Here is a 72,089-nt window from a genome sequence, read left to right as displayed (position 1 = left end):
GTGGGCAGGGTAGGGGGAGCATTTTGAGGTTCCCTAATTTGCTATCATCTCACAGCTGCTGAGGGCCTCTGAGCCTAATCTCCACCACAGGGATGTCTTCCATACTCTTTCCCAGATTTCTTTGGGTGAATACATCCTGGGGTTTTAGGGGGTTACAATTTACCCTGTCTTCCCCCAAAGAGGGTTCCATGGCCAACTATGACAGAGACAGGGCTTCTTTACCGCTCCCCGCCTTTCTGCCTTTCCCCACAATCGCTTGAGCCTCTCAAGGAGACTGATATTCCCTTGATAGGACCCCAAGCTCTGAAATCCTTCCTAACCTTCCCCCTCTTTTCTCCATGGTGTTTGTCCTCGAAGAGCAGCACCTCTGTGCTAACTTCTAATAGAACCAGATCCAGGCTAGCACACGTTCTATTAGAGGATTCCAGAATGCACAATGTCCTGATCCAAAGACATGGATGGACGGTTGGATATCTAAAGATGGAGACAGTAAAACTGAAGCCTCAGGGAGCCAAGAAAAGCCCCATTATTCCCAATTCTCCCCCCTCGAATAAAAAGACCAAGCCTTACCCCAGGTCTGCCAGTTGCTGCTGGCAAGCCTCCAGAGCACGTCTGTCCCCCAGCGGCCCTGGCATTCCCTGTGAGCTTCCCACGCGCACACTCCGAGCAGCCTTTCCAAATTCTACCCACTGAGCCACTGAGCGGTGTGCCCACCCCCTCTCCCGCTGCATGAGCTCATCCTGCCAGGGCGTGCGGTGGGGGTAAGGGAGGGAGGGCTGCCAAAGCTCCAGAGAGGGGTGGGACTCGGAGAGGGCTCAAGAAGAAGGACTATAGAAAGTCCCTTGCCCATCCCCAGGTAGGGAGGAGCACTACAGGGACTCAGAGGGGGGAAAAGGGGGCAAGTGCACCAACTGGTACTAACCAAGCACCACCAGGTCTCTGTGCAAGATCAAGAGCTTTCCTTAGGGCTACCTCCACCTTCCCTCAGCCGCTTAATAACTCCATGGCAGCCTGCTTGGAACCCACAGGTTGGGCAGCTGGAGCCAGTGCACATGCAAATAGCAGGACACGGAGCTCCACCTGGTGGCCACACTCCTCTCACTTGTCTGCGGGTATGCTGTGTCGGAAGTGAGGGGGTGCGTCCTGTGCATGAGTACATATGGGGTCAGATATATCTGAGCTGCATCCTGCACCACTTTGTATTTGTGTGGCTGTACCAGGACATGTGTGTGTGTGTGTGTGTGTCCGTGCAGTGTTTATATCTCTCTGTGTATGCGACCTTGTCAGTGCCATCTCGTGCACGTGCTGTGGGTCTGCACTGTGCCGCATGTGCATTGTATCCATTCTGCGCTATGGAGTGCTTGTGTCTACCCTATAGCATGTGTCCTATGTCTATGCCACATTGTGTATCTGCATCTTGTTGGGTGTCTATGCTGCCTTGTGCGTACACTGTGGCCTAACCTCCTGCTGGAGGCTGGACTAGAGATATGTGCACTCATCATGTGCCTACCAGCACCACGCCTTGCTGCGTTCCAGCTTCCTGCTGGCATCTTTCTGGGGATTAGGCCTGCCACCTTTTTGGTGGGGCAGGGAAGCTGTAGACAAACACCTCTCTCTCTTCCAGGGCCCTCCCATAGCAAGTGCCTGGACCAGCACTGAAGATAGTTGGGAACGTTCTGGAACCCTTTTCAGGCCCAAAGAAGGAAACTGGGCACTAGGGGCATGGCTCCCTCTCTCAACTCCCAGCCCCATCTATGTGTGAGATGGGCCTGCAGGAAGCCGCTGCTGCCTGAGTTTCTCCTTCAGGCCAGTTGGAAGGACTAGAGCCCTTCTCCACAGGGAGTAACAGCTGCACAGGGGGTGAAGCACTGGCTCCGGAGCTGGGCCCCAGGGACGTATAGACAGCTCTGCCAAAGGTGTTCCCATTGAGGTCACTAGAGGGCGCGATTGTGCTGAATGTTAGGGGTAGAGTCTCTTGAGAGTGCAGAATTCCAAAAAGTCTGCCTGGCTCAGAAAGAGAGAGAGGAGTGAGAAAGATAGGGAAAGGATGCACACCCTAAGCCAGGCCCTTCCTTCACCCTCACCCCAAGCCCTTCTGTTCTGAGACTGAGCTAGGGAGTCAGGGCCACTAATGTGTAGCTGCTCCCCTCACCCCCACGGTGTAAGATCTGTACCAGATCCCCCACAGAGCTTTGCACGAGCTTGGTTATAGGGGCAGATTCTCCACTCGGGCATCTCTTCCCCTCCTGCTCCCACTCACATGAATAAAAGTAAGGCTACACTGCTGAGAGAGATGAATTGTGTGTAGTGGTTGTGTGTTCGTTGCCTGTCTTCCCTTCAACTGGAGAGCATACCAAAAAGCGTGATGTAGAAGGAGTAAATGGAGTGGGGGGAATCATTGCCAAGAACAAATGGACCCACTTCCTAAAATGTCACCACCACCTTAGAAACCACCTAGTCCAACCTCATCATTTGAAAGACAAGGAAACTGAGGCCCAGAAAGGGACAGAAACACTCAGACCAAAACCCCTGACTTCTGAGTCCCAAGGTTGGTTCCACCCCAGCTCCTGGTCCTCTAGTCCATAGAAGACTTCCTTCTCCAAATCCAGCACCTTCCCACCCCAGGGCAAAACCCCGGCCTCCACCTCCCCTGGGTGGACTCCAAGACCATCCTATTCCATCTCAGTGACCAGGCGCGCCCAGGCCTTTCCGTGATTTCCACTCCACACCAAGAAACCGTTCATCTCTTTCCAGTCTTCAAGGTCCATTTCCCCCATCTTGCATCCCGCCCGCAGACCCAGCTGTGGCTAAACCATTTTGCCCCTGCTCACAATCCCCTGGCAGCACAGATTGCCCCAACCTGCAGATAATTGACCGGTTGTGCAAATCAGACACAGATCCATCTTATTGATTAACATTTCCAATTAAACTCCGTGTTAGGCTGTATGAGAGACTCCAGCAACCACCGTGGGCGTAAATGCAAATTCCTTCCAAAGTTGCAGAGCGCGGTAGGAAGCGACACCTTTCTGGGAGGAAACGGAAACAGACTGCCAGAGCCGAGGGTTCATTTGGTTCTCTGGTACCTCTAAATCCGATTTGAAAAGTACGGCTGTTACTTGATGGAGGCTCAGACTTCACCCCTGAAATGGAGTACCCTGGCCCCGCTCTGCTGCGTGCTCTCTCCCGCCCCCTGCTGGAGAAGCCGCGTAGTGCCGAGCTAGCCGGCGAGTCCACCCCAGGCCCTGTAGAGGGAACCACCTAGACTCTGGCAGGCAGTGGGGATGTTGGGGGACAACAGGACATCTGAAGCTTAAGCTGCACCCTAAATGCCTCAGAAGCTTCACTTACCTTCTAGGGCAGTGGTTTTCGCCATCCCTGGTCAGCTCGGGGTCCCATGGGCCCCTGGGAAAGAGGGCTTCCTTTTTTGAGTACAAGCAGATACCTCCACACCGGCAGCTGGGGCCCTAGACTGGGCCCAGACCCACCCCATATAGAAGTAGTCAACCTACCTGTCTCCACCAGATTTGAAGCTCCCCAAGTCCCCTTTGGGGCCCTGGCCCCCTACTCACTTCTTCTCAGGAGGAAGAGCCAGTGTGGAGGCTGTAGCTCATTGAGTTTCTTTTCCTTCCTGTGACCAAAGCTACTGGTGCCTGAAGATGGGTTACATGGGTGCGAACGCTATTGATTCTCCAACTACGGAGAAGTCGTCCCCCTAAGTCTGGGCTGACCCACAGGTGCCTTAACCACCAAAATTTCTCCCATCTTACCAAGGAAATCAGGGCCTTTGGGCTCCTGGTAAAATGATGTCTCTCTTTTCTTATCTCTCCCTCCCTCTCTCTATGGATTTGTTCCTACCTACTTCATCTGATCTTACCTACCTACTCTATCTGATTCTTAGATCTGATTTTTTTTGCCTTGGCTATCAACTTTGAACTCATAGTAGCTTAGTCTCTGACCTCGTAATAACAGGGTCTCTGATGAGGGCAGCACCTCCCCATCCCCGCAGTGATTCCTCATTTCCCTCTCCTGTCATGCCCATCCACTCCCTTCCCCCCAAAGACCTCAGCAAGCTTGTTTGCTCTATATTCAATTTCTGCCCCCAACTAGAAGATCTGCAACCTGTGGGAATGGACAGCTAGTTGGCATGTCCTTAGTTAGGGTGTTGTTGCTTGCACCCCTATCACAGGCAAACCTCCTTTTCCTGTTAGGTGTCTTGCCTTGTAGGCAAGGCCCACTTGCCTGCCTGGAGGCTTGGAGGGTTTGCTCCCTGACATCCCAAGGTCCCCCTGGCCTCGACTCGCAGCTGTTGGTTTTTTCTCAGCATACATCCTGGTCTCTTGCCATTTTGCTTCTTCCATGGGGGAGCAGGGTAGGATATTTGTATCCAGAAACAAGCTTACATGGCTCTATCCAAGCCGGGGCTTGTTAATCATCCATGACCCTATTAAGCCCCTTTGCCCAAAGGTGTCCCTGATTGTCAGAAGCCTCTGACACATCACAGACCTGCCCAATTTATAATTTTGCTGATGGCCCAGTGAAAACCGCACTGACCTTTATACCTCGGTCATCCCAGAACAGGGCCACAGTGCTGTCACCAACAGGAATGGACCTCCTTCTGTTCCAACACCTCAGACAGCCATACAGTTGGCCTGGATTTGAGTCTGCAAAACCATGGGGGGAGCAAGACTAACATGGCTAAAGGCTTCCCTGTTGAAAGCCATTTTTTAAAAATAGCACTGCAACCGCCCCCTTCATGCCTCCCAAAGCCAAGCCACTCATCCTGCTCTCCTTCATCTCTACAGACCACAGCCTGGAACCCTCAAGTCCAGAGTCTGGCCTTGGACTCTGGAAGGTGGGACCGAAAAAACAAGTGGGGCCTCTGGCTCCCTCCCTGCGGGCACCGCCCTCCCACAGCTCCCCACCCCACCCCTCAACCACCACCTAGGGAAGGAAAACCTGCAGAGAACAAGAATCCAAAATGGTCAATCCGTCCGAAACTGTGGCAGGAATCTTGCCAGAGCCAGTTCACAATCTGAGGGCAAGGTCCCCCTGCAAGCTGAGGGGGACAGGGAAGGGGGGCAGTGGACCTTATGACCCTGCTCCCCAGACAAAGACGACGGCCAACTGAGGGACCCCGGGCTTTCTAAGGACATTATTGCATCATTCCAGTCCCCACAGAGGAAGAAAAGAGTCCTCCTGTCATGGTCCTCCCACCACCAAAAAAGGGGAGGGGGATAAAGAAAAATAAAAGGGGAAAGGCGCCCGTTTAAGAAAATCGTCACTTTTTCTGTTTGCTCTGATCGGACTGTGCCCCCTCCTCCGGACTTGCCGGGGCCGCGGCCACACCCCCTCCCCTTTGGATGGGGGAGCTGCCGGCGCTGCTACAGTGGCTGGGGGAGGGGGGGGGCGGGAAAACGGTATAAGACTTACAGACTGACGTAGCTTTTGGGGCGGATTTTGCCTCAAGCGGCCCAGGCCCCAGTAAACGAGTCTAGGGCTTGACCCCTCCAAGGGGCCCAGGTCCTCCGGGAATGGCCCCGACACACCCACTTGTCCGCGTTTGCGAGCCGGGATCGTGCAAACTGTTCGCTGGCTGTCAGGGCTCCGGGGGAGCCACGGAGGGGACTCGAGGCCGGGACGCCGCGACATCCATAGGAGGGTCCGGGAAGGCAGAAAATCTGCCCAGCGGCCTAAAAGCAGAGCCCAGCGGCCACCCCCTCCCCAGAGCGAGCCAAATGCCATCCATCGCGGGATTTACCTGCCACTGGTCCAGCCACCACGTCCAGACCTCTCCTCTCCCTCGGAGCGCTGGGGCTGGCTGGCGGGGCTGGGGAGCCGCAGCCCCGCGGCCGCGGCCGCAGCCCCGGGCCCGGCCCGCTCCCCACCCCACCCCCCCGGCTCTCCTCCCGGCCCCGCACGCTCGCTCCGGGCCGGGGAAAGCCGCAGCCCCCTGCGCGAAACCCCAGACGGTCCGCTGCCCACAGCTGCCCGCCCGCGGTCGAGCCCTGCTCGGCAACCGCTCCCTCGCCCTGCTCCGCTATGACGTCACCCGGGCTCTGCACCGCACGGAGGCCAATCAGAGCGGGCGGAGAAAACTAAAATCACCCTGAGTGGGCTACTGGGGACCAATCTTTTGTTTCCAGGCAGGAAGCGCCTGGGAGGGAAAAAAAAATGAAGGGGAGGGAACAGGGAGAGGGAAAGGAAAAGGAGATGGAAACTTCTACACTGTCAGGGTTGTCTAGACAGAGGTGGGGCGGTCGAGAAAGAGGCGCACCTGACAGCAAGGAGTGGAGGGGCTTATTTCGTATGTCTTCCTCAACTGCACCCCCTCAGGAAGACTGGGCTTTCAGATACATTTTCAGAGGAGGAGATCTGTCCAGCTACACAAGCACTCCTTACTGGGAGCAAATGGTTTGGATTTGGGACACCACCTGTCAGGCAAGTAGGTTACACTGACGGAATCTCTGGAATCCACAGTAAACTGAGAGAGGCAGATATGGCAGTGGGATTCAAAGAGATGGCAGTCTAGATACGGAAGCCGCCTTTCTGCACATGAAGCACATTCTTTAAAAAGCATTATAGAAAAAGAATATCTACTTTATACACACACACACACACACACACACACACACACACACACACATACACACACATACACATATATCGTTATATTAACAATCATTAAGATGCGGCTCTCCTTGTCCTTCCTGTCCCTAAAACCTTCCATGGCATCTCTTCTGTTTAAGAAAAAGTTCAAATTTTTGCTGGTGTCAGAAAGCCTTCTAAAATCTAACTTCAAATATTGTCTCTTGCTACTCCAAAATCCATCCACCCTAGGATTTGACTAGATTATGCAAATTAGGGTAAATCCTAGCAAGGAGACCATAAGCTGTCATCAAAAATGACAAAAAATACAAAATAATAAGTACATTTTGAATTATAACGATGTGAAATATGCCTGCAGAATAAAAAGATCAGAGATGAACATAAAATTATAATAGTTGGGTTAAAGAAGTAGGATTATGGTTGATTTTTCTTCTTCACTTTCGAACTTCTTTTTATAAAGATAAATGTGTCCTCACATCCTTAAATGGTCAAGTTCGGCCATCACCCTCCCCATTGACTTTTATCCAATTTTCTCAACACTTCATAACACCCAGCAATCACTTCTCCATAATGCCAACAAAAATAAGTTTCAAGACCAAGAGTGAACTAATACATCTGCCAAAGTCCTTTTAGGAAAAGTCACACAACGGGCCTCTAGATTCACCAGAGACAACATCTGGGGGAAGCTGGAAATTGGGATGCCTCTTTGGACTAATTCATTTTAAATTGTGATGATACTGGGAATAGGGAAAAGAACATCAATGACCCTTCAGGCCTATGACAAAGCAGGAAAGAGGGAGGCAAAGACTAAGTAAACTACGCACTCCAGACATTTTTAAGGATCACTTTGCTTTTTACTTTTTATTTTCCTTAATTAAAAAAATACTAATGCATACATGAGTAGTACATGAATTTTGCAGAGCTGGGATTTGTGTCTAGATCTGAGTACAAAGCCCATGCTTCTTCTACTATGATGTGTGGTATTACTGATGTTAAAATACATACTTGCTTTGAAAAAAGTCTGAGTATACCAGCTTGGTTTTTCTTTTTTTTAAATCTGAAATTTTTAAATAGCTTTTTTGGACATGGTGGTTATTGTCTTCTAACGCAAAAACTCCCCTCACCCTCCTCACATCCTTGATTAATAGGGTGATATCAAGACGGTTCTGCTTCCAAAGATTTTACAGATATCTTTTTTTAAATATATTTTTCTCAAACTCCCAATTTATCCCTTCCCACCCCCTCCCCACCAGTAACCATAAATTTGTTTTGTATGTCTGTGAGTCTGTTTCTGTTTTGTAAATCATCAGTTCGTCTTTTTTGTTTTTGTTTTTGTTTTTGTTTTTAGATTCCACATATTTTTTAAATTAACTTTGGGGCTAAAAAAGAGTAAACCATCACATTAATTTTTGTTTTTACATCATGGTAAAAGTAATCAATCTAAAAATCACTGAGATAAATGAACGTCATTTACTTTATGTTTATCTCTGATTTGTAAAATGCACATATTTGGGTTATTTTAAACAATAAGAATACTTTAAAAAAAACAGAAAGATATAACTGGATTCTCCTGGCTAATGATTTAACTTGGGTCTTCTAGGTTATTGATTTAAATTGTAATTAAAAAGTATCTGATTTCACTCTAATCCTCCCATATACCTCAGCTATAACTCAGAGCTATTTATGCCATCACCACACATGGTTATTTAAACATTTCATGAGTGTATTTTTTTCTCTCCCTGGTGATTACTGAAACTAGCATGGGGCCAAAATCCTATCAGGTGCTTGACAAATTAAAGCACAGTGGTGTCATAGAAAGAGGACTGTACTTAGGAGCCAGGCCCAGCACAAAAGAGTTCAGTCTTCCTGTGAAAGGGTGATAACCTAGATCATTCTTGGTACCATAAAGCAGTCTTTACTGCCACTGGAGTTTGTTCCCCAGGGATATAGAATAACTGCATGGGGACTTGCAGGGAAACAGAAATGTCTTACAGATTTCATCTGTGTTCATCAACTCCCACCCTCCCCTGCTCCCTTCCCCAAGCTCATTGATTTAAGGATACAACAACGCTACCATAATAACCACTCTGGCATGTGTATCCTGCTTCTTAGGTTACATACCACTTTTGTATCTCATCATTTGATCCTCACAACAACCACAACAGTGGACTGTGACAATTATTATGACCTGCATTTCACAGATGAGTGAATGGAGGTCCAGGGGTTTAAAGCAGCCTGTTCAATGTCTTGGAGAGATGGTCCTAGAAACCAGGTCCCCCACTCTCAGGCCTGTTCTTTCTACCACCCTACATGGCAACTTCGGTTGTATTTCTCCTTTGACGCCCACCAACCAACCATCCCTTTGAGTCACATGAGAAGTGAGAGGCTCTGGGATGGGGCTTGCGGTATCAGGTGTAAACTAAAACAAATATCTTGAAACTGTTCCAATCAAATCCCAGATACAGGGAACATTGCTCACTCTCATATACCATTGATGGGAGTATAAAATGGCACAGCCTTTTGAGGGGGGCCAGCTGGCAATACTCAGGAAACTTTTAGGGCATAGGCCACTTGACCAAGCAATTTCAACTCAAGGAATTTGCCTATGGATATACTTATAGATATGTTCACATATGTTCATTGCTGAATTTTACACAAGCATGAAAAATCTTACATAAAGGACAACCCAAATGTCCCTCATAAGGGACTTGTTGAATAAATTATGGTATATACATGTTGTGGAATATTATATATCAGTTTAAAAGAGTCGAATTGATTCCTATGTATGGGAATCACCTTGACACCATCTTGAGTGAAAAAAGTTGTAGAACAGCATGTGTACTATTCTACACAGTATTATTTTATTTTGTTTTAAAAAGTGTGTGTTTAAGTTGGAATTATAAACACCAAACTGCTAGTAGAGTAACTCTGGGAAATAAAAAGTGGGAAGGAAGACATGTAAGTATATGTGTAGTGGGGGACACTAACTGGCTTTTTTATATGCTTCTGCATTGTTTATACATTTTTTACTATAAGCATATACAGTATTTTGCATGTAAGAAACATTAAAATGGGAAATAGAGGCTTCTTAAGGTTAAGAAAAAACAAAAACAAACCAAACAAAAACACCCCTACTATCCCTAAAGGCATCTAAATGCCAAGGCAATGGTTCAGGTGTGCCAATAAATGCTAGGACATGCCAGGCTGGGCTGAGCCGTACCTGGACAGGCACTGGGTGCTGGGCAGAAATGTACAACCCACAGGGCAAAAGCAGCCTGGATATCCTGGCTCCCTTCCCACCCCTGCCTCAAATCCCACTGCCATAAATTATTCCTGGTCATGGATCTGGGTTTCTGTGGCTCTCAGTCTTCACAGGTTTTGCTATAGCAGCTGCACTTTAAAAAAAAAAATACCTCCTCCTGCTCTGAATACAAAAGAACCTGGCTTGGCAGCTAGTGCACAAGGAACTGGCTGGGAGAACCGTGCCCAGTCCTCTTTCATCCCGGTCTGCTCACTATAACCTATTGTCATCACTGTAGTTGGGCCCCTACTGGGCTCCTTCCCATCCCTCCCGTCTTCCACTCCAATCCTTAGGGGCTCCAGCTGTCCTGTAGAGACCACGTGATGAGTAGCCTGCTGGGCAGAGGTCTCTTCCTACACCCCTTCAAACCAGAGGCTGGGGAAAGAGGGAAGCCCGTGGCTAGGAACACACCATCCTCTTAGGTCTTCAGAGTTCTGGCCAGGGAATCAGGAGACCCAGACTCTAATGTAGCCTCTGGTTAGGATACCTTGGGTAAGACTCAAATTTCCCTCCGCTTTAGCTTTCTCCTTTGTGAAACTTGTCCTGCCAATCTCCCTGGACTCCTGTATGGATGCAAATGACTAACGGAACATGAGTGGATTTAACAGATTTCAGAACTACACATCTCCTAAATGGACTCGATGAATCCCCATTTACATATACTTCCTGTACGGTGGGACCTTGGAACTGCAAGGTCTCCCCTCACCTTTCTTCACTATAATTAGTGCCCGTTAGGGACCTGCCCTGTAGAGTCTGTGAGCTTTCAGGAGCCCACAGCCTCTGCCCTCCTCCCCTCCATCAGCAAGTTAGCGAAGGAAAAGCAGAAGACAATTAAATGCAGGTGGCTGTGGATGAAAATTAATGTAAGTGGTAAGTTCCTGTCCTCTGACTTGGTTTTAATTAGCTCCACTTCCATGGTCCTATGTATCAAACCACAGTATTTCATTGAGCTGATGCTCTGTTTGATTTTGCTCCTAAGTGAATCACATCGTACATTCCTTCCCTACACTCTCCGATCCATGCACTGCCAGAACCTAAGCCAAACTGCAGAGTAAATCGAATTCGGAAAGTTGGTTTCATTGCTCTCTCCATTTCCCTAGGAGGAAAAAAAGAGAGAGAGAAGGAGAAAGTGGAGGACAAAATTTAAGGGACAAAGAACCAAGGAGAGATGTAGGAAACCAAATCTTAAATTTTTTTTTGGACCGGCTGGACTATGATGTCATGCTTTCTCAGCTCACCTGTGATTGGCTGCTCAGTTCAGCATCTGCTGAGAGCTAAAGGCTGATTATTTGCCAGAGATACAGACCTTTCAGGGAAGCTTTGAATCATTGCTGGTTGTCGTGACAACCTGGGCAGTGTCTGCTCCTGATAACCACATAATGAGTTTGTCAGGAACAGAAGTGCCCCCATCCCCACACCCAACCATCTGAAGTGGTGAGCAATAGAACATTTCCCTCAGGAGGTGGAGGGGAAAAAAAAATCATCAACGGGTGTAGTGGAGATCCCCTCAGATAAGGTATGTCAGCCAAATCCTGGAGAAAATCTCCTTTTTGAGGAACTCCTTACCTGCCATCTGCAGGTCCCCAGCCAAACCACTGTATTCACTCTAACTCAGAGAGCTGGGGAACAGGGAGTGGAGGGGTGAGGCATCTCTGCAACCCTCCAGCAAAGCTGAACAGAGGGAAGTGTGAGTGGAATGCTAAGTTGATTAGGGCAAGGCATATTACCTCTCTTCAAAAGACACCATCACGGCATGGTCTAGGGCCAATGGAGGGCAAATGTCAAAGATGGTAGGGCATGGCCATACCCAGTCACCAAAGCCAGACACAAAGGGACCTTGAGGAGCATGGGCAGTGTGCTTTTCTGCCTGATGCTTTCATTTTCCAGGAGGTGGACACTTCACTCTCCATTATCTAGGTCTCCAGATGTTCTTGACAGGGGATATCAACTGCAGTTTTGTGATACGTTATTCATTCCTAGGACAATTTTACTAGCACCTACTCAGTGCAGAGCACACAGCTCAGTGCTACAGATGCGACACAGGTGAACCAAACTTGGACCATCTCCTCGAGGAACTTGGGATCTAGTTGGGGAGAAAAAATACATACCCAAGTAACTGTGATACAAGACAGATGTAGTAAGTAAGTATTACAAGGAATGTCCAAAGTCCTCAATTTCAGAGAGAGGAGAATCGCATCCAGCCTGTTACACGCCAGCTCCAATCCATCTTTCCAAGTTCTCCCACCAGTCTTCCCTTATACTCCAATCGTCAGTTCCATCAAACCAGTATCTGTTTACCTGATAAGTCTTGACTTTCATATCTCTGTGCCTTTCCTCCTGCTCTTCCCTTTGCTAGCACAGCTTTCTCTTTCTTTTCTCTACCTGGTGATACTTAACATGTATTTCTCAACCCTACTCAAATGGCACCTCCGTTGATGCACAGACTGGTCTCATATTTATAACCCCACAGGTAATCTGTACCTGGTAGACATGGATGTTGACCGACAGCACTACTGGGTACTGTATTCAAATCCAGTGACATAAGAGAATGTTGATACAAACCCATTTTGGATTATTTAGGGGAAGAGAATAAGGAAAGTCACACTGCTTTTAAGAAGTCTTATTAAGATGATCAGCACAAATCTGTTCTTCCGCTACACATCATCTATAGCTTTTTTAAATTCTGACATAGTTTAAGGCTCACAAGAAGTTGCAGAAATAGTACAGAGAGTTCCCAGGTAAGCGTCAATGAATTTTCCCCAATATTTTGATATATTGTATTATTTTATTTTACACAGCCACAGTACATTGTCAAAACCCTGGAAACTGACATTGATGTAGTACTACTCACTGAAATACAAGCCTTTTTCAGAATTTGCCAGTTTTACATCCACTCTCCCATTGAATAATTTACCAACTCAGCTGAAAAGTAGCAAAACTATTCATTGTAGATCTGAGCATCAACTCCCATCCCCCTCACCGCCTCAGGCCCATCCCCCCTGAAAAAGGCCAAAATCTGAGAGTCAAAACTTGCTCAGCAGTGAAAGAGAGAAAAATCAGCTTGGACTAAGAAAACACAGTCCTGCCATTAATCAGGCTGGGAGGACAGACAAACAAAGCCAGCCGTGAAGTTAACCAAAAACAGTTTCTCCCAAGGCTACACAGTAGTTGTAGTATGCCATAATGCCCTCCATCTTCCTTGAGTGGCTACTATTTTCTTGTCAGTGACGGCCCAGACCTGCTCTGCTCTTCTCATTTATTACTGGGAATACTAGTTACTAAGCTACCCTTGCCTCATGATGGTACCCCATTCCTACTCAATCTCCCCTTCTCCTGATCCCACCTCAGAAACTGCAATCAACCCAGAACACATCCCTCCTCAGCATCCTTCAGTGGGAATCCAAACACTGCAGAAGATGTTCCCTTCTCCCTCTTTTCAAGAGTGGCATCCTATGGTTGCTCTGGCATGGACTTCCTCGATGCATCTTGTCAATACATTTCACTTTATCCAGCTACAGTCTTGTCTCTGGTAGTCTTTGGCTCATTTAGCTTTGACACAAATAATGAGATAACCAACCCACATCTATCTGGAAGGCCCCTTGAATTATCAGGAGTTAGCCATATTCCCTTGAATCTACCTAGAGCCACATACCTAAAACTGAGATTTATAGAGTAGGTGCCTAATAAATCCTCACTGAATGGATGTGGGATTGTCACATATCAGATTCATTGGAATGGTACTAGATCCAGGGACAAAAGCCCAGAGACGCAGTATTGCATAGAAGTTCAACATGCAGACTCTGAAATTAAACTGCTGGCACTCAAATTGCAGATTCACTGTTTAACAGCTTTGAGAACTTGGGCAATTTATTTAGCCTTTCTGATCCTCAATTTCTTCATCTGTGAAATGGGGCTCTAATAGCACCTCCTTCTTAAAGTAATCGGGAAGATTAAATATAGATTAAATGGATGTAAAGCAGGAAAGCTTTGGGGCAGTGGTTCCCAGTTTGCTGCAAGTGGAGTCACCTGGTGCTTTTTATAAACTGCTGGTGCCTTACCTCCCACCCAGAGATTCTGATTTAATTGTATGGCATGAATCTGGGCATCAGGGTTATAGAAATCTTAGGCTCTAATCTCCTCTGATTCTAATGAGTAGCAAAGTTTGGGAAGCACTGCAATAGGGATTTCATTATTTAAGGATTATCTTTCCTCCTTAGGTTAGTGGGTAACCTCTCGCCATCTTTCTCAGAGTGTCTAAATCTCACAGGGCCGGGAAGTAGAATTGGAGAATTTTCCCAAGGGGCAGGCATTTAAGTTTGATTCTCCATGAGGCTTCACCCAGCTTTTCCCTGCAATCCGCACCCCATCTGCCAGATGGTTTGTTCAACTTGGGAAAAAAAATAGCCTTTTTCTTCCACGTGCATAACAAAGTGATGAAGACTAAATATTTGGCTAAAATTGCAGCTGTAATTCATGTCTCTCTCTCCTTTTTTCCCCTTCCCAAACACAACTCAATCACACTTCAAATTAAGTGGTCTCAAGTGTGAATTTAAAACCAAAGTTAATAGGTGCGCACAGGATGGGCTGACCATTACAGACGTGTTTTATAGAAGCAGATCTCAATGTGCTCTTGTTCTATATAATTAAGTACCTGTTGAACCTCATAATCAATCCTTATTTTGTTTTAATCCAGGAACTAGTTACAATGTTCTCTGGTGTTCACTTGATCAGGTCACTTGTGGGGGAGGGGAACACCTGAAACATGCCCTTCCCTCCATTTATTTATTTCTCTATCTACCTATTTATTTATTTTTATTGAAGTATAGTCGATCTACAATGTTGTGTTAATTTCTAGTGTACAGCATGGTGATTCATTTATACATATATATATTCCTTTTCATATTCTTTTTCATTATAGGCCATTACAAGGTATTGAATATAGTTCTCTGTGCCTTCCCCCCAGTTTCAATCGAAGAGAATACATTCCCTACCCAATAAATAATAAATATGAATTAACCGATGAGTTTTAAAGGTCAGTTCGATGAAAGTTTAAAATATGTTCGTGTTGATTTTTACAAGCGGTCCATCTCCTCCCCTCCTTATTCATGCCGGCTACTAATATGGAAAATTTAACGAATTCTGACATGCCAGGCTAAAGTTTACTGCTGAAAAGGAAAGGGGGCAGGTTGCTAGGCAAATTAATACCATAAACAGGAAAGTGACAGCCTGCTAGGGGAGGATGCTAACAGGCTGTTTTTAAACGCCACTCTAACTGCATTTTGCATTCAAATGACCAATATGCTAATTACAATCCTTATCTATTTGTTCAAGGCCTTAAGAATCTCGGCAGCTCAGAACACAGACCCCAGCCAGCAGTTTGACTGCAGGGTTGTGGAAATAATAACATGGCATTTCTTTAAACATATTTTCAAATTCAAGCTTCTTACAAATCGAGATTGGCCTTTCCCCCATTCAGGGAATTAGTGAGGCTTAACTGTGTTCACTATGGTGCTGGCCCCCACAAACCCCTGCTAACAAAGGCTCTGACTCCTACTTGAGCACTGCCGGTCGGGCAGATTTCCATGGTAATTTGCCGGTTCTCTTTTGAAAGACGTGGGGCGTCTTTGTAAACGGGAGGAGGGTGTACTTTCCCACTAATCTTGGGATCGTCTTCGACCCTTTTTAATTTTCACCACCCATGTAAGGCCAGAAAGAACTCTTAACCCTGCTTTTTGTAATTTAAAAAGCAAACACCCCCTCATTCTGTTCTGAAGAGAGAGAGGCAGAGAGACAGAGCATCATTCTCCCTACACTCTAGTTGAAATTATCAGACATTTATCAAAGCCATATTGGGGGTGGGGAGCTGAGGATTTATCACTCTTCCCCCAGGCTCTATCTGGATTTGCCTGGTGGATGAGGGTGATGGTGAAACTACCACCTTCTAGTTATACCACCCAGCCCTCAAACTCCTTGGATTTTTAGTAAAACCTAAATGATCTAGAATACCCACAACAGCAGCCTCAAATAATAAATTGATTATTTTTTACTATATTCCAGTTTTGTAAACCCCGCCCCACACACACAGGCACATCAGCTTCTTCTTTCTACAGTTTAAGACAATGATTCATGGACATGACAGGCCTGTCCTAAACAAAATTATAAACTAGTCTTAATATGTTCTTTCCCCTCCTGTGTTCCATTCTTCCTTCCAGGGCTTTCTCCCAGCCACCCAGAGGCCCAATGAGCTAAAGTTGCTGCCATTTCCTTCCTGGGTCTGCAAAGAAGGAAATCTGATTGAGCTCTTCTCAGTACAGTCTCAGCGATTTCACTGATTGCTTCTTTTAGGTATCTGCATTTAGGAATGAATTGCACAGGTGAAAATGTAGAAGCCACTGCAGTTTGGGGAAGCAAGATGAGAGGAGGATATTTTTGGTGATTTTTCTGCTAAAGACTTTGGTTCTGTTGCGGGCCAGGGTGCTCAGGCATCAGAACATCATGATTTCAAAGACAGACTTTTGCATTCATACATGTAAGCAAGATTTTTCATCCACTCCAAGAAGCTTAAAACAGGACTTTTGGTTAAACAAATTTAAAATGCCTCTCAGTGCTGATGACCCTCAGCTTTATGGTTAATTGCAATCTGACCGTATTAGGAGTCGAGGCCAGCACCTGCCTGAGAACACCTTTCTGCACTGCTGTGCATCTCTATGCATCCTGATTTAGAAGGCTGAGGATGATAGTGGGGTTGGGGAGCAATCTCATGGCTATTTTAGCAGAGTCTTGAGATAACCTGGATTAAAACGGACCGGCTAAATTGAAAAGCCATTTTCTGGTCTGGGGATTTTGATTGGCCACAATACAGCACTTTATTTTTAAATAACATCTTCATTTTAAACACTCAAATTCTCTTGTTTAAAAAATGACATTTAAAAATAATTCAGCACTTGAAGATAAGTTGGATGTTTTCAGCAACTTTTGGGAAACCTGCTTGTACTGAAAAACAAAAATAATAAGCAAATACATTTTCCTCTATGCAGATTCTCTCCCTGGCCCATTTTGGATGAACTCTGAGCCCAAGGTTGTTTCTACACTGGCCTAAAGAAATGGACGGGGCCATATATCCAATAGATCATTTGCAAAGCTTCTAGGGTAAGGGGGAGTCGTTTTTCAAATAATTTGCTGTGCCAAAACACACAAAAGAGAAAGGCACCAAAACCAGAACAAAATAAAGCTTTACACATTCCCCTAAGTCAGTGAAAGGATAGTTTCAAAATTTGTGAATCAGGGAGGAAAATAAATTTCAGAAAGGCTTAGAGGCTCAAGGAATCAACTACTGAACAAGGTGTTTTGAAACTACCCCTGGGTGTGAACCATCTACGAGCTCGACACCAGAACTCATCATTTACTCTGCTCAACTAGAAAATGATTGAGTGCCAACCATCCAAATCACAGTGAGGGAGGCAGGTCCCAAGGAAGCAGCCTAGAGCAGATGACAGTATCTGACGCACAGCTTGAGCTGAGGATGGAGTACGAAAATCCCAAAGGACAGAAGACAGAGAATAAGCAGCCCATGTTTAAAAGCTGCCTCACAATTGGAACGAAAACATTTACAACTTGTGATTAGTTTTATTTCAATTCATTTCCTTTCATTTAACAGTCACTACTTCTCTTCGATAGCACAGAGAAAAGAAAATTAATTGAATCCAGTGAATTGGTTACCTCTTGTACACTTTATTTTATACACAATGGATTGATGTGGCTCTGAGCTAGTTTCCCCAAAAGTCAAGTCAAACAGGCCCAGTCCCTGCCCTCTGGATGCTCGCAAACATTGATCTTCCAGGAAGCAGCAGAGATGTGTGTGCAAAAAATATTGGACAAACGTTGCGTGGTATCAGTGGCCCCCTGTGAATATTTCATGGACACATCTGAATGGACCAACCAGTCAGTTCTCCAGCACATTGTGGAATTGTTGAATGTTATATCTCAAGATATGCAAGTTAATGTGTAACATGAGACTAATCAGGATGGGTACATCTGCAAGCAAAAAGCTAAAAATGATTCTGAAGTTGCCTTTATCCATGTCATGGGTAAAAGAGTTGACTGTCCATAAATGAAATAGATGAGACCCATGCCTGATGGCAAGGCCATGTTCACTGCCATCTAGCTAGCGCCTAGCACTCTGCCAGGTATATACAGGGGTATTTATGAACCAGATGAAAGACATGCTGTGTGAAAAAAAGAGTTGGCACATGTAGTGGGGAAAGCATAGGGCAACGGTGGGTACTGCTTGGGTGGAGAAGTCCTCCCACGCTCACTGTCAAGAGCATGGCATTGCATCTTCCAGAATGAAAAACTCAGAGATGAAGTTTTATGTGTAACAGCTGATGAGAGGCCAAGAATTGGGCTATGATAAAAAATAGAGGAAGGAGGAAGGACACAAACAAGAATATAATTCATCTGTTCAAATGCTTATTGCATACTGAGAGCAGCGAAGGAAGGAAGGAAGGCACCACTTAAAGAAGAGGTTAAAGAGAACAGAAAGGGTTCATGCTAATAAACTGGGGAAAAGAGAAAGAGACCAAAAACTAGCCCTGTAACAAGTGAGAGGGGCTATGGAATGAATAATGATTGAAGCCTACAAGAGTGAAGTCTTTTTAAAAGTCAGCCTGCAGAGAAATGAATACACTAATTTAAGCAAGCAGCAAGTCATGAGGCCTCACAAAAATAGCCATCAACCAGGATCAGGTAAGGGATGACTTAGGAAATGTAAACCCACTTGCATGGAGCAAGCAGCTATAATATACCAAATCGTAGGAAGGAAAGGACTGGTTATAGTTTCTGAGTTGTATTCTGATTGATGGGAAAGGAACGTCAAAAGCCACGACAAGAAAAATAGGAAAACCTCCTTCATTTGCACTCCACCACTTTAGTTCTGTGATAATCCCAGAGCTGGGGTGGAATCAAGTTATCCTTTGCATTTCCTACCAAAGAACTGTTGGCTAAGTAATTTACTAGTGTTCATGTCAGACAGGATTTAACCTGTTTGGGAGAAGATCATTTCTTTTAATTATTTCTGTGGCATTAATTTGTATATCCATGTCCTAATTATCAACATGTCTCGTTCATTCAACGAACAGTCTTTTTTTATTAACGTCTTTTATGTGTCAGGAAGCATGTGAGGCATTGAGGAAACAAAGAGAGAACTATATCTGTATTCCTGCTCTCAAGAAGCTCATACTCAGGGATCAGAGATGGAAGAGGGGGATTAGAGGAAATAGTATTCATTTAAAAATCATTATTGAATGTCTACCATATATCATGAGAAATGTTATATATTTGACATATGCAACCTGCATTTCCTCATGTACCTGGGGTACAAGTGAATTTACCATAATAGTAATAACTCAAGTAAAACCGGTTTCCCCTTGGCACAGTGGGGAACAACAGAAAATCTTTTCTTTGTCCCTTTTTCACCCCAACCAATCACTATTGCCTATCTCTTCCTCCAAAGTAACATCCCATTGGCCAAAAGGAGCAGCTAAATCTCAAGATAAACCTGCCAGAATCAGTCCCTGCTCCTCCGTCCTCATCCCACCCTGAAAATCTTAATAACGAAAAACTTTCCAAGAGCCACTTGGTCTCTAAATGAAGCGTAGCTATCTAATACCTAGAAGACATTTTGAACTTTTATAAACTATTAGGTCTCAAATTTCCCCAAACCATATCTGACCTCGATTACAAGTGAGATCACATACACTTTAATGACTCCCGTGTCATTTACTTGTGTCCCCCACCTGCTCAGTCCCCCTCACGGTCTCCCCAGTTATTTCTGAAAATCCCCAAGAACGGTTCTTTTCTGTTATTCTTCTACTCCCGCTCTCCTCACAAATGTCAATTGTCAAGAAAATTAACTAAACAAATGTTTCTTAGGTTCCTACTATGTGTCAGGCACTGGCGCAGTTGCTGGGAATCCAGCAAGGACCATAGCAGGCCAGAGTCCCTTCTCTCACGGACCTTACATTTCCAATGAGAGACAGTCAGGAGCGCCCCTCCACCCCGCCCCAGCTCCTGGCGGGGGGAGGCCTCTGGCTATGGGAACACAGAGGCCCCTGCTGGGGTGGGGCATGGATTCCTGGATGCTCACAGTTGCAAATCCACAAAGGCCCATAAATGATGTTGCCCTCCCTTAAGGAAGCTTTGGCTGAAGCCACCAGTTGGTCTCCCCAGAAAGGTAGAAGTGCACCCCCTTTCTTTTCTTTGTCACCTGGACACTGAAACAACATTGCTTCTACCCTGTATCTTAGGGAGGCCCCATCTGCAGACACCCCACTGCCCTAGCTCAGACTTTCCAACTCTGTTCCTGGGCCTGGAGAACAAACACCGTTGGGTCCTACCAGATTGCCCCTCCACCCCCACAGCTCCAGGTTTCTGACAGTCTTCCTCATGGAACCGCTTCCTTTCTACAGATCATCTCAAGCCACTTGCTTTCTGCAGATCATCTCAAGCAAATCAATATCTGGCAGTCTTCACACACACAGATGTGTCTGAATCTCAGTTGAGGGTCAGCATCAGGACCCCTGCAACACATAATGTATTTCACGTAATCCTTAGAGTCATCTCATGAAGTCAGGCACAATTCTTCAGTCCATTATCAATGATTCCGAATTTCAGAGAGCTCTGAAAGCGTTTTTTTTTAAAATAAATTTCCTGACCAAACTTACATGGTGACAAAATCTGTGAGGCTTTCTCTGTAAATATTCATGTTTCATTGCAGAAATATTCAGAAATATTGATGTGATTGATTACTGGGTTCTGTTCCAAATCCTACTAAGGATGCTGCACAACATGCAGTAGTTTTAAAATAAAAAGAATTAAGAAATGTATCTGGTCCTAAGGCTTTTGGATAAAGGGTTGGGAAGCTATTTCTATAACCAGTTTTATAGATAAGGAAATTGACATTCAGAGACTTGGCTAAGGTCACAGAGCTAGCAAATGGTAGACCCTGGAGTAGAATCAAGGTCTTTCTGACTCCTAACCTTGTGCAATTTCCAATATATCAGTTTGGCTGGGTGTTTTTATGTGAGAGATATGATATATGGTTGGATGCTGCAATCAAAGAAAGGTTGAGACCAAGTAATCAGAGCACATCTCAAAATGCCGCCTTGCAAAATTTGTGTATCTGTTAGCCACTTCAGTAATGTTTGTCACAACACTACCCTCAAAAGAAGTTACTTTCTGAGAGTACATTTTAGTACTGCTTTTAGAAAACTGACAAAATTTTAATGAGAAAATTCTGAAAGGGGATCCATTTCTAATGGATTCCATGGTGTTTATCACTCTACTTTCTTGTGGGGACATGTGGACTTGCAGTAGAAAGTTTAAACTGTACTATTTGCTCAAGATAAACCACCTATGTGACAAAAAAAGCCATGCTCCAGAGATGTGACAGCTTCATGGTACATTCCAGGCACTCTAATAACCATAATCATAAGAGGTGCTACTTTTGAGAAATTACTAGGGACAAGAAACTCTGCTACATAGTTTATATCATTTTATTTAATAATCTTACAACAACCATCACATGTAGTTAGACATGGTGATGATGATGGCAACAATAACAATGTGTTAAATCTTTACAACGTGGTAGGCATTGTGTGGGCTAAATTCTTTACATGAATTGACTCAATCCTCACAACAAACCTGTGAGACATGTACTATTATTATCCTGTTAGATAAGGAAATTAAGGCACAGAAAGCTTATAGTAATGTGTCCAATGCCATACAGCTGGTTAAGTAGTCACGATTTCATAGTGGAGCAAGGCTTAAAATCCAGTTCTATCAGTTTTCAAAGATCAATATGGCTTCAGTGGGGGTGGGTGGGGGTGGGTATAGTTCAGTTGTAAGGCGCGTGCTTAGCATGCATGAGGTCCCAGGTTCAATCCCCAGCACCTCCATTTAAAAAAAAAAAAAAACAGATCTCAATTTGGCCTCAGTGAACTGGTTTCCTCGATGGTGTATGTGATAATTCTCCCAAACACTTTTAACATCCAGTTACATAATATAAGCGTGCAATAGGCTGTCCCATCAGGTTGGGTTACTAACATGGATTCTAGAGATATGCAATCACTCATTAACTATGAGAGCCACCTGATGACTACATGCACCCTATGAAGTATCATCGGAAAGAATATTTTAATACAGACATCGAAGGGTTGGGAAAATGGCAAGCTGCACGTGAAAGAACCACATGCAGCCCCAGAGGCTCAGAGGAATTATCACTGTATTAAAGGATACAATGATTCTCTACAGGCAAACAGAAGTGAGTCAGATCTGCCCTCAATTATGGGAGTTAGGAGTGAAAATTCTCCCCACTAGGTGCCCAGTATGTAGCAACATAGGCTCTTTGGAGAGCAATATCAGATCAAAGTAGTGACCAAGACAGACTATCACAAAGCAGACGAAGTGCAAACAGGGGCAGGTCCAAACATGATGTCTTCTGATGATCCTGGGACTACAGAATGGCATTTTCTTTGGACCGCAGCTGCCTCATCTGTAAAATGGGGATCACAATAGCATCCCTAGCTGAAGGAAGGGAGTTACATCAGATAGCCTTAAGGTCCTAGCCAGCTCTAAGATCTATGATTAATTTGAAAAGGCCATCTAAGAGACAATGACTACAAGTACATAAAGGCTTTAACATTAGATTAAAACATTCTTGTGCTCAAAAAAGAAAAAAAGCCTTCTCTCCTCATTTCTGCCTCCAGTTCAAGCTGAATTGCAAAGATTTTTTTCTGCAGCAAATGTAGCTCAGTCTCAGAAAGGCAAGATGTCTCCATTTGAGGCAAGCCCCAACCTGGACACATGACCAGTCATTTTGAAGTCACAGAGTACTTACTGGTTACCTCACTGGAAGCACACACACTTCAAGACTAACCTGCTTTATTCATACAGATGATCAAATTCATCAGTGTAGATAAAGATAGGAGCTTCACAATAGCTCTGAGTTGGTGCAACTCCCCAGAATCCCAGCCAGTCTGTTCTTTTGCTTCAGGGTAACCTTGTGCCCATATAATGCAAAATCATTGTGTATTGGCTTGAATGGGTACAAAATTGACCATAAAAATAGAAAGAGCTAATAGATAATCTAGTGCACTACAGATCTGGCAAAGAGGTTAGTAGAATGCGATGTCAGGTCCTGCTTTATCCTGCACTGTCATTAATGATACAGAAGACAGGGAGTTTGAAAACGCAGTCAGATTTAGTCTACAGAAGAGCCCAATTAAGGGTCTTCTGGATGCAAGGACATTAAAAACAAAGGACGTGGGTGTGAAAGTGAAACACTGTGCTGGAGGGTGCAGTTGGGAAGAAATGGCCTAATTCATCTGGAAAACAAATTAAAACCCACCATTCTCAGGATGTACACATCAGGCAGCAGTGGGAGGAGGAAGAGACCATGAAATCTGTCTGAAGGAGGCCCCTGTCCTGAGATGTGATATACAGGCTGCGTCACAAGGCAGTGAGACTGTGTTCTTATAGATAAGGTCCAAAGGGAGACGAAATCCCCATCCAGATTGTTTAGCAGGAAGAAGATGTAGTTTGTTTTGGTTTTGTTTTATTTTGCTAAGAATATCTGGTCGTTATCAATTCATCCTGTTTATTCCTTCAGCATGAATTTACTGATGCATTTGTTTTGCTTACCTTTGTAAGAAGTACTTGAGGAACTACTGTGGAGCTAGGGAAGATGCAGCCCCTGCTCTTAAGAAGCTGAAAATATAAGTGGGGAGACAACTATGCAATAGTTACAAATATAAGTAAGGAAATAATGTAGATTACAAGGTAATATACAAATCACCCAATTGCTATGGATACTGTGGGTTTGAAGAGCAAGAAGACAGTGGTACTGAGTAGAATAAACATTAACCAGAAGCCCTAGCCTGTATGGACAGATAGATTGCTTTTTACTCCAGGACACGACTTTGCAGATTCTACTTCCTCAACCCAACATGATCTATGGGATGTGCCTATGACCAACTAACCAGGACTCTTCAGGGTAGCTGCCAACCACAACAATTAGATGAGTCAACATGATGGGTGTGTACTGCCTGGCAAAAAGGGCTCATAAGGTAAACAAACACCTTCTCTCCAACCAGGAAGAGGGAGCTCTTTAGGAAAGGAGCTGTCCTCCCTCAGTAGATCAATTAACTTTATGAAATTGACATTCAGTCTCATTTCTCATATCCTCAAATTCTTACCTCCTAAGTGGTGCCGAATATTCAAAAGCCAATATCACAAAGCCTCCAGATTGAGAAACAGACCGGGACACATACTGGGATGGGCAATTACTGTTTGTATTGATTGAGAATACAGGCTCAAACTCCAGCCATGTAGGACTCAAAAACAATTAGAAATCAGCAATAAAAAGATAACCAACTACCCTACTGCTATCACACAGACCCAACACGATGTACATCTATCAACTATAAACACAAATGCACTTCTAAACAACTCTTAAATAAAAGAGGAATTTAAAATAATATTACAAATGCTTTAAAACTGGATGATGACAAGAACAATACATATCAAGTCCGTTGGATACAATCAAGAAAATATTCAGAGAAAAGCATATGGTCTTAAATTCACTTACTAGAAAATAAAAACAAATGGAAAATAAGTTAATTAAGCTACGAACTCCAAAAGTTATAAAAAGCATAGTAAAATAAATTCATGGAAAGTAGAAGTCAGGGATTGATAAAGATAAAATCAGAAAATGGTGAAATAGAAAACAAATAAAATAGATTTGATTCATAAAACCAAAACTTTTTAAAAAGTCAAACCTTCAATAAGTACCACGATGAAGACAAATAGGGTCATAAATATAGGTAACTAAGGTATTATTAAAAATAAGAAAATACCACAGTTTTATTTAAAAGCTTTTTATTGAAGTAGCATCAATTTATAAGATTAAGTAAGTTTCATATGTACATTATATTTCGATTTTATATAGCCTACAGTGTGCCCACCACCAAAAATTTAGTTTCCATCTGTCACCATAGAGTTGATCCCTATTACCCATTTCACCTTGTGGTAACAGCTACTCTGTTCTTTGTATGTGTCTGTTCTACACTAATATATTTCAATGAGAAAATTTCTAGGACAAGACAAATTACTAAAATTTACCCAAGAAGTAGAAAAAATTACAGACAGACAAAAAATCATAGAACAAGTTGGAAAACAATTTTATCCTTCCAAACGTTTAAATTCCAGACAACTCCCATTTTATATAAATGGCTCCATGATATAGAAAAAGATGGGCTGTTCCCACAAATAAGGCAGACAGGACAAGAAAGGAAAATAAAATTAGAGACTAATCTCACTTATGAATATAAATATTAAAATCCTAAAGCAAATGGAATCAAGCAGCTTATTAAAATGATACATCATGCCTAAGTAGTGTTTCTCCCAGGAATCTAAGGACGGTTTAACATTAGCAAATTTATAAATGTAACCCACTAAATGACAGATTAAGGAGACAAACCATACAATAATCTCAACAGATGCAGAAAAAAAATTGACAAAATTTAGTACCATCCATGATAAAAAAACAAAAACAAAAAGCCCATAGCAAACAAAGAATAGAACTTCCTCAATAAACCTTTAGAAAACTCCCAGGAGGTAATTTTGGTTATGAGTACAACCTTTGTAGTCAGACTGCTTAGAAACCTTAGAAACCAAATGGATCTTAGTTCCATCATATATAAACTTTGTGATCATGGGCAAATTATTTAATCTCTCTGAGCTTCACTTCCCTCATCCATAAAAAGGAGGAAAATAATAGCACCTTCTCCTCATAGTATTGGGATATGAGGTTTAAATGATATAAAATGTATGAAGACTCTTACAAGAGTGTCAGACAATATTAAGTACTCGATAAATATTAGTTGTTATTAGTACTACATACTGACGAAACATTAAGATGAGAAACAAGACAAGTATGGCCACTATTATCATTTATTTTCAACATTCCAATGTCCTAACCAATGTAATAAAGTAAGAAAAATAAATAAGAGAATGAAGATTAGAAAGCAAAAGACAAAATCATTATTATTTACAAATAATATGGCTATATATAAATCTGAGATAGTCAACTGATTAAATATTAGAGACAATATGAAAGTCCAGGAGGGTGGTTAGATAAAATGTCAGCCTACAAAAATCAACAGCTTTCCTATATATCAGCAATAACTTATTAGGATATCTGATAGAAAAAAATATCACTTATCATAGCAACAGAAAGTATAAAATACTGGTTATAAGACCCTGAAGAAGTTATTTAACCTCTCTTAGCCTCAGTCTTCTCATGTCAAATAGACAATACTATGGCTACCTCATTGGGTTCTCACGAGGATTGAATGAGACAAAACACGCAGAGTACGTAGCAGTGTTCTCCTTCACACAGACTGTGTACTCATTAAATGGTAGCATTTCTACTACTATTGTTGTTGTTTTTAAATTGTCTAATTTTCTTCTTCACAAAGTCCTGGTGAAAGAGGTATGACTCACAGTGCCATTCTCTTTCTGCAATCAATAAATTGTTCACAGAGTAGGAAAATTGTTAAGCCAAAGTAGGAGCATATCAGAACCCAAATTAGGCATACCGTCTGGTTTCCCCTTTAAACAACCAAGGCACTCTGATGTACAGAGCAGTAAACAGACCAGCATGGTTCAGGGTGTGTGGGAGGGGTCTGTGGTCTAGAGAAATCCTAGAATTGTGCTCTTCCCCTTGCCAAGAAAATCCCTGAAAGACCAGGAAAACCCTGGAGTTATTTAGTAGTTAAATCAAGTGAGTCTCAAAGTCCAGCTACTCTTGAGCAGTGTTGAGGGGTCTAGAGCTTCATTTCGTGTGTAAGGAGTCACTGCTTTTGCAATGAATGACCAGTTTCATGTGCCCACTCTTTCCTACAAGAAGAGATGGCTTCTTCAGCAGTGGGGTGCTACTGAAAGCCTTTCTGGGGAATCTTGGTTCTCTTCAGTTAGGTTCAAATAATTTAGTGTCTGCTTGCAAGTCACTAGAGAGAAATAGATAAGGAATAAAACGATGTCTCTTCCCTTTCACTCTGAGGCTTTTCACAGATTCCATTCAGTAATTCATTCTTATCATTTTTGTGAACCCTGAACATTGCTAGATTTTTTGCTAAACATTTTTACAAATCATCTCTTTTAATTATCACAATGACTTTTGAGGTAGATGCTATTTTTATCCTCACTTGGCAGATAGGAAACTGAGGCACAGAGAAATTAAGTGATTTGCCCTAGCTCACATAGTAAATGAGGAAAGGAGCTAATATTAGAATCATGATCTGTGGACACCTAGCTCCTTCTACTTGACCATGATTTGACTGAAGAATATCTCATTCATTATGTTTTCCAGGTATTGCCCAAAAGTGTGAGGGAGAGAGGTTCTTCTGAGGAAAGCACATGTTAGGCACTTGGCTTCAGCCACCTGTTTTTCCAAGCTAGTGTAAGAAACAAGGTTTTTTCCTTCAGGTAACAGGAGTTGAAGCTGTCATATGGCACTATGTACAGTATGTCATGGAAAGGGCAAAGCCAGTCAACCCTAAGCAGTGACTGCCACAATGACAGGATGATAGTCTACAAGGGAGTGGTCTTTCTCTCCTGAGGCAGTGAAAGAAACCAAAATAATTTCCTGATGGGAGGGCTCTACAGTTTGATGGAGGTGTAACAAACCACAGTTCTCTCTCTTCTGTTCCCAATTGGCTTGATAACTTAAGGCAAGCAAGCAACAGGGTCTTCAGCAGAAATCTGATCTGCTGGGACTGGACCCCTCTAGGCCAGCCTCTTGTGCCACTCTTATCCCAAGTAAGATCCTGTTATCTGATGATACTGAGCTTGTATGGTATGTACAGAGTCCTCCCTCTGGGATTTTTTCACTTCTAGGAGGTTCCACAGATGTCTGGCTTCAATTTGCAGGGCACATCTGCCCAAAGTTCAATTCAACCCAAGCCAATATTCTGTAAACCATGAGTCTATGCTGCTCATGCATTCTTTTCTAATGAAGATGGTACTTGGTCTCAAGCATGGAGCTACACTCAGTACACCATACAGCCATGATTTAACAAATCTTTCACATTAGAAACTTCTTACCTTAGTGAAAACTATCTACTAGAGACCTACAGCAAGCATGCTTTAATAGTGAAAATTTAGAAGCATTTTCATGAAAACAAAAAAGAAGAAAAGGATGATCATTAACAACAAATATTCCATATGGTATTAGATATCCTAGCCAATGCAATAAGACATAAAAAAGAAGTTAGGTTTAAAAAATAAATTAACAAACTATTTAGATATTGTAGCACTTTTAAAAGTGATTGGTTATATGGTCACAGGCCAAAATTAATAGCTTTCTAAACACCAGTAATAACCAATTAGGAAATGTAAGAAAAAAACCCAACCCTCTGAAATACAGAGGAATAAATCTGACCCCAAAATTGGTCAAAATTTCTATGAAGAAAACCATAAAAATTTATTGAACAACATTAAAAAGGCCCACTTATAGATGAAAGACATGATGTTGAGGATATAAATTCTCACAACAGTAAACTTAAAAGATCAACATAATGACAATCTAAATCCTGAAAGATACTTCATAAAATTGGATAAGCTGATTCTGAAATTTAAAAATAAAGTGGATATGCAAGAATAGCCAAGATAATTTTAAAAAGAAATAGACAAGTTATTTGCCCTGGTAGATATCAAAGCATATGATACCTCTGAGTAATTAAAATGTATTTGCATAGGACTACACAAAAATAAATCAATAGAGCATACTGAAAAGTCTAGAAGCTGATTCAGGTACCTATGGGACTTTAGTACATGATAAAAGTGGCATCTCAAATCAATGAAAAGCCTGACTATTCAAAACACTGCATTTGGACAATTGGTTATTGCATCTAGACAAAAGTTTAAATAAATAACATACTTATTTAATATACATGATTTGCAAAACTAAAATTCACATAAATTGAAAGGCCTAAATGAAAAATATGGATGTAACTTCTTCTAGAATACATACTAAATACCTACAAATCAACAAGATAATCAACACAATAGCAAATGGGCAAAGAATAAAAACCAACAATTTACAGAATAGTAAACCAAAATGACCAATAAATCTGAAAATATATCCAAAATTTACTCCTAGTAGTTAACAATGAGATATAATTTTCATCCCTCAGATTACCAAAATGTAAATTTTTTAAAACCTCAAATGTTGGCAAGAAAAATGTTTAACCTGACACTACTCAAACTACTAGATTTAACTTCCAGGTTATAGGTATACAAGGGAAAGAAGAATATGTAAAATAACACCATGATGAAACAATGAGACAAATACAGAATATGAAACAGTCTACAAGACAACCAACTTGGTATCTTTAAAAGTCAACGTCGGGAGATAAAAAGAAAAAAAAAAGTCAATGTCATGGGGAAAATAGGTGGGAGTATTGTTCTAGAATAAGAGTCTAAAGAGACATAACAAAATGCAGAGTTTCACAAATGATTAAACTGACTCAAAAAGAAATTGAAAAATCTGTATAGACATGTATAAGGAAATTGAGGTAATAATAAAAAACTTCCTACAAGGAAAAGCCCAGGAAAAGAAGGCTTCACTGTTGAATTCTACAAAATGTTTAAAGAAGAATTAATGCTGATACTTAAACTCTTCCAAAATTAGATGAGGAAGGAACACTTTCTGACTCTTTCTATGAGGCCACTATCATCCTGATACCAAAATCAGACAAAGACACCACACACAAAAAAAGAAAACTACAGATCAATACCCTTTACAAGCAATAGATGCAAAATCCTCATCAAAATAGTAGCAAATCAAAGTCAGCAGTATATAAAAAGGATGATACACTGTGACCAGGTGGGATTTATCCAAAAAACACGATTGGTTCAACATATGAAAATCAATGTAACACACCATATTAGTAGCATAAAGAGGAAAACCCCACAAGATCATCTCAATAAATACAGAAAAAGGATTTGACAAAACCAAACATTCCTTCATGATGAAAACACTTGACAAACCAGAGATAAAAGGAAACATCCTCAATCTGATAAAGGGTATCTATGAAAAACTCATAGCTAACATTACACTTAATAATGAAAGACTGAAAGTTTCCCAAGATCACAAGACATGAATGTCATCTGTTACCATTCCTAGTCAACATTGTTTGGAGATTTCAGCCAGGGCAACTAGGTCAGAAAAAGAAATAAATGACATCTTGATTGGAAAAGAAGAAGTAAAACTACCTCTATTCATAAATGATATGATTTTATATAGAGAAAACTCTAAGGAATCCACTAAAAACCTATTAGGACAAATAAATAAGAAGTTCAAAACTACTTAATATTAAAAAAAAAACAAAACCTGATTTTTTTTAATGGGCAGAAGACTTGAACAAACATTTTTCCAAAGAAGACATACAGATGGCCAACAGATACATGAAAAAAATCCTCAATATCACTATTCATCAGAGAAATACAAACCAAAACCCCAAGACATCACCTCACACCTGTCAAAATGGCTATCATCAAAATGTCTACAAATAACAAATGTTGGTGAGAATGTGGAGAAAAGGGAACCCTAGTAGACAACTGGTGGGATTGTAAATTGATGCTACGACTATGGAAAACAGTATGGAGGTTCCTCAAAAAATTAAAAATGGAACTACCATATGATCCAGCATTTCCACTGCTAGGTACATATCCAAAGAAAATGAAAACAGTAATTCAAAAAGATACATGTACTTCAATGTTCATAGCAGCATTATGTATAGTAACAAAGATATGGAAGCACCTAAGTGTCCATCAACAGATGAATTGATAAAGAAGATTTGGTGTACAAACATACACACATATACACACACACACATATACATACACAGGAATATTACTCAGCCATAAAAAAGAATGAAATTCTGCCATTTGCAACAATATGGATGGGCCTAGAGAGTATTGTGCTTAGTGAAATAAGTCAGATAGAGAAAGACAAATACTCTATGTTATCACTTCTGTGTGGAATCTAAAAAAATAAAACAAACAAATGTATATAACAAAACAAAAACAGAGTCATAGATACAGAGAACAAACAAGTGTTTACTAGTGGGCAAAGGGAAGGTAGGAAGAAAGATAGGGTAGGGTAGTAAGAGATACAAACTACTATGCATACAATAAGTGAGCAACAAAGATATTATACAGCACAGGGAAATTTGGCTATTATTTTGTAATAATTTTAAATGGAACATAACCTACGAAAAAATTGAAGGACTAGAACTAATATAATATTGTAAGTCAACTATACTTCAAATAAATACATAAATAAATGAGTTCAAGGTTACAGGATACAAAATCAATATAAAATTGTATTTCTATACATTAGCAATGAACAATCTGAAAATGAAATTAAGAAATCTTTTCCATTTACAACAGTATAAAAATACTTAGCAATAACTTTAAACAAAGGAGTGCAAATGTTGTGCACTGAAAACAATTAAATATTGTTGATAGAAATTAAGATTTAAATAAATGAAAAGACATCCTATGTTCATGGATTGGAGGACTTAATACTATTAAGATGGCAACACTCCTGAAATTGATCTGTAGATTCAGTGCAATCCCTATTAAAATTCCAAAGGCCTTTTTTTTTCAGAAATGGACAAGTTGATCCTAAAATTCATATGGAAATACAAGGGTCCCAGGATAGCCAAAATAATCTTGAAAAAGAAGAACTAAGTTGGAAAACTCATACTTCCCAGTTTCAAGACTTACTACAAAACTACAGTAATCAAGACAATGAGGTTCTGGCATAAGGAAAGACATACAGATCAATGGAACAGAATTGAGAGTCCAGGACCATTTAAAGAGAAAAGAACAGTCTCTTCAACAAATGGTGCTAGGACAACTGGATGTCTACATGCAAAAGAATGAATTTTGAGTCCTATTTTACACCATATACAAAATTTAAATCAAAATGATTCAAAGACCTAAATATAAGTGCTAAAACTGTAAAACTTTTAGAAGGAAACATAGGGGTTAATCTTTATGTGTTTGGACTAGGCAAAATTTTCTTAGATATAACACCAAAAGTATGAGCAGCCAAGGGGGGAAAATAGATAAAATGGATTTCATAAAAATTTTAAACTTCTGTATGTCAAAGGGCACTATCAAGAAAGTAAAAAGACCACCCATAAAATAAGAGAAAATATTTATAAATCATATATCCAATAAGGCACTTGTATCTGGATCTTGTACAATTAAATAATAAAAGACATTTTGAGACACCTAGGGAAATCTGAACATGAACTGGATATTAAATGACATAAACTGTAGGAAATTATTGCTAATTTTCATAGAGTGATAAGATAGTGTGTGAAAATAAATGGAATGTGTGTAGGAAAATGTCCTTATTTTAACAGATGCTTGCTTAAGTATTCAAAGGTCAAGAGTCATATACTTACAACTTACAATGGAGTGGTTCAGCAAAAAAGACAGATGGATAGAGACAGAGAGAGAGAGAGAGGATAGATAAAACAAACATGGCAGATGTTAACAATTAATTTAGGTGTGATTATATGGATAGTCATTATACTATCACATTTTTTACATTTGAAAATTTTCACAATAAAAGCTGAAAAAAATCTGTGAAGGGTTGGGGAAACATATATTCATACAGTTTTAGTGGAATTTAAATTTTGAAAAGCCACATAGAAATGTAATTTTGCAGTATTTATTACGGTAAAAAAGGGCAGCACGCACTACGACCCAGGGATTTCCCACTTGTAACACTACCCTAGAGAAATTCCTGCTCAATTAAGCAAGGAGGCATAAACTAAGGCTTTCACTGAAGCACTGTTTGCAATAGTAAAACACTGTAAACCACCTAAATGTCCATTAATAAGGGAATAATTACATAAATTGAGATATATCCGTAATATGCTCCACTATGCAGCAATTTACTGTAAATGAACTAGGTCTATATGTACATGACGAGATCTTCAAGACAATGCAGGGTAAAAAAGCAAGTTGCAAAATAGTATATAATACTCAACATATGTGCAAAAAGTTGATGCACAAAATAATCCTCTATATTTGTATAAACCCCTATGTATGTATGTAGAAATAGAGAAAAAGGTCTTAAAATCCACACACCAAACTGACGACACTGTAAACTTAGGGAGGGAGGGAGGGAGGAGTGAAAATGAGTGTGGTGATACCGCATCCAAGACCAAAAACCAGCAGAGAGAGTGTAATGAAAGGAGAGAAATGGGCAGAAAGGCGTTCAAGGGACATGAAGGTCAGCGAATTATGGTCTTAGTCTCTAATTTAAAAGATTGACAACAAACCTCCATGTGAAGGGTTTGTTTAAACAAGCATTTTCCCTAATGTGGTTTACCAAGGAGTTGGGGAGCAGGAGACATGGAAGATTTTTATCTACTTGACTTTTTTTTGTTCAAGGTCTCTGCTAGTCCCTTCCAATTTGGCTGACACATAGCCCTTCATCTGGGGACTGGTCTAGCTCACCAGCAGGTGGTCTGGGGGCCCTGCTTACTAGAGAAAGGGGACTTGGTTCCCCAACCATTCTGCCTCAGGAGCACAGAGTCTCATTCAGGAGGCCCAGGCTCCCACAGCAGCTCTGCCTGGGGAGGGCTGCTACTGCCTTAGGTGCTTCCCAAGTTTTCCTCTGGCCTAAATGGGACTGGGGGCACATCAACAGTACTTTATCTGATGATACAGCAGTGACTTGTCTGAGAGAGAAAGCGAACACAGGGAACAGAGAATGGAAGCAAAGGGGAGAAGGGAGAAAAAAGAGGGGAGAGAAAGGGAGGGGAGTGCAGGTGGGGCGGGGAAGATAGAGATGAATGTGAAGAATGGGGCCACATGCCTGGTCTGTTCACGAGTGGTCTCATGACGTGAAGGGCACTTCTGTGAGCTCTGGGCATTTTAGCAGCTTCTGTAAGATTCCTTGGTCTGCTCAGAAAATTCAAGTTTTGTGGGCTGATGTTTTTCCCTAGCCTGGCTAGGGTTTGCTTCACAAAGTGAGGAGTGGCTGTGTGCGAGACTGTCTGATCAGCATTGAAGTGGATTGTGGTCTAGACAGGGATGACTTAGTGCTGTGTGGAGAGCAGGTGCAGCCCTGCTCTAGTCAATGTCCTGAGTGGTTTCAGGCTTATTTGGAGTAGAGATTCGTTGTTGGGGGAGAGGCATTTGGAACTTGACTCAGTTTAGCGGGTCTCTTGACTTATTGGAGACGGTGTTACGGATCTTGGTTTCATCCAGTTCAGCTTAAAGCTCTGTGAAGAGGTGGTGTGGCTGACCCCTATGTCCCAAGTGGACTCTAGGCTGGTAGCAGGTCGCCTCAGTTTTTGAGGACTGGTGATAGCTGTGTGCACCTGGTCTTGTCAGTCATCTCGTTATGCTGGAGCAGTGTGCACTGGCCAGATCATAGGTTGCCCAGGGTACAGGGGCAGTAGTGAGTGGCAGCTCAAGCCAGTAACTGAAGAGGTTGCCATGGTTATAACCTGCCATATGGTGTGGGGAGATCGACAAGTATCTGGAGGCTGCTTCATGAAGAGCTTGGTTGAGGTGCAGTCCGCTCAAGGGTGGACTCAAGGCACAGGGTACATCTAAGTATGGGAGTGACCGTGTGGGTCAGTGGTTGGTGCACACCACATACCTATGTTGGAATCCTCGCTGGTTTGAAAGAGATCTGCCTAATGGCACACACACCTAGGTGGTGAGCCTTAGAGAGCTATATAACATTGGGTGCAGTGGTTACAGGAGACGATAATATTCAAAATATTTAACAGATTCTGCATTGACACTGGCCAATCAGTACAAACAAACAGTGGAACAAGATGCTGGAGCAGGCATTCTGCCTCCGTTGCTAGATTTTGAAGAGGTCCAGGAATCCTTAGGGAGGGTTTAGGGAAGCTGGGATGATGATGGGATGCACGGAGCATGGGGGGATGGTTTAAGGAAGTGAGTATTTTTCAACAAGTTAGGAAGAAGGTCAATAGCTTACCACCTGGTATGGCCATAACCATGTATTCTGGGTGAATATTGGTCCTATTTATAGGGTTACTATTCCAAGCAGGAGTTGTCTAACAGCATGAGGCATTTTGAGTAGTGCCAAATAACTGCCTCATAGTTTGTGGAGAAACAGAGAGGGAGGGCCAAATTAGGGCCTTTGGAAGTCCTCATCACTGCAAAGATTTTGGATGACCGCCCCCGTGTTTGTAATTCAAGTGGAAATAATTCTAAACCATACAACAAGTGTAAAAAACTCCAACAAAGTTCTGATTTTTCTTATCATGACTACTTCATTTGTTAATATCAAATTTCCAACTCTTTAAAAAGTAATTTGGTTGGTGTCCATGCAGGGCTGTGCCCTAAGCACACCTTAACTTCGGGATAAATCAGTGACAATTAGGAGCACTACAAAGTTGTTTCACTGGGCAGATGAGATGAGAACCCCGGACTGGGAGAGGGTTGCCTTACTGAGAGCAAAATGGCAGTATAAGCCCTGGTGATAGTGAGAGCTGGTGATGTCACCTCACAATAGACCCAACAATGGGGGACCCTCTGGTCCGACTGTCCGGTGGGAAGTGGTAGCTAGGTGGTCAAGACTGACCTCATGAGGTGCAGAGCGGCAGCGTGATGACAGACTGGGTAAGGCAGGATTCACTGCATTGGAAAGTTCAGTGAGAGCTCCAGTCTGAGCAAGGGTGGCCTCACAAAGTAAAAAGTGGCTAAATAGACCATGGAGGTCAGGGTCAAGGCTGCATAATTGTAGGGTGCACTCTGGTGGAGAGCAAACTCATCTCAGTGTGTAGCACAGCTAAGGTGTAACCTCAAAAAGAAAGCTCTTACTCCCTGCACAGTTAGGGTGTGGCTGCTCCTGTGAGTGAGAGCTGAGCGATGGCGTTTGGAGCGTGGGTGAGCGCCAGGAGGGCTGCCTTGGGGTCCACACTGTGGTGGTGTGGACCTTGGTTTGAGAAGGTACTATGTGGGGTTATCCTGATCAGTGGATGAGGACCCTGAAGGAATGTGTCAAAGAAAGAAGAAAGGCTCCAGGATGGCCGGGGCCTATCCAGTGTGGTGTGGACAGTTGTGAGGGTGAGAGGTACCCCACTGGACGTAGCTTGGTCTGAGAGTCTCTGTCTTGGTAAGATCCTGCCTAATAGTATGTAGTGTGTCAAAAGTGCCTGGTCCTGAATGGACCTGTGAGGATATTATATCCAGACAGTTATAACACACAGTACTGTAGAAGGGCTGCCAACTGGTGACTACTGAAAGGCTTATATTCCATCATTTAATATTGGTATAGGTAGAGAAACAGAGACAACCTGATATTTTTACCGGACCTCTTCCTGGAATCATAGCCTTGTAATCTGGAAGACATGGGGCCTTCAATTCCCTATCTGCGCTGGCAGACACTGGGAGCAATCAGATGAAGAGCACAGAGAACATCAAACTTTAGAACCTGTTGGGGCCCCAACTCTCTCACCCACTCCTGAGCCAGTGGTGGAAACTCATTCCTCAACCAGGCACAGCTCTTTCCATCAAGTATACCTGAAGCTGACACCTCTCTATATGTTCACCTCAGATCCTTCGTGGAAGTAAATGTATAGGAAGGCCCTGCCTCAGGTGCCCTTCATCTCAGTTACACATGAGGGCACATTCCTGAATATGTCACATGTCTCAGAACATATGTGAACCTAATACAACTGTGCATATGAGATACCTGAGCTGTACATCTATCAAAAGTCTCCACGGTAAAAGCCATCGCTGTCCATTCACAGCTCAATAACATATATAATGTGGCCCATTATGTAATAATAAGTATAAAATCTATCACAATATCCTTATCTTTTGAGCTTTTCTGACATAGATAAAAGAGTGTGGCAGTGTTGTTAAGTCCCTTCTTCCATGAAAGCAGCCAAAACTTTTACAAAATCATCCACTTCCATTGCCACTGCATCAGCTTAAGACTTTATCAAATTGTTATTTATGTAAAAAAGTCAAAGGAAGGAACACACTTACTGGAGTGTATCGGTTAAGATATTCGGTGCTGAAGTTAGAAAGCCAGGCTTCAAATTCTTTCTCTATCACTCAGTAGCTGTATGACCCAGGAAAATGTACTCACCGCTCTAAGTCTCAGCTTTGCCATCTAAAAACTAGTGACAATATTAATTGTACCTGCCCCATGGGAATCATTGTGAGGATTAAATGAAGTTGTGGGATAATGTGATTAAGAGGATTAAGACAGTATCTGGCCCATAGTGTACAATACACATTAGTTGCCATTCCTATTAACACCACAAGTTAAAGGGTCTACAAAAAAGAAATTGTTGACCATTATTCTGAATTCTCTCTAAGACAAAACAAACAAAAAGTTTAAGCTACATAGCTACATAAAACATTTTCTGGACACCCTCTGGTTCACATTCCAGTGCTCTTTTGTCTTAAATAACTCATTCTCCTGTGTTGATGACCTACAGATCGTTCATGACCTCTGACTCTCGCCTGCCCCTTCAATTCTTGCCCATTCACTAATAAGGAACCTAACTTAATACTAATTTCTCTTTCTCAGCAATTTCTGGAAATGGTGGGAGAATCTGGGAGGAAGGCAGGCAGGAAGGCTGAGGGTATGTGACTCTGGTTTCTGAAGTAGGCAGCATAAGGAGCTAGGCTCAGCCTGGGCCGGGGGAGCAGGATAGATGGTACCTGCTGCCCCCAATGCCCTCCTCCAAGGCAAATGGAAGTATTATTTACAGCCACGGACTTGCTTGTCTCCCAGGCTTCCCAGTTGCTTATTTTGCAATGACCTTGGAGCTGCTGAGAATGGATTCACCATCTGAATTTTTTTGGAAGGCCAACCACTGCCTTGAACTGAGAGCTCCACCTTAGGGCCCAATTTGAAACTTGGTCTCAAATGAGATGTCTTCCTGTCTAGTACTTACAAGGTTCGAGTGACAGGCTGAAAAGTGCCTAATCATTTCACTTGCATGTGAATCATCACCCTGCATTGCCTTCTCAAGTTTTTTTCCTTCTTCCAGGCAGTCAAAATTGCTTACACACACACACATGCACACACACATACAAGCACACACGGACACACATGTTTCCCATAAAGACTGCGCCCACTGATGTCACACTAAGCAGAGATCAACATGAAAATGGAAACCCAAGTTATCAAAGGCTCAGATTGTGGCAGCAACATAGTGATGGGGGAGAAAAATGGGAGCTTATGACAATTATTAGCTCAGGAGGAAAAAAATGTATCTCAATGCGTTTAATATGCAAGACTAGGTCTAGAGAAAAACAAAAAGGGAGAAAATGGGCCCAAGACCTTCTTCTAAAAGCAACCTCTGTAGGGTTTTGGCTTATTGCCTGCAATGTTACAGAAATTACATTCTTCCAGTGAAAGCTAGGGAAAGGTTTCCACTAGACAGGCTGAGTCTATCAATAAAATTCTAAGATTTGGGATCAATATTCAAATCTATTTTCATTCATCCACATATTCAACACATATTTATTGTGCCTCTACTGTGTGTCAGGCACACTTCTAGGCCCACGGAGACAGAGGTGAACAAGCCACACAAAGTCACTGCTACAATGGAGCATGCTTCTTTTTTTTCCAATGGGGGAAGGAATCCTTTTCCAGAATCCAAATTCAGACTGTCTTGTCTTGTTCAGAAGGCGACAGCCCACTCCAACCACCCAAACCCACTGCTCTTTCCACTCAAACCCAAGACCCAAAGCTCAGGACAAGGTTCTAAGTCTCGGTTCCTGCAGCAGCTGAGAGCCTTGAGCCACTTGCCATCTTGTCTTCTGAGTCTCTGTTTCACAGTTCTCCTCTACCACCCTGCCCTCCACCACAGGCACCAGGTTTGCCTTGTGGGGTCTAGACACAGACATAGAACAAATAAGCCCTTCAATTGAAACAAAACCCTCATTGTCATATACTCATTAGGGTCCCTATTATATACTCTCTGCACAAGCCCTGACACTGGCCGGTGCCAATCTGCCAAGGGAAGCAGAACAATCAGTCTCTGATAGGCTCTTGGCTCCCAGTGGGGGTTCAGGATGAAGCCCAGAGTGGAGGATGAGGCCTTGCTCACTGGCTAAGGGAGAGGTTAGGATAATAGTCTGAGATTGTTGCCAACAGCTCCTTCTGAACTGAGGGGCTGGACCTAGAGGTCTGAGGACCTCATCCCAGCTCTGCTACTTAGATGAGCGAGCTCTTTCATCGTGCCAAGCCACACGTTGGCAGTGAATACAAATTACAACAATGTTTCAACTGACAACATTAGCCAGACTTACAAAAAGCTTTGCGTGTCTGGATGAGATTATTGATGCTATTGCTGCTGACTGCATCGTCTCCAGTGTTTAAAGGATCAGAATGTACATGTGTGACAAGAACCTACTATACAGCGCAGGGAACTATATTCAATGTCTTGTAATAGGCTGTAAGGGAGAAGAATCTGAAAACATATGTGTATGTATATATGCATGTATAACTGAATCGCTTTGCTGTATGCCTGAAACTAACATTGTAAATCAACTACACTTCAATAAAAATAAAATTAACAAAAAAAAAGAATGTGCATGTCTATTGGGAAAGCAAGATAGTGGTGATGATTTTATACTCAGGCTTTTCTCCCAACAGATCTCGGTCATTCGGAGGCCTTCTCCATTGCTTATCTTGATATTGATCCCTGTGACTAGTGAGGAGCATATGTTATGAGGCTGATGTCCAGGAGGATGACAATGACTCCTCACAGCCCATGCTTAGGGCCCCCTACCTGAGAAAGAATCCACAGGATTGTTCAAGGGAGGGGGCGAACCATAGGGAAGAGGCTGCGGACTTTGGAAATGATTATAATCAACACTTTCTAGTTGTACTTCCTGGGAGCTACAAGATGTGATAAATAGATCCCTTGAACTAAGGATTTCTTATATCCTTCAGATGCTTTGTGCTCCTCAAGGATCCAGCTCCCATTACTTTAAAGTCTCATCTCTATGCTGATGCGATCCTCCACCTCTATCTCCTCCTCCCTGCTGAATTCTAGGCCCACATTGAAAGTCTCTGCCAGAAACCTCAGGGGAGGAGTAAAAATCAACATGTTCTAAATCAAACCTGTCATCCTCCCTTCCCACCCACCAGCAATTCTCCCAAACTTTCTGCTTTGTTTTCATGGCAAGAAACTATGGAATTATCATCTATCTCTTCCTTCCACTCTTATAACTTCCAGATGGTAAGTTCTACCAATTTATTCTTTCACTTATTTTTTTTGATTAATGGATGGATAATTACTTATTGCTTAATTGATCTGTGGTCCCAGTTTGGATGCTCTGTAATAGAAGGACCTAAGAAGTCTTCTAGCATTTCCAGTATTAAATACCCTTAGATGAAATCTGGGTGGGTTTGGTCTAATATTGATTTTTTTTTCCTTTTGGCTTGCTACTGCCACCAATTTAATTAAAGGCTTTATTGCCTGTCATCTGTATTACTGCAGTAACCACTCTGCTGCCAATTAATTAATTCAACATTCATTCAGTACATATTTATTGTGTGTCCACTACATGCCAGGGACTGTTCCAGGTATGGAGGATACAAGGGCAAATAGGACACCAAAGGTTCCTGCTCTCATGGAATGTACATTCTAGTATGGAGGGGGGCAGTAAACACTTAAAGAGCAAGATAATTTGATAGAGATAACTACAATGAAGATAATCAAACAGGCTGAGGCATTAGAAAGTGATGGCAAGAAAGTAAGGCACTTTAAGTGGTCAAGAAAGGCCTTTCTGAGAAGATGACATTTATACTGACTTCTCAATGACAAGAAGATATCTATCACATGTAAAGAATTATGAGAGAAGCATTCCAAGAAGAAAGAAGAATTGGTGCAAGGACCCTAGTAGATTTGTTTACAAAACAGTGAGACTGAAATACAGTGAGCAAGAGGGAATGTGGCACAAACTGAGGCTGAAGGTTCATGGAATGGCCAGGTCCTGTAGGGCCCTTGGAAGCCTCAGGAAAGAGTTTGGATTTTGTTTTAAGTGCAATGGGAAGCTATCGGATGGTTTTAAGCAGATGAGTGATGATCTGACTTATACTTGAAAAAGCTCACTCTAGAGGCTCTGTGGAGAAATAATTATAGACTCTATAATTAATAATAATTACATAATAATAATATAGAGGAGCAAGAATATTAGTGGGAAGACCACTTAGGAGACAATTACAGTGATCTAGGCAAAAGATGATGGTAGCTTGGACCAAAATGAGAGTAATGGAGATAGAATGGACGGATTTTTAATATGTTTTGGAGGTGGAGCCAATAAGATTGATCAATAAATAGATGAATAGGATGTGTTGGGTGAGAGAAAGTAGGATCAAGGATGAGGCTTAGGTTTTGGTTTTGGACAAACGGTACCACTTGGAATTAGACAGGGAAGCCTAAGGTAGGAACAATTTTGTGATGGGGGCGAATGGATCAAGGGGGTTTGGGGGGCCCTGAAGAGTTTTAGTCTAAGATGCTATTAGACTTCCAAGCAGAGCTTTAAGTACATAGTAGGATAGATGAGTCTAAAGCTCAATGGAGAGATGAGAGCTCAATATATAAATGTGAGCATCATCAGCATGTAGATTTTTCAACCTATGAAGCTGAATAAAATCACTGTAAGAGGGAGTACTGACAGAGAAGGAATAGAGGACCCAGAACTGAGCTGTTGGGTGTTCCAACATTTTGAGATTAGATAGAGAAGAAATAGTCAGCAAAGGAGACTGAGAAAAAATGGCTAGAGAGATATGAGAAAAACTGGAGAGTATGGAGTTGAGAAAGTCAAAAGAAGAGAGTGTTGCAGAAAGAGGATAGAGAAATGACCACTGGCTATGTGTTATGCTCTAGCACACCAAGAGCTGTATACAATGCACATGGAATTGCAGCATTAGTCAATCTCTGCTGCATTAAAGATTATAAACCCTGAGAGAATGCAATTGGGAAAGATAGAGGAATGAATACCCACAGTATCTAGTATTTGTAATAATAAATAGTCCTTACATAGCACTTTTTATGTGTCAGTACTATTCTAAATATTTTTCATATATTATCTCATTTTTCCGTAAAAAACCCCTATGAATAGGTACTGGCCATATCTTTAGTTACAGATGTGGAAACTCAGTCATATCCAGGTTGAATGACTTGCCCAAGTCACACAGGTGACAAGTTGCTGGACTGAGATTGGGGACCCCCCCCCTACCCCATCTGTACTCTGGCTCTATATTGCCTCATGTGATATTATAAAATACCTTATACCTTTCTAAGCCCTCTAATCTGTATCACTTGTGTTCTCACAATCAATATGTGTGATAAGCTGAGCAAAGACTATGTGGCCATTTTACAGGAGTAAACTGAAGCCCAGTGAAGGGAAGTGGCTTGTTTAAAGTCAAATATTTGTTTGGCCACGAGCTTCTCCCTCCTCATAGAATAACCCCTCCCCCACACAGGACCAACTTATTTACTGCAGGGAAAACAAATGGGCCACCCACCCTATGGGGCTGAGCCATTTCAACCTTTTCTTTTGTTGACAGCAAATAAGTACAGTCAGTGCACACAAAGCACCCAGAACAGTGCCCAGCAAGTAGTAAACACTCAGGACATGATAATGCCCTTCTTGCCTTTCTCTGTCTCAGCTCCCACATAGCTCACTCTGCCCACCAGTCAAGGCTCTCTTCTGGCTCCCAGTCGAGTAGGTCAGCCAGGGTGGCCCTTGTGAACAATAAGAGATGAGGTTACAGAGTGAAACTTAGATCAGTAAATGAGAAGGTCGGACTGCCTCTGCTTAGTGGCATGGCAATGGCAGAAACAAAGGCTCAGAAGAAGGGTCAAATAGAGGTGACTGATGTTGAAAAGTTTCTGCCCACTGGAGCCCCAGACCAGCACCACCAATGCACCTGGTGAGTCTCCTGCTACCCCTACAGCCTAGTCCAGCTCTGATCCATGAAAACAGTAGGTGGGATGGAGTTAAATCAGCCATGGAGGCAGTTGCCTAGAATCTTGAGACCATAACTTCTTAGAGGAAGATAAATTTTGCTCATTACACAAGTGCCTCTATAGCTGGAGGTGTGTGACTAGGCCTGATTGTTGGTGAGACATGTGGCCCCTACTTAATAGAAGAGAGCCAACTTGTTTCATGAATCCAACCAATTATCTTCCTTTCACAACTTTCTAATTATCTTCCTTCTCATTATCCTGGAAAACATCAGACATTGAGTGCAATCACATCACACTTTGGGGGATAGCCAGTCTGGTGAAATCTCTGATTTAAATGAAAAAGAAACCTATAAATGTATGCTAAGTTTGCCACAATTCTTCTCAAATATCGATAGAAATATTGTACTCAAAATATCAGAAAATAGATCTGTTGAAAATAAAAATATAACATAATCCCAACAACCTGGCAGTATCTGCCAATAACATCCTGGAAAGCATTAGCGGTGTGGTTCCACTTTTCCCTCATGTCAAACCACCTTAGCACTTCTAAATTGACATTCAAGGTAATTTCATATACATTTTGGGCACTTTTCCCATTGCTTCCCCTTATTGGCCTCCTTCCAGACACCTGTGCCGGATTATACCTGTAGTATCTGATAAGGATCCTTGGGAAGAAGAGCTAACAGCACCTATGATCTAAGTCAATTCCACTGCAGAGGGGAGGAGCAGAGAAAAGATCTGAAGCAGTCTATGGTTGGGGTATCTGTCCACTCGGCTTCCCTTCCAGAGGCTGTGTAGACCACTGCAAGCTTTCACATCGTATGTCATAGCTTGGATCTTCCATCTTCTAGGTATTTCTGAGTCTCCTATGCCACCCCCTCCCTCACCAAAAAAAAAAAAAAAGCATTCAGGTTCACAGTCTCAATGATATAGCTTAGGTGGGCCATGCCAAAATGGCAGGTTTTCTTGGAGTTTCTGTTCCACTAACCTGCAAAACACATTCCAAGATCAAATTCTGGTAGTCGCAGATGACGGCACAGATGGAAAAATTAACACTTATGTGTAAAAGTACTCCAGAACTCTGGTATGTATGCTCTCCAAAGCTGCACCTGAGGGACTGCTACTATAGGGTGGGAGAAGATGGTAGACGGGAGAGGAGACCTTGTTCATCAGCAGCGGTAGTCAGGCCCCCATGGGAGCCAATAAGGCACTCATGTATTTGCCAGTGATCACCTATTTCGCTATTTCTAAGGCGACATCCAGGAAGTGACCAGGGTACTTGGACAGAAAGGAAAGGAAAAGACCAGGAACCTTGATATCACTACTTTTGAAAAGCTGTCAGCTGTCTCTCTAGGGGTTCTTACACAGCAGGGTGGTTAAAGACCACATGAAGAATGCAGGTCTTGTCCTTAGAGGATGTGTTATTAGTAGCCAGAAGGTAGAAGGAAAATCAGGAGCAACCAAAAGTTATCCTCCAAGCATTTGGCAGGAGTAGGGGTCAGCACATTGGGGAATAACATTCCTCCATTGTTTGGTAATCTGATGGCTACATGGTAGAGTGCAACGGATACATGATGGCCTGGATTCTCCTTCAAACTTCATCACTATTTCCTCCCAACTATTTCACTGTGTGGCTCCAGGCAAATAAGTTCAAGAAAGTTCCTTACCCACAAAATAGATATAGTCTAGCGTCCCAGACTACCTGCCTTCTTTAAAGGGTGATGACAGAACTGCCTGCAGTGTATTTCGGTTTCTTACAATGGTTGAAAAACCACCAAAAACCCCTGGACAAATACATGTTTTTAAAACTTATCTTAAAATCAATAAAGAATCACACTAATTATGAACTATCAGAAAGAGAAATTAAGAAAAGCATCCCATTTAAAATTTCATCAAAAATAATAAAATACCTAAGAATAAGTTTAACCCAGGAGTTGAAAGATATGTACAATGAAAAGTGATAAAACACTGAGGGAAGAAATTGAAGAAGATGCAAATAAATGGAAAGATATTCCGTGATCATCGGTTGAACATTAACATTGTTACAATGTCTATACTGCCTAAAGTGATCTACAGATTCAGCGAAATTGCTATCAAAGTTCCAATGGCATTTTCCACAGAAATAGAACAAATATTCCTAAAATTTGTATGGAACCACAAAAGACTTGAATAGCCAAAGCAATCTTGAGAAAGAAAAACAAAGCTGGAGGTATCAAGCTCTGTGATTTCAAACTGTATCACAAAGCTATAGTAATGAAAATTGTATGGTAAGGTCATAAAAACAGACACATAGATCAATGGAACAGAATAAGAGCCCAGAAATAAACTCATGCATATATGGTCAATTAATTCATGACAAATGAGCCAATTATATGCAATGAGTAAAGGACAGTCTCTTCAGTAAATGGTGTTGGAAAATTGAACAGCCACATGCAAAAGAATGAAACTGGATCACTATCTTACACAATATACAAAATTTAGCTCAAAATGGATTAAAAACTTGAATGTAACACCTGAAACCATGAAATTCCTAGGAGAATACGAGATGGTAAGATCCTTGACACCAGTCTTGGAGATGATTGTTTGAATCTAACACCAAAAGCAAAGGCAACAAAAGCAAAAATAAACAAGTGGGACTACACTGAACAAAAAATTTCTGTACAGCAAAGAAAACCATCCACAACATGAAAAGGCAACCTACTGAATGGGAGGAAATGTTTGTAAATTATATATCTGACAAGGGGTTAACAAACAAAATATATTAAAAACTCACACAACTCAATAGCAAAAAAAAAAAAAAAAAAAACCAATCCGTTTAAAAGTAGGCAAAGGATCTGAATAAACATTTTTCCAAAGAACACATACAGATAGCCAACAGCTATACTAAAAGATACTCAACATCACTAATCATTGGGGAAATACAAATCAAAACTGCAGTGAGACATCACTTCATGCCTGTTAGAATGGCTATTAAGGAAAAGACAAAAATACCAAGTGTTGGCCAGGATGTAAAACGAAAGGAAGCCTTGTACACTGTTGGTGGAAATGTAAATTGGTAAAACTGCTATGAAAAACAGTACTGAGGTTCACCCCCAAAATTAAGAATAGAACTACCATATGATCCAGCAATTCCACCTCTGGGTATTTATCTGAAGAAAATGAAAACACTAAATCAAAAAGATATATGCGCCCCTATGTTCACTGCAGCATTATTTACAATAGCCAAGATATGTAAAAAGATGTGGAAGACACACACACACACACATATACACACACAGGAATATTATTTAGCCATAAAAAAGAACGAAATCTTGCCACTTGCAACAACATGGATAGATCTTGAGTGCACTATGCTAAATGGAATAAGTCAGACAGAGAAAGACGAATACTGTATGATTTCACTTATATGTGGAATCTAAAAAAAAAACAAATGTAAAAAAGCCAATCCAAGCTTATATATACCGAGAACAGATTGGTGGTTGCCAGAGGCAAGGGGTGGGGGTAGGGTTAGGTAAAATGAGCGAAGGGCACCCAAAGGAACAAACTTCCAGTTAAAACAAATCATGGAGAGGTAACGTACAGCCTGGTGACAAGAATTAGTAATAATGTATTGCGTATTTGCTCTCTTAGGAAAGTTTCTAAGAGGGTAAATCTTAAAAGTTCTCACCAGAAGGAAAAAAATCCGTAACTATGTATGATAACAAATGCTAACTAAACTTATTGTGGTGACTATTTTACAATATAAATAAATATTGAATCATTATGTTGTACACCTGAAACTAACATAATGTTGTATGTCAGTTATACCTCAATAAAATAATAAATAAAGCTAACGATATTGGTTTAAAAAAAGAAATTATTGTTAATGGGATGAGAAGAAAGGAATGTATAGTAATAGTCAATAAAATATTATAATGTGAAAAAAAAAGAACTAACAAGGTAGTGAGTATTATAAAACAAAACTGAAGTGATAATGGGAACCTAGAAAGCTGAGTAAGCATGGAGGTAGCTTCTTTGGCCCTAAGGGCATTTTCCAATGTTAGCAAATTTGTACTTACATGTTGAAAGCCTTGTAGGTCAAGGGAGACAGAAATCAAAGCCCAGAACAGTAGAAGGTGAGAAATACAGTTAGGAAACTCTCCCCACAGAAAGCCAGGGCTCCAAATAATTACACTTACAGGATAAGGGTGAATCACACATAAACCTTGCAGATTTGCCACCTGTGTTTATATCATCCAGAAAAAAAATGCAAGCCTTGAAATTGTCCTAGACTAACAATGCCCCAAAATCCTGGCCAAAGCAAACACAAATTCTCTCTCTAAAGAAAGATAACTTTATCCTGAGTCTCAAATTATTCCTACAAATAAGTTTTCAAGTACAGTGACTCACAAACAAATATAACTAGACACAAGGAAATTAGGCACCATGTCCAGGAACCTGCAGAAAAAGCAAACAACAGAAACAGACCCACAAAGACTTCAGATATTGGACATATTAGAGACAGATTATAAAATGATACTTACCATGTTTACAAAATGGAGTTAGTATGTTCTAAGTTCCTGATATTATCCATGAGCAGGGTAAAGGTATGATCAAAAAACTATGACAAGTGGGTGAATTGAATATTGTTTGAACTATATCTCAATAAAACTATGACAAAAAAATGCATGCTCTAATTTTTAGGTAACAACTAAAAGAATATAATCAGCATTTATCTTCCAAACTAGCAGAGGGCAGAGAGAAAATGGTAAAACAATAAAATCAATGCCAAAGGAAGCAAGAAAGGAGAGAAAAGGAACAGAGGGACAAGCAGATAGCACAAAACAAGTTAGTAGATATCCACATTGGATAATGTACATGGAAGTGCTAGGGAAAAGTTGACAGTGTTTTACACATGCAAGAGATTCTTGTGATTTGGAAACCTTAATAGTAGTAAGCACAGAAGCATCCTCTGCTTTCAGGTCTTAACTCCTGACTGTTCATCCGTCTCTAAAGCCTGGGAGTGGAGGACGGTGGCTGTTCACCTGAGCCCCAAAAGAAAACCGTGACTGATTCCAAAGAAATCAGAACATAGGAGCAAAAAAGGACATAACATAGATGCAACCTTTACTTTATTGCCCAATTTGCTGAGAGCTGGGGAGTGAGAAGCTGAGAGCATGGACCTAGGCACAGTCAGGGCCCCGGGCAGGGCCAGGGCAAGGGCAAAGTCAGGACAAAATAAAAACTACTACAAACAAGACAAACTGGTCGCGTGGACACTTGACCATTCAGTGAATTCACCTTTGGAGAACTGGCTTTTAGTGCACTAATTTAAAACCGTTTGACATGTATTTGCTCCTGTGGATCTCCCCTGCCTCTTGTCCCAGGGACTTGGGGAGCAGCACAAGGGAATGGGGATGATTAGCAGGGATGATGTCATGGGTTCACCCTGAGCAGTTGTACAGGGATCCACACTTGGATGAGCCCTGCATGTGGTTTAAAGCTCTGCTCTCACTGTCTTGAAATTCTTAATTAAAAAAGATTTTTAATGGAGAATACTGGGGATTGAACCCAGGACCTCGTGCATGCTAGGCATGCACTTTACCACTAAGGTATACCCTCCTCCCTTGAAATTCTTAATTTTTAAACCAAAAGCCTCACATTTCTATTTTTCCCTGGGCCCTGCAAAATATGTAGCTGATCCCGAGAGTCAGAGTGATAGGTAGGCAGCAGTAGGTGAGGACAAGGGCAATGCTACTCATTGAGTTTTGCCAACCTAATGGCTCATGGATGCTCCAAGCCTAAGGCTAAATGAATGCTCAGCAGCTCCATATGCAGCTCAAGATGTGTTGAATGGGAGTGGTGACTGAGGTCCCAGGGCATCCATCAAGAACTATTTGAGGGCTATTTTAATAATACCAAACATCTATAGGCACTTACTACATATACTAGGCCCTGGGCTAAGCCTTTTGCATCATTAATTCCTTATCATGAGCAGGGTACTATACTAGCTGCTGTAGGAAAAGCATAAATTCTATTTGAAATCCCCTTTCGGGGATTAGCTTACTATCTGTTTGGACAGAGACTTCTAAGCAGTAGCAAAACAACTGAGAAGGCAATGTAAGTTTAAGTGCCAAATGCACGACATGTCTGTGCCATAATGCAATGCGAGAGAAAGGGAGTCCATTAATTGGGGAGGGGGGGCGTCAGAGAAAGTTTTTGGAGGAAACTGAGGCTTGAGACGGCTCTTGAAGAAAAGATGACTCCTGGATACATCATAGGGGTTTCAGGAAGTCCAAGCAAGGAGAATGGTATGGGAGAGAGAGGCAAAGTAGAAATGCCCCCCAGTGTGACGGGGAGTGAAGGTAGGATGAGGTTGAACAATCCTGTTGAAGTAAAAGGGACATGGGTTGGGGTAAGGGATGCAGCCAGAGGTTTTGGAAAGAGGAAGGTGTGGAAGGCATCAAAAGCCATGGTTTAGACTTAATCTATAGACGGTGTGGAACGGCAGCAAAGGTTTGGGGCAGCAGAGGAGTGCCACGATGAAGGAATATTTGGGGAAGCTGAACGGAGTGGCAAACACAGGAAGTACTAGGTGAGGTGAGTGGTTCTGGAGCTTCCAGAGACGAGTTCCAAATCTCTCTAAGGGCATCTGGCTAAACTCTGTCCCAAACATTGCCCCAGGACTGTCCCTGAGGACTACCACCCAAGAGGGTAAAGTGAGAGCAATTCTGTATGCCCCAGGGCTCTCTTCTCATCCCTGCACAGCGAGGTCCTGTCTGGACCCCAGCTTTTGCCTCAGTGCCTACGCAAACACTCCTAAGTGCCAAGGCGTTGCCATAGAAACCATTGCTTCAGCTTTCTCCAGAATGCTCTGCAGCCATGAGGCTTCCTGCTCAGGGAAGCTTTTCGCAAATATTTGAAGAAAGGGGCCAATGCGTCAGCCAGGAGTGAACATGTACAACTGGCTGGCAGGGTGGGGAGTGGGAAGGAAGGGGCTATATATCACGGTACAGGGCCCACTCAGGAACCGACCTGGCTGTGGGGGCCACTGGAAAACAAGGACCTTTTAAAGCCATGGTGCCTTTAGTTAATATGCTGGGCTCCTAACAATATTTTACCTGTTTTCATTAGCACTGGGTTATACCCTAGAGCCTGAGAGTCTGAATTGCACCCACTCCCAGGAGCCCATCAGCGACACTCTGGACTTCCCTATGATACAGCTCAGCGTGATGGGGTAAAGGCTGGTAGAATCACCTGGAACACAATGGGGCTGAGAGTTGCAGAGGGCAAAGCATCCGTAATGATGATAACCAAGAATAAATCTTAGTTTATTCTGTGAGGTCACTGCATTAAGCACTTTATGGGTGTGTCCTTGTTTAATTCTCACAATATTCCATGGAGGCTGGTCCTATGAGCCTCAAGATTTACCCAGACGCTCACAGGTCATAGAGCTGGGGATGTGAACCATGACTTGTCGTACATTCTTAACCATAATGCCTTTCTTTTATCTTTCTTTTTTTTCTTTTTTCTCTTTCTAACGATGGCTTTATTGTGAAATATAGTATGCATTAAAAAGTGTGAAAATGTATATTTATCTTCTTAAATATTTCTCTGCTTTCAGTAATTGATCCATAATGATGATGATGATTATAATAGTTAAGGTTTACTATGCAGGTCCTTTTTGCCAAGGAGAGTGCTAATGCTTTACCTACATTCTATCAAATGAAATTCTCACAACAACCCAATGAACTGGGGACTCTGTTTAGAGAAGAGGGAATTGAGGCTTGGAGAGGTTAAGTAACTCATCCAATGGAACCTGGCAGAGCAGGGACAGGAACCCAGGTCTCCCTGATTCCAAGGCCTTACTGCCATTTGCAGTCGCTACGTGGCATCCTCTCTGGACCTAGGTTGAGACTCCTAGTGCAAGCAAACCTCCCCCCACCACTACTCTGATGGTATCTTGGAGAAAGTCTTTTGCTATATCCACTTTGCCTTGAGTGATTAAGAACTCCAAGGAGCCCAGCACTTCTCTCACATGCAGAATGTCCCCCTGGATTCTAAGGGTCAGCAGGTGCGCCTCAGCCATGACTCTAGGAAGTACGTGCCTCACAAGACACCCCAGGGGCCTAGCTACTTTAGGGAAATTCATTCACCTATGTGCTTATACCTAGCTTGCCTCCCTCGTTGGGATTTCAGCCCACTTCAGGGCAGCGTACACTAATACTCCATCTCCAACCATTCAGGATGCTGCATCTGTGTGGGCTACGGTCTCACCTGATTCTCCAAGTGAGAAATCATCTCTGCCCCAGTTCTCCCACCGCCCTTTGTCTGCATGGTCTATTAAAGCATCAGCCCGGTCTGCTGAGCTTAGAGTAACTCCAGCACGTTCTCTCACTGAGACCTCACCTGGAGGCATACTTCTGGTCTTTAGTGTGTGGCAGGTGGTGGAAAGTAGATGAATAAAAGCTATTTTCTGCTCAAATAAGAAGCTAAAGTCCAAAGGCAGGTGCAGGTACAGCCAGGTCAGATAGAAAACGGACAAGCTGATGGCATTAGTTTTATGACATGATAATTCCTCTCATTTAAGAGCAACAGGAACCTTACAGATGGGAAGACTGAAAATCAGCAAGCGACATCCAGCACGTTAATGAGATGGTTTCACCAAAAGCCTCTTATCAATCAGTGTTGTTCAGGAGCTGACAAGGAGGCAGAAAGTAAAACTGGGTTTCAGAGTAATAGCTGCTTTGTGAGCATGGGAAGGGCAGCTAGTTGAGCTTGCCCTTTACACCGTTGAATGTCATGGATCGATTTTAAAATGTCATCCAAGGAAACACAAGCTTAAATGACAGTGATAGTGGCGTAGGAGAAAGAAAACTCTACTAAGTTCCGGCTTAACCTGGGTTTATCCTAGGTATTCCTTGCTACTGACTAGCTGGGTGACCTTGAAGGATAAGTCACAGAACTTCCAATCAGGAAGCGATGGTGACGTTCATCTTGTCCAATCCTTTCTTGATGTTTGAATACATTTAATGTTGCCAGCCTCTACTGGCATCCTGGGAGTGACCAGGAACTTGCTACCCATCAAAGCACTACCTCCAATTCTTAATGAGCTCTCAATTTTATCTATTTTGTTATTTAACAAGCACTTATATTATGCTTCGTATGTGTCAGATAGTGATCTAAGCAAATCACACATAGTAAACTATGTAATCTTGAAAACAACCTTACGATGTAGATACTATTATCCCCATGTTACAGGAGAAGAAGCTGAGTGTCAAAGAGGCTAAAATAACTCAATGCCACACAGCCAGGGTCAGGATTGTGACTCAGGAATTGTGACTTCTCAGTGTGTGTGCTTACCCACTGCACTGTAAAAAGCTCTTTTATTGGGCTGAAACCTGTCTTCCTCTTTGTAACTTTGTAACCTCTTTGATCCTGGTACTTACTCTTCCTGCAGTCCCAACGGTTACATTAGATTTAACCTCAAAAAGACCCTTTCTATGCTTGAGTGCAAGGCAAATTAGGATGCTGGGGCCATTGCTCTAACAGTGATGGGGTTAGTACCCCAGCTCAGGTGGGCCCTTTACTGTAAATGTATCAGACTGACAGAAGGAAAGAAACTCCCCAAAGTCACAGAGGGAGTTGATGATAGTGAACTTAAATCTATGTGTTTGGACTTCGTGTTAACTTCCTTTATGCTACAGTCCCTGAGGCTACCTCTATCCCTGCCCACTGCTCCCAACACGTACATTATTATCGTTGATAATAATTGTAGCTGCCATTCAATGAATGCTTACCTAATCTGTCCCTGATGCTCTGCACACATTATCTCACTTAACCCCGTGACACAGGTACCACTATCACCTTCATTTTCCAGAGATAGAAGGCAAAATATAGGGAGGTCAAGTAATTTGCTAACAGTCAAACAACTAGTGATTTGAATTCAGAAATATCTGTCACCAGAGTCTGGGCTTTTACTAGCTATATTTTAGACCTCTCCATAATATTCACAAGAAACTGGGGCGCTTTGTGAACCCCTTGTTGAAAGGAAGAGTCTTAATGTTAAAAAAAAAAAACCTATGAATACCTATACCCTGTTCCTGATATAATCAGATTTTTTTTAATATTGGAAAAGAAGAGTTTGAGAGAAAAAGAGAAAGGTAGTTTGCCTCATAGCTGAGGTAAGAGATGAGGCTATAACTGAGGATACATGATTCCTGGGGGGAGATTCATGCCTGCTTTCATTTTATAACAGTTTTTCTCAACCTGTACTAGGCACTAAGCACTGTGTACTAGGAATACAGTAGACCTGGGCTGTCTGCTCCTTGACAGGCTCAATTTTATTTCTTGCCAGGGTTACACGAGTCTCTATGATTAAGGGGAAGACAGTATTCACTCTTACTTCTGCCAAGAACCGAAATACTTGCTTTTCCTCAAGTGGTAAAAACCACAATACCAAGAAAAGACCAGTTTTTGCACAAACAAGGGATGTGGGAAGATTTAAAAAGCCATCCACACCAACCCAAACCCCAAATGTAAAGCCTCTCAATTTTAAGACACCTTTAGGGACTCAGAAAGCCGAAAAAAAACCCAAAAACAATCACCACAGATATGACAGAAGGTTGATAGCCTTCATATGCAAAGAGTGTGCCTATTTGTTGAGAAAAATACTGAGATGCTAATGGTCATGTGAGCAAAAGACAAATAATTTCTAAAGGAGGAACTATAATTAGCTATAAATATGTGAAAAACATTCAACATCACCCAGTAACAAAGTACATAAAAATGAAGCAACAGTCAAACACAAAAGTTGGCCCATCAAATAAAAAAAAAATTGTTTTTAAAAATGGGAGGACTCAATGTTGGCAAAAGAGTGTCCTATGGGCACTCTTATGCATAGCTAGTTTAAACTGGGCAAGCTTTCTGTAAGGAAATTTGGTAAGTATAAAAAGCCAACAACACGCTTAGCCCTATGGCACACAATGGTTTGCTTGAGGCCTGTGTGAGGAAGCAGCTATGGGCCACAGGGCTAGCTACTTACTCAACGGACACTCAGCATACTGCTTGGACGGTCAAGTTTAGCCTCATGTAACTCTTGGTGTCTCAACCAGACTGTCATCTGGATAAAAATGGACATTTAGGTTGCTTCCATATCACAGAAAAACAAAAAAACCATAGGTTACAAAAGACTGTTAATCCGTCTTGTTGGCACTCTCTCCACTGCCTCTGGCTTAGACACATTGATGCAGTAAGTGGCCGCACTGGAGAGGCCGTGTGGAAAGGAACTGATGGTGGTCTCTGGAAAGCAGTGAGCCCTCAGTCCAACAACCCACAAGAAGCTGAACCCTTCCAACAACCCCATGAGTGAGCTTAAAAGTGGAGCCCTCCTCAGTTGAGCCTGGAGATGACTGCAGTCCCGGGCCAACAACTGGACTGCAGCCTTGGGAGAAAACCTGCTCAGCTGTGCGGGAACTCCTGACCCACGGAAACAGCGACAGAATAAATGTGTGTTGTGTGAAGTCACCACGTTTTGGGGTGATTTGTTACATAGCAATAGATAATTAACACAATATGATTCCAGCCGGCAGCTTCATTGATCTTCTGCTTATTCATAGCAAAAACAAATCTGTGGCACAGCCCTGGAGAGAGCTGAGAAAAAGATTTCAGTGAACTTTTTAACTCCAGGGGAGAGCTGTGAGTCCGAGGATCATGTCCTGGCCTACTTCGATGCTTCCTTTGCCCTGAGGTTCTGATAGCCACATCCTAAGGCAGTGCAAGGAGATCTAGGGCCCCTCATCCTCTACTGGTCACCAAGTCCAGCATTTCTCAGTGCTTAGCTTGTGTTCAAACCAAGTGGCTGGCAGTATCAGGTCAGCTTCTCCTCACTGTCAGCTTGAGAAGCCCCTTAAGTTCCTCCCTGCTTAGGAGTTCCCGTAGGGCCCAAGTTACCACACTAGGCTGTCTCCATCCTGGCAAGTGTAGCTGCTCCCCAGCCACTGCCCCAACCACAGCGCTATTTTGGAATTTCTAACTGAGTGTGGGCTGGAGTAAGTGAGGGGTTTTGACAGACTCCCTAAAAGCAATTAGCCAAATGGGAATCACTTACGCTCAATTTTCAAATGGCTAATTTGGTGTCGCGGAATCTTCTTTAAAAGGCGTGGGTGGCAGACATCCCAGAGTCTCCTCTAACTATTTTGCTAGATAGCTTAGCCAAGGGAGTTGCATTCCCACATGCTGAGAAAAGTCTTATCAAGGGGGGTCCACCTGACAGCTTCTTTTGCCAGCTCAGGTGTCTCTAAAAAATTCAAGACGGGCCAGGGAGAGTTACTCTTCACCATGTCAGCAGAAACTGGAAGGTGAGAGCTGGCCAACGTGGGGCTTTTGCAGATCAGTGCCGTGCCTGTGAGCTAAGGATCATCCAGCCACTCTAGCCCGTGTGTCATGAATGCCTGTGTGTGTGCCTGGGTCTGTAGTTATGGGGGCAGGAGGAGGGAGAGGAGGCACATGATAAATTTGGGAATGTGCAGTCCCCATAGACATGTACACCTGAATAAGTCTCACCTCTCACAGATGTAGGTGATGAGGGTGAAGATTTGGCTCTTGACAGCTCCATGTGACATGCTGTGGCCATAAACACTGTGCAGGCGGCCACTGTGTGCGCGGAGGGAGGCTATGAATGGTAGAGTTCTGCTGAACTCTCAATTATATAGAGTCGGGATGTTTCAGGGTCAGCATACCTAAATCTGGTGATAATGTATGTGTAGCACGTCTCAGATTTTCAGTGTGAGTCATTCACTGACATGTGGGTGCGTGAGTATATCTTCCTGCATGTTAGTAATGAGGGAAAAGAAGACAAGGACATGAGCATGGAAGACAGAAACTGACAAGGAACCTGTGAAGAGCCCTTTAAGAAAAGGACAAGGAAGAAGATCTGGCTCATTAAGTACCTACCTCATTAGGGCCTGAGTTGCCAGGGAGCTAAAGCAAACTAATTCATTTCCTCAACAATTAAGCCAATCCCCACCCTCTTCTCCCTCCACCACAGTAATCAGGAAAAATTGCCCCTCCCTCAGATGAAATATACACGTCCTCCATGTCTCTTACTTCCCTAACAAGTATCTGTAAGTACCTGCCTAACCTGGGCTCAGCAATGGGCACCCTTCCCTTTGTTTTTCAATATCTCCATTTGATCTACACAAGTCCACTGCTCACAGGGGCGTCCAGGGAAGAAGAATGGTTAAATGCAGTATTGTGAGCCACCCGTATGTCGATTTCTGACTATTCCAGCAAATAACAGGAGAATTGGCTACAAGTAGAGCAATAAATGGATTATCCTGACCCCAGAGGTCTTGCACCTTAAAGAATTAGGCTTGGCTGAAAATCAGAGTAGCTCACATAATGTTCTTTTTTTTTTTCTCTGCAGTTATGCAAATGGACCCCAGGTTTAATGGTCTTCAAGAGCATTGATCTAAATGTTTACAAGTCTGGGCAAGTTTTTGGAAGAAAGATGCTAACATGGTGGCCAAAAAAAAATGTTACCCCTTCCTTACCTTCTAGAACAAGCAATTGTAGCAAATGCAGTGTTGGGCCTCTTAACCATTTTTGTGCTATGGACCCACATGGCAGTCTGATGAAACCTATGGATCTCTTTCTAAACAATGTTTTTAAATGTATAAAATTAAATATATAGGATTACCAAGGAAACCAACTATATTTAAATAAGCCTATTAATTTAAAACTTGTGATATAGTCACACACATGCCTTTTATTAAAATGTTAAACAAATTTTAGCAGCAGGTCTCATAACTAACGTAGTTTCAAAATAGTGATCGGCACAAATGATATTTCAAGACATCAGCACTGGCTGTAATGTGACAGGAAAACATGTGATTTCTACTGGTGATAAAATTACAACTACTGCTAATACTATTTGGTTTATTGCCAAATACGTAACTGAAGAAAAAACTAAATTTCAGCTAGAGATTAGTAAAAATACAAATGGATTTTTTCCCATCCATGTTCATTGACCTGAACCCCCCTGTATTCTATCCACAGATCTCTTGAGACAAAGAGAGCAAGAGAGAGAGCAAGCAAACACCAAAGCTGAAAATAAGATTGCAAGAACAAACCCTAAATAAGAGAATGTTCTGACCACTGATGAAAAATCCAAGGAAGCTGAGAACAATGAAGACAATGATGATATTAGAGGCACAAGGAAACAACCATGGCAAGTACACAATCAAACAAACAACAACAATAACAATGGAAAAGCTTCTCCCACCTCTGATTTGGCTCACCAAATGTTTGGCAATCAGAACTGACTCAGCCACTGACATTTACATTTATATGTAGGAGGAAGCCTAATCTTCTTGGGTTGGCCTCCAAGGGTTCCCAGTACCTCCCTTCTATACGAAGCTTTCTCTTACCCTCTCAAGTACTGAATCACCTCTTGCTCTAGACTCCCCCAGCCCTTTCTATCTACTTCCAATCTAGTACTCATTTGCTGTAGTCTAGCTCCCTGTTTCACATATCTATTTCTCCCATTAGATTGTGAGCTCCCCAAAGACAGGAGCTATGCTTTATTTGTCTCACAGCAGGTAATCAATTTGTATATGTTGCATGTATATGCTAACGAGTAAAATGCCTTCTTTCCAATGGATGAGCCATTTCAAAGAACTGGCTTTGACCACATCGCTAGCTCACTTTGCAATCTGGTTGGGACAAGGGAGAGGGAGGGTTCCATGGATTAGTTGTTTACCAGTTGCCAAAAGTATAGGACAGTCCAGAGTTCAAGGACTGCAAAATCACTTGGAATGTAGCTTAAACTTTCACAGCGAGAATATCATTCAAATGTACTGAAGCTAAGTTAAGATTCAGCATTCATACCACTGTTGGGCACATTTAAAACCTAATGAAAAAAGTGGAAAATGTCCAGGAAGTGTTTCATGTTGACCTGAGGTGTCTTGAAGCAGACCTACTGGAAATTCAAAAATAATCAAGAAATAAGCAGACCAACTTGAGGTTTTTTTCCATTGTCTCAGTCCAGCTCTCTATCCATCCATCCTTCCATCAGTCCATCCAACATCCCTTCAACTATACATCCAACATCTAATCATCCATTCATCCATGATCTATCCATACATCCAACATACCTTCATCCATTCATCCAGCCATCTATTTAGCCAACATAACTGGGGAAATTTAATGCTCTTGGAATCTTAAAGGCAAATGAATTCTACAGTTAATCTATCTCTCAAACTGAGCATCATGTGAAAATTCTGGTGGGGAGTGTGGAAATATGATATCTAACAATTGTTAACTAAGCAGCCCCTCTCTTAAAAACCTTCCTCACTCTTTTCAGTCCTGCTTTCCCCCTCACTGCAGATTCCAAATAATTCTCCACCATCAGTCCACACCCTTCTACACAAGTTTATTCTCAGTGAGCACAGGTAAGGATATGGAGAGAGGGAGGCTTCCTCCTCAACATGAAGGTTGGAATTCTGTTGCAGTCTTTTGATAGATATGGAGAATTAACAAGGAGGTTTCGGCAGGATGTGGCAAATGGAACTGCATCTTAACATCGTAAATCAACTATACTAAATTTGAAAAAAAAAAACCTCACCTCCTCTCCTTAAAACTCCCTGAGGCTTCACCAGCTCCCAGTTCTTTAAGGAGGGTACCAGAAGACAACCAACAGATCAAGAATAACAAATATTTGAAAACTGTATGAGAGGTTGTTGCCCCATCAAGCCAAGCCTCCAATGCAACTTTGCTGAAATTCCAGGCAAGGAGAACAAGGCAGTAGGAAATGGCGCTGTAACTCAGTCCCTCATTGGCATGGGTCTGCAATTCCTGGAGAACTGAATTAATGCAGTCAAGTGCAGCCAAGAGGGATACATTGCCCAGGGAGGGCTAGCAGCCTTCCTCCCATCCACAGGGAAGGGCCTTCACTGTCCGTTACCTGAAGGGATGTCCATTCCGTATGCTCTTTGATTCCCTTCTCATTTCCTTTTGTGTGTGTTCTATAGACAGCGTATTTGTGGTTACCATGGACTACATACAGCACCCTAAAGTTATGACAATCTGTCTTTAATTGATGCCAAGTTAAATTCAAACACATAAAAAATTCTACTCCTTTACAGCTCCACCCATTCACCACTTTATGTTACTGATGTCACAAATTACATCTTTATGTATTGTGTACCCCCTTAACATAGATTTATATTTTGATGCATTTGTCTTTTAAATCCTTTATATTTTCATAGAGGTTCAAACTGCTGTCTAGCATTCTTTCATTTCAACTTGAAGGACTTCCTTTAGCATTTTTTTCAGGGTATGTCCAGTGGGAATGAACTCCCTCAGCTTTTGTGTGTCTTGAGCATGTCTTAATATCTCCCTCATTTCTGAAGGACAAATTTGCTGGATATAGAATTCTCAGTTGACAGTTTGCTTTTCTTTCAGTGCTATAAATGTACCATCTTATCTTCTGGCCTATAAGGTTTCTGCTGAGAAATCTGCTGATAGTCTTATGGGGAAATCCTTTATATTTCCTTTATATATACTTTTCTTTTGCTGATTTCAAGATTCTCTTTCTCATTCTCTTCTGATTATTCAATTATAATATGCCTTCATTTGGGTCTTTCTGAGTTTATTCTACTTGGAATTGATTGAACCTCTTGGATTTATACATCTATGTCTTTCCTCAAATTTGGGGAGATTTTAGTCATTATTTCTTCAAATAATCTCTCTGCCCCTTTCTCTCTTCTTTTTTTCTGGGACTCCTGTAATGTGTATAATGATCTGTTTAATAGCATCCCACAAGTCCCTTAGGCTCCAGTCACTTTTATTCATCCTTTTTTTGCATCTCAGACTCAATAACTTAAAATGATCAGTCTTCAACTTTGCTGGTTCTTTCTTATGCCTGTTTGAGTCTGCCTTTGAAATCCCCCAGTGACTTTTGGAATTCATTCTTTTTCAGCAGAGCATTTTTTGTTTCTTTCCATACTTTTAATATCTTTGTTGAGATTCTCGTTTTGTTCATGTAGTTTTTCTGATGTTTTGGTCTGCTCATGCTGCCATAATAAAATACCATAGACTTAGTGGCTTAAACAAGAGAAGTTTATTTCCTCACACCTCTGGAGGCTGGAAGTCTCCAGATCATGGTGCTAGCATAATTAAGTTCTTGCTTTGCAGATGACCACCTTCTTGCTATGTCTATGCATAGCATAGAGAGAAAGAAAGCAGGAGCAAGCTTTCTGGTGTCTCTTATGAAGGCACTGATCCCATCATGAGAGCCCCACCCACATCACCTCACTAAACCTAATTACCTCACAAAGGCCCCATCTCGAAATACCATCACACTGGAGATTAGGGCTTCAATATACGAATGGTGGGAGGGGGGACACAATTCAGTTCAAGCACTTTATTTCCCTTAGTTCTCTGTATTTTACTTCAGCTCTTTAAGTATATCTAAGACAGATGTTTTACAGTTTTTGTCTAGTAAGCCCAATGTGTGTGTTTCTTCAGGGACAGTTTCTGGAGATGCATTTTGTTCCTTTGACCAGGGTAGTTTTTCCTGTGTTTTTGTATACTTTGTGATGTGATTTTTTATTTATTTTTTTTTTTGAAAAATTGGGCATTTGGAAAAACAGATACCTCTTCCACTCTCTACACACCAGTGTGGAGACATTCACTAGTTGGCAGGTCCCTGAGCCTTGGAATCAGGCCGGGGGGAAGGCTTTTAAGTTCTTCTCGGCTATTTTCTGGGCATGCATCCTGTCTGGCTTGTGTATGTATGGTTTTATTATTTTATTTCCTCCAGCTGCTTTTAAATATCTTAATTTCCCAAAGTGTTTCACTCACCCCTGCTTCTTCCTGGGGGCTTAGATATTCTATTCCTCTGCCTATATCTTGCTCCCAGGCATCCAGTTCTCCTGCAGTGCTCATGTGCTGCAGTACCCACCATTGCCTCCATGGCTTCCAGCCTGATATCCAAACTATGACACTATTTCCCATCTGAGCTCTGAGTCAGGTGATACAGAAACCAGTTTCTCAGTTAGCCCACAGACGGGCCAGAATATTGCAAACAAGTTCCACTCTGCTCCTTCTGTCCCACGGCAGGGAAACAGGAATTGGTTTTCTTCCCCCTGACCATACTGCACCACACTTGAGAGGGAATGAGGCAAGGGTAAGTAAATGCCATGGAATTTCCTGCCATTCTGAATGTAGATTTTACCTGATTGGGCATTTGCTTGGTTGCGACTAGTTTCCGGAATTCCTACAAAGTTATTTTAGTCACTCCTTAGTTATTTATTGGATGTTTCTGTGAGGACCTGGAGCATCCTAGTCTACCATCTTGCTGATAACACCTATTTGCATTTATTATTAATCAGCAAATAAACAATTCATGGTACATTGAAAGCGCTTAACAAATGTTTGCTAAATTTAATTTTAGTCTGATTTGCATTATTCATTATTGCTTCAGGTATACTAGACTTAAGTCCTCACCTAGATTGTAAGCTCCTTAGGGTAGGGAACCATTCATAACTTCTGCTGTGTTTGCACAGTACAGGTGCTTAACATTTGCTTATTTTGCTTAAAGTAGGTGTTTAATAAGTATTTATTGATTTTATATAACTGAATTGGCTTTTACCTCATATCCTTGCCTTGCCTTTGCCCAGAGTGAACAGCAGACTTGGATCTCATTAGATGGTACATAAAAATAAATGGATTAGAGCCATATATTGCCTTCATCTCACTCCCAGGAGGTAAAAATTAATCTAGGTCTAGCCTCTACTCTGCCCCATGCCAAATTCACATTCACTGCCAGACAAAAGCAGAAACTATCATCCTTGTTGAATTTTTACTATTTAACATTCTGAGTCCCAAAGGAAACACAGATTTTAGAATAAAAGTGACAGGTCAGAAACTCCTATTTATCTCCAAGAGTCCTTGGGGCAGATGCTTTAATCATCATCTCATAATTATTCTCCTCTCCCTGCCTTCCTTCCTCCCTTCTTCCCATCCTTTTCCCTTCCTTCCACAAATGTGTATCTAACAACCACCGTTGAACAAGAACTGATGATGCACACAGGTGACAAGTAAGGCATGGATCTTGCCCCAGAAGATTTCACCAAATAGCAATAATATCTGTGATCCTCTATTCTATCTGGAATAATGGTTACTCTTCGAAAAAATTCAAATAGCTAATTATCTCCATGGTAATAGAATCCATTTGAGGGGAGAGATGTGTCCAAGATGGAGGAGTAGGAAGACCCTGAGCTTACCTCCTCCCACAGGCACATCAAAATTACAACTATTTACAGAGCAACTACTACAAGAACAATCTGAAGACTAGAAAAAAATATTTTCCACAACTTAAGATATAAAGGAACCAGAATGAGATGGGTAGGAGAGGCAGAGACTCACATCCCCTGGGTAGGTGACCCACAAACAGCAGGATAATCACAATTGTGGAGGTTCTCCCCAAGAAGCAAAGGATCAGGTCCCCAAACTGGGCTCCCCAGCCTGGGGGTCCTGTACCATCAAGACAAGCCCCTAGAACATCTGGCTCTGAAGGTTAGCAGGGCTTGCATACAGGGAAGTCTGAGGGCTGTAAAAAACAGGGACTCTGTTTACAAAGGGTGTGCACAAAATTTCACATGCTCCAGGTCCCAGTGCAGAGGCACTCATCTGAAAGGAGCCTGAGTCAGACCCACTTGCTGATCTTAGAGATCTCCTGGAGAGACAGAAAGCAACTTGGACTGCCCCATGGACATAGACATTGGTGGAAGTCATTTTGGGGAGCTTGTTTTACCATGAGGACACTAATGCTGGCAAGTGCCATTTCTGAGGCCTTCTCTCTAGCCTACTAGCACTGGGGATTTACCTTCCCACCAGTAGGCTGGTATCAGTCCCAGACCAACCTCCTGCCCCATAGTCAGGCACCCCAGGACCTGGCCATGCCCTCCAGAGGGCTGGCACCAGCCCTGGGGCTCCTGACCCCACAACCAGCCACCCTAGGATGCAACCAACCCATCAGCCAGCTGGCACCAGCCTTGGGACATTCCGGGCCATGCAGCCAGCCATGCTGTGACCCAGCTCTGTCCACTAGGAGGCTAGCAGCCACTGCCAAGGGCCAGCCCCACCTACAAGTGTACCCACAGTAGTCAGCCCTGCCACAACAGAATGGCCCACTCAGCTCACATAGGGGGCACCCCTAGAGAATATAAGCTCTGGTGACCAAAGACGAGTGTGCAGTGTGCTGCTGGGCCTCATAGGATGTCTTCTACATAAGGCCACTTATCCAAGATTGGGAAATATAACCAACCTATGTCATACATAGAAATAAACACAAAGAATTAGGTAAAATGAGGAGACAGAGGAATATATTCCAAATAAAGAAATAAGACAAAACCTCAGAAGATAAGCAAAGTGGAGATAAGAAATCTACCTGATAAAGAGTTCAAGGTAATGATCATAAAAATGTTCAATAAACTCAGGAGAAGAGTTGATGAACACAGGAGAAGTTTAACAGTTAGAAATTATAAAGAAGAACCAAACTGAAAATATAATAATTGAAATTAAAAGTATACTAGAAGGAATCAATAGTAAATTAGACAATAGAGGGGAAATAATCAGCCAACTGTAAGGCAAAATAGTGTAAATCACTCAAGCTGAACAGACAAAAGAATTAAACAAATAAGGAGAGTTTAAGAGATCTCTAAACTTACATCAAGCATACTAATATTTGTGTTATAGAGGTCCCAGAAGAAGAAGAGAGAAAGAAAGGGGCAGAGAATTTATTTGAAGAAGTAATAGTTGAAAACTTCCCTAATCTGGGAAAAGAAACAGAAGACATCTAGGTCTAGGAAGTACAGACAGTCACAAAAAAGATGAACTCAAAGAGGTCCCCAACTAGACACACTGTAATTAAAATTGCAAAAATGAAAGGTAAAGAGAATCTTAAAAGCAGCAAAGAAAAGCAAGTATTTAAATACAAAGAAACTCCTGTAAGGCTGTCAGCTGACTTTTCAGTAAAAATTGTGCAGGCTAGAAGGGAGTGGTACAATATATTCAAAGTGATAAAAGGAGAAAACCTAAAACCAAGAACACTCTACCCAGCAAGTCTATCATTCAAACTTGAAAGGGAGATAAAGAGATTTACAGACAAACAAAGGCTAAAAGAGTTCAGTACCACTAAACCAGCTTTACAAGAAATGTTAAAGGGACTTCTCTAAGCAGAGAAGAAAAGACCACAACTGTAAATATAGAAATTAAAAAAGGAAAAATTTCATTGGTAAAGGCAACATATAGTAAAGGTAGTAAAAGAAACATTGACAAAGCTAATAGGAAGGTTAAAAAACATCATCTATATCCACAATAAGTAGTTAAGGAAAATTCAAAACAAAAAGATGTCAAATATAGTGTCACAAACATTAAAAATGAAGGGGAGTGAAAATGTACTTCCATTTAGAGTTAAAATTCACTCAAACTTGAGATCATCAAATTAAAATATTCATTCAAAGATAAATAGATACGAAGCTCGTGGTAGCCACAAACCAAAAAATCTATAATAGATACAGACACAAAAAAAGAAAAAGGAATCCAAATATGACTCTAAAGACAGCCATCAAATCACAACTGAAGAGACCAAAAGAAGAAGGGGGTGGGGTGAGGAATACAAAAACAACCAGAAAACAATCAACAAAATGGCAATAAGTACATACCTATCAACAATTGTTTTAAATGTAATGGACTGAATGCTCCAATCGAAAGACATAGAGTGGCTGAATGGATAAGAAAGAAAAAAAGACCCATATGTATGCTGTACACAAGATGCTCACTTCAGACCTAAAGACACACAGAGACTGAAAGTAAGGGAACGGAAATAGGTATTCCATATAAATGGAAAGGAAAAAAGTTGGGATAGCAAAACTTAGACAAAACAGACTTTAAAACAAAGACTATAACAACAGACAAAAAAGGACATTATGTAATGAGAAAGGAATCAAATAAACTAGAAGAAATAACAATTGTAAATATATATGCACCCAGCATAGGAACATCTAAATTCATAAATAAAATATTAACAAACATAAAGGGTTAAATTTACAGTAAAACAATTAACAGTAGGGGACTTTAACACCCCATTTACATCAATGGACAAATCATCCAGACAGAAGATCAATAAGGAAACACTAGCCTTAAATGACACATCAGACCAGATAGAGTTAATAGATGTAAAGAGAAAACAGTCCTTCCAAAAGTAGCAGAATACACATTCTTTCAAGTGCACATGGAATATTCTCCAGAATAGATCACATGCTAGGCCACAAAACAAGTCTCAATAAATTTAAGAAGGTTGAAATCATATCAAGCATCTTTTCTGATCACAATGCTATGAGACTAGAAATCAACTAAAGAAAAAAAAAACTGCAAAAGACACAAATATGTGGAGGCTAAATAGTATGCTACTAAACATCCAATGGATCACTGAAGAAATCAAAGAGGAAATCCATAAGTACCTGGAGACAAATAAAAATGGAAATACAATGATCCAAAGTCTATGGGACACAGCAAAAGCAGTTCTAAGAGGGGAGTTTATATGAATACAAGCCTACTTCAGAAAATAAGAAAAATCTCAAATAACAATTTAACCTTACACATAAGAAACTAGAAAAATAAAAACAAACAAAATTCAAAGTTAGTAGAAGGAAAGAAATAATAAAGATCAGAGCAGAAATACATGAAATCAAGACTAAAAGCTATAGAAAAGATCAATAAAACTAAGAGTTAATTATTTGAAAAAATAAACAAAATCGATAAATCTTTAGATAGATTCATCAAGAAAAAAAAGGCCCCAAACAAATAGTCAGAAATGAAAAGGAGAAATTATAATCAACACCACAGATATACAAAGAATCATAAGAGATTACTATGAACAGTTATACTCCAACAAAATGGATAATCTAGATGAAACAGGTAAATTTCTAGAAATCCATAATCTCCCAAGATTGAATCAGGAAGAAAGAAAAATATGAAAAGACTGATTACCAGTAATGAAATTGAATCAGTAATTTAAAAAAAACCTCCCAACAAATGAAAGTCCAGGACCAGACAGCTACATAGGTGAATTCTAACAAACATCAAAGAAGCATTAACACCTATACTTCTCAAACTATTTCAAAAAATTGAAGTGAAAAGAATGCTTCCAACTTCATTATATGAGACCAGTGTCACCCTGACACCAAAACCAAAGAAAGACACCACAAAATAGAAAATTACAGGCCAATATCACTGATGAACATAGACAAAGATCCTCAACAAAAATATCAGCAAAATGAATTCAACAACAAAAGGATCATATACCATGCTCATGTGGGATTTATGCCAGGGATGAAAGGATGATTCAATATCTTCAAATCAACCAATACAATACACCACATTAACAATTTGAAGAATAAATAATTATATGATAATTTCAATAGATGCAGAGAAGCCTTTTGACAAAATTAAAGATCCACTTATGATATAAAGTCTCACAAAGTGGGTATAGAGGGAACATACCTCAACATAATAAAGGCCATATATAACTAACTTACAGTCAACATCATACTAAATGATGAAAAGCTGAAATCATTTCCTGTATGATCAGAAATAAGACAAGAATGTCTTTTGCTCAACATAGTACTGGAAGTCCTAGCCATAGCAATTGGACAATAAAAATAAATAAAAGAAATCCAATTGGAAAGGAAGAAGTAAAACTGTCACTATTTGCAGATGAAAAGATACTATACATAGAAAATCTTAAAGACACCACCAAAAACTGTTAGAACTAATAAATAAATTCAATAAAGTTGCAGGATATAAAATTAATATACAGAAATATGTTATATTTCTATACAATAATAACAAACTATCAAAAAGAGATATTAAGAAAACAATCCCATATACAATTTCATCAAAAAGACTAAAATACCTAGAATAAGACCAACCAAGGAGGTAAAAGGTCTGTACTCAGAAAACTTTAAAACATTGATGAAAGAAACTGAAGATGACACAAACAAATAGAAAGATAGACCATCCTCATGGAATGGAAGAATTAATATTTTTTAAATGATCATACCACCCAAGGCAATCTACAGATTCAAAGCAATCTCTATCCAAATACCAATGGCATTTTTCACAGAACTAGAACAAATAATCCTCAAACTTGTATGGAAACACTGAAGGCCCCAAATAGCCAAAGCAATCTTGAGAAAGAAAAACAAAATGAGAGGTATCATGTGCCCTGATTTCAAACTATACTACAAGGCTACAGTAATCAAAACAGTATGGTGCTTGCACAAAAACAGACACATAGATCAATGGAACAGAATAGAGAGCCCAGAAATGAAAGCTCACTTACATCATCAATTAATCTATGACAAACAAAGAAGGAGTATACAATGGGGAAGGACAGCCTTTTTAATAAATGGTGTTGTGGAAACGGGACAGCTACATGCAAAAGAAGCACATGCTATTTCTCATGCTATTTACAAAGATAAACTCAAAAATGGATTAAATACTTAAATTTAAGAGCTGAAATCATAAAACTCATAGAAGAAAATGAACACAGGCAGTACGCTTTTTGACATCAGTTTTATCAGTATTTTTTTAGGTATGTCTCCCCAGGCACGGAAAACAAAAGCAAAAATAAGCAAATGGGATTATATCAAACTAAAAAGCTTTTGCACAGTGAAGGAAACTATCACCAAGGCAAAAAGGCAGTGTACTGAATGGGAGATGATACTTGCAAATGATATATCTGTTAAGGGGTTAATATCCAAAATATACAAGGAACCCATATGACTCAACATCAAAAAAACGAACAACTTGATTTTAAAAAATGGGCAGAGAATCTGAATTGACGTTTTTCCAAAGAAGACATACCAAAAAAAAAAAAAAGACATACAGATGGCCAACAGGCACATGATAAGTTGTTCAACATCACTAATTATTAGGGAGATTCAAATCAGAACACAATATCACCCCATACCTCTCAGAATGGGTATCATCAAAAAGGTCACAAATAACAAATGTTGGTGAGGATGTGGTGAAAAGGGAACCCTCATACACTGTTGGTGGGAATGTAAACTGGTACAGCCACTGTGGAAAACGGCATGGCAATTTCTCAAAAAACCCAAAAACAGAACTAGCAATTCCACTCCTGGGTATATATCCAAAAAAAAACCCCGAAGACAGTAATTCAGATACATGCACCCCAATGTTTACCAGTAGGATTTCACCTTAGATGTGGAATCTAATAAATAAAACAAATGAATAAACATAACAAAACAGAAAAAGCTTGAGAAATACAGAGAACAAACCGGTGGTTGCCAGAAGGGAGGCAGGGAGATGTGCGAAATAGGTATGGAAGATCAGGAGGCACAAACTTACAGTTATGAAATAAACAAGTCAAGGGGGTGTAATGTATAGCATAAGGAATATAGTCAATATACTGTAATAACTTTGTATGGTGACAGATGGTAACTAGGCTTACTGTGGTGATCATTTTGTAATGTATAAAAATATCAGACCACTATGATGCACACTTGAAACTAATATAATATTTAAGTCAATTATACTTTAATATTGGTCTGTAATTCTCTTTTTTGGTGGTGTCTTTGCCTGGTTTTGGTAACAGGGTGATGGTGGGCTTCATAGAATGAGTTTGGGACTATTCCTTCCTTTTCAATGAAAAATCTGGATCTCATGACCTCTCCCTTTGCCCTCTAGTGCACACATGCACGCACACACTTTATGAGGCAAGCTATCAAAATTTCTCTTTGGGATTTCCATGTCTCTGTTCAGTTATTCTGGCACTACTTCTTCCCACCCCAGGCAGCCAGTGCACTCTTAATTCTACCAGCCAATATGTATAGAGTTTCAGCTACGTCTGGCACAATGCCCCCACCTGTTGCCACGGAGGCGCCTCTTCCTGTCAGGGCCCTATGCTCTGTTTTCACCTCTCCAACACATTCTGTCTTATGGCCCAATTCCAAATGGCTATCCTCTTAGCTCCCAGTTAACTGAAAAAAGAATTTTGCAAAGGTATTTACGGTTGATAAATTTCATTATTGAGTCCAGACTCAGTGGCAATATAGCCTTGCTGATAGCAGCCCAAGGGGAAAACCACCTCTCAGGACACCTCCTTCCTCTGATGATGAAGCAACCTGTTTCATCCTCCACGGCTTGTGTACTCATATCTTTATCTTACTCTGTACATAATTCTCTACCTTTACACCTCCCAACCATTCTGCCCTCAGCTGACACCCCACTGCCTCTGCCTTAGCTCAGACCTTCATCACCTCATGTCTTAGCTATCCTAATAATAGCTAAGTTTTATCAACTGCTTACTAAGTGCCAAACACTGTTCAAGGAGCTTGACACAATTTAATCCTCACGTAACCCTTTGCGATGAGTACTATTATTGTCCCCATTTTACAGATGAGGGACTTGAAGTACAGTAACTAGAGTCGCATGGCTAACAAATAGCAGAGCCAGAGCACAGAAACTTGAGGAATCTTTGCCCCACATTTAATGGTCACAATATAAGATTTCTTTAGCTGGAAGGAGAACATAAAAGCAGAGTCTATAGAAATCTCTTTGCTGAGCAGCTTCTGTCTTCATCTCTCTTTTTTGGGGGGGGGGAGATAAAGTCATCATAGCCCTGGCAAGTGAGTCACTGTGAAATAAGGTAGCCAGAGAAGGTTTCTCAAAGTAAATAGGACTATAATTGACCCTTGAAGGGTGAATGCAGTTCAGACAGAAAGAGAGAACAGCAGTGGGGATTTCAGCTCGGGGCCATGGCACGTGCAAAGGTAAAGAGTGGGGAATGCCCCAGTTGTGCGGGAAAGACAGAGAGAACAGACCAAGCTGCTGGAGCAAAGGGTTCTATTGGGAGAAGCCCTGTTAGGGCCAGGCTAGTGCAGTTCTGAATGCCAAGCTAAGGGGTATGAATCCCAGGAGTAGACCAGTGGTCTCCACACTGTGTTCCCTAAGGCTCACGAAAGAAGGGAGGCTCTAGTACCCTCCCTCCTCGCTTCAACTAACCCATATCTACATTTTTAGAGCACTTCTATTTTTCATTTTGGGGCTTCAGCTACCTAATATTTTGCTCGAGAAAAGCATCCCTCTGCTAATTGGAAGCCAAAGAATAAACAAATGAACAGACCCAAAGAACAAACAAACAAATGAACAGACATTGAAAACAACTACTCCAGGCAATGGAAAGCCAGTTATGATTTTTGACCAGGGATATGACATGACCAGAATGGTGTTTTAGAAATACAATTCTGATGATAGAAGGTAGGGTGGACTAGAGGAGATAATAAGTAGAGGGATTTGCTGGGACCTTGCTGTAACTGTTTAAGTTGACAAGGCCAGCGGCAGTGGGAACGGTTGGAAAAAGGCTAGATGTTTGAAACATTCCAAAGGGTATACACAAAGCGTGGTTAATATAGCATGACAACTGACACGATGAGAAAGTCAGAAAGGAGTCAAGGGGTTACATCTCTAAGAAGGATATTTCAGCTGATAAGGAAAATATTCGGGGTCAGAGAGACCATTCCAATGTGCTTCAAACCATAACATGTTGGGTGATCTGTACTTCTGACTCCTCAGAAGAGAAAACCAGCCTCCATTTGTTGTTCTGGAAAGGAAAACAAACTGACACATTTATCTTTAAAAGTGAGGTGGGAAGAATAAGGAGTTATTTTTCAGGACTACTCAGAGACCAGTTATCAAATATTCCTGTCTGACAACGAGAGATTCCCTTGGGGGTCCTTCGGAAAAATGGTGAGAAACAAGCTTAGAGAAGAGAAACGTTCTTATAAGCCTGCACTGTCTGTGCAGAGCAATAACTGTTTTAGATTGGGCTCCAACAAATTGAGACTGGGAGCTAAAGGGCAGCCACCAGATTTAATTCAACGGTCTCTAGAGCACCTAGCACATTACTGGTGCTCAATCAGTGTTAAATCAGCCATGGAAAGAAGCATAGATCCCTATGCCTAGAGTAAAAGAGAAATTGGGTTAAGTTAGATGAGACTGAAGCAGAGACCTAATGAGAAATGGAATTAAGATTTGATATTACACCCCTTTTCTACAAGTGGAATGAACACTGGACAGGGAATCCCAAATTCAAGGCTTAACCGTATTGCCAGGTACGTATGTGACTTTGGACAAGTCACTTCCTACTTCAGGCCTAATTCTCTCTGTTGTCAAAGGAGGAGAGTGATTTCTGTCATACGAGGCTGCTGGAAGGGTGGAATTTGATTTTTAAAGTGCTTTAAATAGCATCAAGTACATACACAGCAAAGTATTTTGATCCTGATCTTACCTGCCTGGATAATGGCATGTGACAAGAATTTTAATAAATCAAACCTCCTATCAACATCTTAACACTTTGTTACACAAGTCTGACAGAACTTTAGAGTGAACACCCATGTCCCCACCATTCCTTGGTTTTTCAAGGCACTATTCAGCAATAGTTCTGCAAAAGCAGTTAGCAAAGCAGACTGATATTCATCATTTTCTGTCATTTGTGCTCATCCTCCCATTGTAGCCTCTCTACTCCCTTTGTATTATCTTGCAAAGGAATCTATCTGAGGGAGAACCCAGAACACGTTTGTTGCCAACAAAACATATTTTCTCTTTGCTTCTCGAGGTTGGACCTATGGTGATCATGGCTAGAAAAGGCAGCAGAATAATTGGACTAGATCAGTGAAGGAAGGCATCTGGAAGATTTGGTCCAGTTGGATAAATTGCAATCCACCTCTCTCTGGGATCCTGTTACTGAAAGCAAATTCGAGTCCGCAATACACCATGAGGGCAAACAAACTGAACTTCGGAGTCTGGAGCACAGAAGGGTTTATTGCAGGGCCAAGCAAGGAGGATGGGGTGGCTCATGCTCAAGAAAACCCTGAACTCCTCAAAGGGTTTTAGCAAAACATATTTAAAGGCCAGGTAAGGGAGGGTGGTCGCAGACTATGTGATCAGCTTGTGTACAATTCTCTGATTGGCTGATGTTGAGGGAATAGGGCGGTCAACACTATCAACCCCTAGGCGCCAGAAGG

At 41.6% G+C, this 72,089-nt stretch overlaps 1 long non-coding RNA gene across 1 annotated transcript; it reads left to right on the top strand.

The window, feature by feature from the left end:
* Nucleotides 1–25,799: 25,799 nt before the first annotated feature.
* LOC116662215 lies at nt 25,800–45,614 on the top strand. The gene is made up of 4 exons (XR_004318218.1): nt 25,800–25,810; nt 31,117–31,125; nt 38,425–38,430; nt 45,544–45,614. It is a non-coding gene; the product is annotated as an uncharacterized LOC116662215 (long non-coding RNA).
* The last annotated feature ends 26,475 nt before the right edge of the window (nt 45,615–72,089 follow it).

The sequence above is a fragment of the Camelus ferus genome, chromosome X, assembly GCF_009834535.1.
Source record: "Camelus ferus isolate YT-003-E chromosome X, BCGSAC_Cfer_1.0, whole genome shotgun sequence".
In the NCBI taxonomy this organism is placed as follows: domain Eukaryota; kingdom Metazoa; phylum Chordata; class Mammalia; order Artiodactyla; family Camelidae; genus Camelus; species Camelus ferus.
Note: the sequence above shows the minus strand (reverse complement) of the source record. Positions and strands in the feature narration are given on the sequence as shown.